Raw genomic sequence first — 69,820 nt, 5'->3', positions numbered from 1 at the left:
AACACTCATTCATATGGAAGGTAATAAGCTTGTGCTCCATGAAGTGCAAGTCCAGTGTTGGGCATGAAAGCTTCTGCTTATTGGGCCTCCTAGTCATGCATTAGTATGTTTGCTACTTTGTTTTATATCACTACAGTTCTTTCTTCAAATAGTGTTTTCTGCTTACCTGCTATATGGTTACCTTTGATGATGCAAACTGCATAATCTTGACGGTTTTGTACTAACATGGAAAAAAAAATGGCCGCTTGCAGCATGACCTGTGACTAAGTAATCTAAGGGTGTCCCTAATGGTTTTCAAAATATAGTCTAGAAAGAATTCTATTGGCTATATCAAGGAGAAAGATCAAGAAGCTTGGCACTCAAGAATAGATAGTCTTCTTTTTTGCGAAAGAAGCTTGTTTGGTTATCCTTACTAAATTTTAGCTAGTTAAAATTATTTTAGCTACTTTTAGGTGACTAATGAAACTAAACTATTTTAGCTTCTTTTAGTAAATATGTTTGAAACTTTAGCTAATTAAATAACTAAAGTTTAACTAGCTAAAAATTAACAAAAGGAGCGGCCATAGTCTAGCCGATCCCACGGAAACAACTCTCTCATACCTGGCACAATCCTCCACTACATTACTTTTTTTTTTATTTTCAAGCCACATCTAGCTAGTTATTTGTAAATTGCCGTTGAGATGCCCTAATGACACGTACTAGAGAGAGAGAGCGCGCTAGCCCGTGAATCTATATATGGACTTTTATCTGTGGCAGAGCAACCCACAAAATGAAGTCTCTATATACGGCTAATCCGTTTGCATCGGAGCATGATGCATCTGAATTTAGCTAGGTGGGCCTCAACCGTGGATCGATTATGAGAGAAGGGGAAACATTCGACATTGCTACACACACACATCAACACAACCCGCCGAGCACAACGGGCCAGGCGAGTGATCAGTCGTTTCACGCTCACGAGACGCACAGCGCTCTGCGCTTTATCAATCAGTGCAGTGCCCTCAAGGATGCAGCGCCGAGTAGGTCCGGTACTTGTACTCCGCGGCCGCTTCCTCCTCTGTGACGGCGTCGGCGGCCGGCTCGCTGGAGCTGTGGGATTTGCTGCGGCACGGCAGGTAGTTGTTGACGGGGCACGTCTTGGGCTTGCGGAGGAACTTGGCGCACTCGTCGTGCGAGCGCTGGTTGGGCGCCCACTGGATGCAGTTGCGGTCGACGTTGAGCCTCCCTTCCTTGATCAAGTCCCAGCAGCAGGACCCGAGCGACGTGAAGTAGTTGCCGGAGAGCGTGAGGTTCTTGAGGTGGCTGAAGGCGAGCCGGCAGAGCGCGTCGGGCACCTCGCCGTACAGGAGGTTGTCCGCCAGGTTGAGCTGCTCCACCTTGCGCAGGCACGCGAACGACGCCGGGATGGTGCCGGTGAGGCGGTTGGTGCCGGCGTCGATGACCGTGGCCTTCTCGAGCAGGCCGAGCTCGTAGGGGAGGCAGCCGCTGAGGCTGTTGTTGAGGAAGAGCACCTCGAGGAGCGTGCCAGCGTTGCGGGCGATGGACTTGGGTATCTCCCCCGTGAACCTGTTGTTGGCGAGCGAGAGGTAGTTCACGGGCGACTGCCCGATGTTGTCCGGGAGGCTGCCGGAGAACTGGTTGTTGTTGACGAAGATGGCCTGCACCCGCGGGAACCTGCAGAAGACGCCCGCCGGGAGCTCCCCGTAGAAGCTGTTGAACCGGATGTCGATGAAGGTGGCGTTGGTGAGGCCCAGCACGTCCGTCGGGAACGGTGCCGGCGCGAGCTTGTTGTTGCTCAGGTCCAGCTCGTAGAAGTACTGCAGGCTGCCGAGCGACGGCACGGCGCCGCCGAAGTCGTTGGAGTTGGCGTGGAACAGCGCCAGGTCCGGGAGGTTGTTGATGAAGCCCTGCAGGGAGTCCGCCCGCAGCATGTAGCCGTTGAAGTCGACGGACGCGATGGTCCGGTCCGTCACGTTGGGCGGCCGCTCGCAGAAGAAGCCCTTGTAGCCGCCGCACAGGTCCGTGCCGCTCCAGCTCCGGGTGACGTCCATCGGGTCGCACGTCACCGTGCTCCGGAACTGCTGGATCACCAGGTACGCCCGGTACAGCCGCTCGTTCTCGAAGTCGCACGGCCGCGGCTGCGACGACGACGGCGGCGAAGGGCTGCCGCCGCCGCCGCCAATGCCGATGCCGATGCCGATGCCCCCGCCTCCGCCCCCGCTGCCGAGGCCGACATCGAGGTCCTGCCGGTGCCGGCTAGGCCGGCGGCTGGATCCGCCACGGCTCTCCACAAGCGCAGCGCAAGAAACCAAGAAACAGAGGAGAGCAACAGCGCCTCGCGCGGCGCGTGCTGGACCTGGACCTGCCATTTCCCGGATTCTGATCACGGGAAGCGTCGGTGGCAGAAGACGAGAGAAACCAAACCACGTGCGGCGTGCCTAGCTCCCTGCGCCTTTCACGCGAGCCGAGAGAGCCAGCCGGTTCCGCGCGGTGTCTCCGGCCAAATCTCCCCGCGAATTGGATAGTGCGGGCGGGAGGGTCGGAGGCGCGACCGCGACGGCGCGTTCGAGTGAGCGAGTGGCATGACCGTCAGGACGTGTTGTATATAAACGCCCGCACAGGGCAGCGGCGGCAGGGCGGGACCTGTCGCACGCTTGCAGTTGCATTAACCACGTCGGCGGCAGGGCGGGATAGTCCGCTGACTGAACCTGACCAGCAGCTCCTTCAGTACGTTCAGTATCACTTTTCTGTACAATGTGCAGGTTCGGCATCTATACATGACTAAATTCACCTTGTCTTGGTGGTTAGCTTACATTGGGCACTCAAGCAGTAGGCTGGCTACCTGGTGATTGGTGACCGGCCAGGATCGAATCACAGGTTTCACCGTGCTCATTCTCAGCTGAAAGCCAACTCGCCAACACCTTTTTGCGCATAGACCTGGCTAAGGAGTACTCCTGGAATACTGTACAGTGAAAATTGCACACTCTGGGCCTTTGGGGACGAATGAGCACATTGCTATTTGTACTCTTGTACCTTTGTATACAAGTACATCGACCTAACTATCATTGACCATGTGATGGCGAGATGATTTCATCCTCGACTCCAAGCACCATCCCTTCCCAGGATAAAACGTGAATGAAAACTAAAACAGTCCCATTTCGTCGTTATTAGGCAACTTGGAACGCATTATTTCAACAACCGACGATAAGTCGATGTACATACCCTATATAAAACCGTACGGAATGGAATAAAGTACAAAATAGAATAACAGAAATCGTGGTCCAGAAGTGCCTTATCAAAACCCATAGTTGTGTCATTGCCCCTCAGCTCGATTACAATCGATTTGATAGGGGGGAAAAAATCTTGAAAAGAAAGAGGATAAACTATGAATGAATCTGTTTTGCTTCCATCTAGTACTTTTCCAAAATATAAACATAAAGCTCTTCAATTTTCGCAACATTTTCGGTTGTGTTCCCCGAAAGGAAAACTTCGCACGAGGCCACTGCTAAACTCCCACCAGTGAAGTCGGCTACTACCTGACAATGTCATCTCCACTCCACCGGTGCTATCTGTCATCTCCAGCGTGCTCGTCGACGGCGGTGGTTACGGTGGTTGCGTGGGCGCTTTCGGCCCTTTCCGCGCTGATTTGCCTCGGCTCGGCTGTTCCCTTGGCTCGGCATCTCCCTCTTCCTCTCGATCGGCGCCGGGTGGGGAGTCCGGCCAAACTGACGCGCAGCACGGACGCGAAAAGAAAAGGGACCTGCCTGCTCGCGTGGTCACGGGCTGCCAACAATAATGCGCCGTTGTCCCCTTGCCGCCGCCGCGGCGCGGGCTCGGGCGATCGGTGCGTCCCGGCCCGCGCGGCAGAGCGCTGCGACCTGCCGTGCCCGGCTGCGGGTGGAACCGTCGACTCGTGGTCGTGGAGCACGGACGCGGGAGTCGCCCGGCTGTTCCCTTGCACAAGCATGCGCTGCGCGCCGTGCGCGGCAGGGCGCTGTCGCTGCTGAGGGGCAGCTCGCGCTGCACCTGCACTGTGCTCTGGATCAGCTGCTTCGACCGGACTAGGTAGCTGTGCTGGTTCTCATCGTGCACACACCAGGCTGCACAGCTATACTATCGATCACTACTCCGCGCGTCGTTCAAGTGTTCTTATTGTACTATCGTTAGTGTTGAACTGTGCACCTTCCCTTTTTGTGAGGAGGAGGTGACAGTCCAACTGCAAAACGAGACTAGTAATACGTCTCCTCACTCACTCTCATTTCCTCATCTCGGTACCTCAATCCATGTAGTTGCCGGTGACCCGTACTCGTATCCGCACTGCCCCCTGCTCTCGGGAAGCCATCCGACTGCACAGCTCGCCGTCGGTCTCCGTACCACGGGCGCCAGTCGCAGCTGGTTGTACTAAGAGGACAGGTGCTGCGCAGCTACCTGTGGATGGCTCGAATTCTTCCTTTCCTTTTTGCGCCGTCGCTGCTTAATTGTTAATGTTAGAGATCTCCAAGAGGCATAGAGAAACGACCGCAGCAAGGACTTGTTTAGTTCCCAAAATATTTTACAAAATTTTTCAGATTCTCCATCATATCGAATCTTTAGACGCATGCATGGAGTATTAAATACAGACGAAAATAAAAACTAATTGCACAGTTTGGTCGGAATTGATGAGACGAATCTTTTGAGCCTAGTTAGTCCATAATTGGATAATATTTGTCAAATACAAACGAAATTGCTACAGTGTCGATTTTGCAAAAAATTTTGGAACTAAACAAGGCCCAAGGAAGCCTAGGAATCCGGCTTGGTCGAACAACAGAAGAGGGCAGTCGGGCAGAAGCGGCCGAGGCTTGTAGGAGGTGGTCAGGAGGTGAGTAGGGCCTTGTTTAGATGTGAATTTTTTTTTGATTTTACTATTGTAGCACTTTTATTTGTTCGTGGTAATATTGTCCAATCATAGACTAACTAGGATCAAAAGATTCGTCTCGCGATTTACAAGCAAACTGTGTAATTAGTTTTTATTTTCGTCTATATTTAATGCTTTATGCATGTGCCGCAAAATTTAATGTGACATGAATCTTGAAAACTTTTTGGTTTTTAGGGTGAACTAAACAAGACCCAGGTGGCGGACCAGGGAGGGCGTTTGGCGGTGACATCAAGTGTTGAAAATTGGAGTATGCAGCGTAGCAGTCTTGGGAACGAAAACATAGCCACATTATCATATTTCACGTTTTGGAAACCCCATGTTATAAAATTTATAACTCAAGTTCCCATTCTCTCATAGGAACATGGCTACTAAGGTCTATAGTTATAACTTGATTGAGCGGGAGGGGTTGAGCATCGTGCGTCGACGGGCTTCGAGTCGGGGCTTGGCAACATATGTGGGGGCATTGGCGGTGACTTATATCAACTTGCTTAGAAGGAAGCGAGCCTAACTCAACCGGTGGTTAGGTAGGAAATGTAGTTATGCACCCATCCACTTTTATAGTTATGCACCCATCCACTTTTAGGTTCAAGTGCTCTCTCGTCTTGACTTTAGGTATATCCTATTTTTAATGAAAACCAACTTAGTTTCTCTTATGTTGGATTTTTTTTCTTTTTCTATACCAGTAAACATGTCTATGAGTTGTAACACGATGCATAAATTGTTCTGTGGTTCTTATGCCAATAATAATGAGACGGTTTTTTTTATTGGTTTAATTTGGGCTTGTCCATAATTTAAATAAAATAAACTTTAAAACCCATATAAAAGCTAGTCTAGGAAAATATAACCGAGTACCTAAAAAGGCTCAAAGTAAATCGTTTACATGCCTCGCTCGTTTGCCGGAGCTGCTTAGGTCTGTTGTAGCTGCCTAGTACCTAGCGCACTGTGGTGCTTATGCCTGCTGCGTAGGCTAGCAACATGGCAACGGAGCAACGTGTTGTGGGCCAGCATGCAAAGCAGCGCACAACAGGCTACCCTAGCCCTTGTTAGTTCGAATTTTTTTTTTGCAAAATAAATTTTGTAACACTTTTATTTGTATTTGATAAATATTATCCAATTATGAATTAACTAGGTTTAAAAAATCCGTCTCGTAAATTATAAATTAATTGTGTAATTAGTTATTTATTTTATCTATATTTAATGCTCTATTTATTTTTTTTAAAAAAAAAATTAGCAACTAAACAAGCCTTGTTCAGTTGGCAACTATAGTATTTTCATTTGCATTTGGTCATTATTGTCTAATCATTGACTAACTAGGCTTAAAAGATTTATCTCGCAAATTACAGATAAACTATATAATTAATTTTTATTTTTATCTATATTTAATACTCTATGTATGTGCCGCAAAATTCAATATGATCGAAAATCTTTAAAAAAAAATTGGCAGCTAAACAAGACCTTGTGGCTCATAGCAGCATCCTAGCAAGCGAGCGCATTAGGGCACGTACAACGCGTCTCCAGGAGCCGTCTCTGTGAGGTAAGATTTGCACAAAGCACCCTCGCAGGCAAGAGACAGGCCGAGGCCGTCGTCTCATGAGACGATGGGGTGGGCTCGTGCTCCCATGCCAAATAGACGCTCAGATAGTCGTTGTACCTATCCCATCGATGTAGCAACAGATTGGGAGATCCCGTGCGGCACCGGCATGGAAGAAGAAACTCCGAGCTCTGGTACAGAGATCGACCTACCCATTGCCCCTTGACGCTAGCCCGAGTTCGCCGTCATCATCCACGGGATGCGGGGCAAAAGCTCCTCCTTGCCGCATAGAACAAGCTAACCGTCGGCCCCTGCTGCTACTCACTGTGCCTGGCCAAGCTTTGCCTCGCCGCATATCATCACCGAGCTATGAAGGAAATAGTAGAGAGAAGAGGGGAGGAGACGGAAGGGAGAGCAGAGCACATACAAGCAGAGAATGACCAACAGAGATGGATAGATGATGGCCACACGAGAAAGAATAGAATACTGAAAGAGATAAGGTCGTCTAGACTTTTCATCTTTTTTTTTCAGTTTTTGTACTTCTAATATTTCTTTAGTAGTTTAGTAGTGCTTTGAGGGAGCAGCCAAAGCCTTATATTTCTTTATCAGTTTTGATTTTTGCGTGAGTTAAACTTATATATCTTGATAGTATCTCTGAATACCTTGTATGAGTATCTTATCTGTGTTTAATCTATTTTTTTATCAAATATAGCAACACAATTTTATACAAAATATCGATGGTGTTAAAAAATATTGAAATCATGTTGCTCTTATTGGTTTTTGATACATTTTCTATCAAAAAAAAGCCACACAATTTTATAAAAAAAATTAGTTATATTTGATCTTTGCTACATGCAAAGCATTAAACAGCTTAGAGACGGATCCTTGTCTATACATTGTATGACATGTCTTTATACTTGTTTGTATGATAGATTCAAGATGTTTAGAGACGGGCCTCCGTCTATGGGTATGATAGATTCAAGGTGTTTAGAGACGGGCCTCCGTCTATGGGTTGTACATGCCCTTAGCACAGCAGCAGACGCGCGACACCTACTTGCCATACTACTCCAGGCTAGCTAGCATTAAGCATGCACAGCAGCAGCACATTTATTTACAATCGATGTCTTTGTCCTGTTCACACAAACTAAATAAAAAATAAAATAATGTGTTGATATCCTAGACACAAAAGATTGAACAAAGGGTGATTGGAACTGCCTAAATACCTTATGACTAATGGATCATGTAGAGTATTTTTGTATGGCCCTTGGTCATGATCTTGCTCCTGTAGGCTACCGAGCATCTGCTGCCAATATGTGCTCGAATAGCACGTTACCACAACCCAAAATAGAGGCGGATTGTCTCTTGGCTAGGCCGCCTTGTCATCCACGCCCTCCCTTGCCTCTCCTCCCTCCTCGATTTGTCTTTAATATTAACACTAGTGGTAGGTTCTTTAGGAAAATAACAGAATAGGAAGAAGAAGAATCATGAGTACCCAAAAGGAATAAATAAATAAATAAGAGAAATAAGGAAATGTTTAATTATTTAGTGACCTCAATTGTTGTTGGTATAAGAGGAGTATTTAATTAGTGTAATATGGAATATTTAAAAATAAAATATTCCATACAGAGCATGTCTCCACTAGGAAGCTTTACAATTATCACTACACTGCTATGATTTAGATGTAAACAATATATGGAACTGCCTTTTTGGAGCTCTACAGTCAAGCTAAGGCTGGAAGACATAACACATAATAATCTAGTCAATCTGAAAGTAGGTTGAAACTTGGTAGTAGTACATCTTCTACTCATGGCTAGAACCATACTTTTTATGGTGTAAAGAATGACTAGTTTAAAATCTGTAGTATATATGCAATTCATCTCCAATAACAATATTTAATTCCTCAAAAGCTCAATCTACATTTGCACACCATGATAGATATCTGATCTTCACAACTCATTTAGATCCAACTATTCATATTATATCCATGTCAACCAGTTCTTTTTGGTTGAATTATTCCTCATGGCCCCCTTTGCCAGCGTGGGACCATTAAGAAACCAAATAATTAAATGCTCTATGTTGGTTGTCACATAGCCATCGGTAGCGCTCTTTGCCTCTAGTGCCAGGGAGGCACGGAACACTATTACAACTCAAAATCAATCGCAGAGGCAAAAAGACATGAGCAAGAGCGAGGGCACTGGGGCACCAACCCTGGCCACCACCCACCCAATGCATCCACCGGTGACCTTTGTGTCCTCGGTGACTAGCCCTGATGCCAGGACGCTAGCCCCAGCCGCCTCCCACCCAACGCATGCTCTTGTCACCATCATGGCCTCTACAGCCAACTCTGATGCACCGAGGGATGAGTCGATTAGGCTCTTCCAGTCCGATGCCACAATGGAGAATTCTCGCAATGATCTAGACTCGGGATCTATTGATGAAGAAGATATTGCCTTTGAAAAGCTCGATCCAAAGGAAGGTAAGTTCCAGGGTGTCGATCTAGATCTAAAAGAGGAGGATCGGGCTCCTATGACGCTCCCCACATGTTGCTCCCCTTCTGCACCCCATAAGGTTGCAACGACGGTTGTTGATGCTCTGGGGAGTGCAACTAGTGCTCTAGGGTGTGTCACTTGCCCCGCGATGGTGCTACCAAAGGGGAGCATTCAAGTGGCCACCCTCAAGCATGTAGAAGCGGTAAGGGAGGAGACAGATCTGGGCCTTAGCTCGGACACCGAATCAGATGAGGGCATACGAGATGCCTTAACTTTGCCTGACACACAGGCAGGTATCCAGGGCACGCGTGCCATCACCACTACAATAGAGGTAATTGATGTGTCTTTCTCTCCTAATACTCTATCTTCCGCTCTCCTCTTGCCCTAGGTGTTGAACATACCTTTAGCGACGGGGCCAATGTGCTAGGCCATGACGGTAATGTTTTCAAGCAGTTGCCTTCAGTATGCATGTGGCCTACTTGACTATTTGTTACACTAAACTAGCAAGGAATGAAATTGACATAGTGGTGGAGGAACAGCAGAGATATTGCTTCTTCACCATCTTCCATTAAGTGGCCACTCTAAGGCTCGTATTGCTATTGGATTGCTAGTAAGCTATAAGAACTGCTTCTAGGGCTAGTGTTTTTGGTGTCTTGGTTGCAACCATCAGCTCACCTCTTGTCAAGATCATGTATATTGTTGAGCCTAGGCCTACGTCTGATATGACCACATTGCCCTAAGACTGACTAGAGAAGAGGGAGGGCACACACTGCCCCTCCCTAATCCACTCCAATCTACTATTTTCTAAGCCACCATTCACTCTTGCCTCACCTTTTATCCATAATGTTTTGGTCTTCCCGTCTCTTCGATATATAGTGGGGTCAAGTGAAGTGTCAAAGTGAAGACAATGCCCTATTTTACAAATATGCCACATACTGCATAGCATAGTGGAGGGTGCTTTTCTCCTAATCCATGACACACGAGATCACTAAGAACCACACTAGGGTGATGCTAATGGTGGCTTGTGCTACATAGTGGGATTACTCCTCTACCATGGCTATCCCGCAAGTGGTCATCAACAAGATATTGGTGCCTTGATTCAAATGTGGATGGCTCATTGTCACCCAAAAATTTCCTCGCCATTGTTAACTAGCCCATGTAGTGTGGTATGGATCTCATATTGGGATGATACACATAGAGGGAATCGAATTCGATATCCATCCATGACATGGAGATCACTTGGTGGTATACCATGTCCATGTTCCCATTGAGAACTTACTGGTGCATGCATGTGGAATGACTTGGTGGCTAAGGACATGCTAGGGGAGAATAGTTTGCTTGGTTGGATTAGGAATAGAAACTTTTTCTAGGATACCATGGATGTGTTTTAGTGGAGGGTTTGGATGCAGAGCCCAAACTTCCTTCCACGGTCCAAGCAGATGACCATATTCATTGGCCACTTGGCCAGGCTCCAAAGCGAGGTGGGAATGTGTAGAAGAATAGGGAGGTATTCGACCTACTTGTCTATCTAGACTTCCATGATGACTAGAGCCTGTTACACATTCATAATACAAGCTCCCATTATAGTGGCTTTTCATCTTTGGAGTCCTCTAATTCTGGTGAGTACATGTGTATCCACAACTTTGACAACTAGATCCTTGGGGTGTTGAATGAACACTTCACTCTAGCTTGGAACTCAGATTTGTATAGCTCCATGGCCACATATTCAATGATGCTAGCAAGATGAGTATGAGGATCATGAGTAGAGTAGAGGCCTTCTCTTCTTAATAGAGCATGGACACTAGGTGCTCGATCTTTTTTGTCACACAAGGGGTGGTGACCACCATGGAGAAGGAACACATTAGAAAACACAGTCACCGATCAGACATCAGTGCTAGGCTATGGAAGGATTGCAGAAGGAGCCTACAATGCTCTATCACAAACTCTCAGTATACAAGGACATACTACTATGTAATGACATAGATTAGGACCATCATAGTTTGCACTCACCAACTAGTGTCCTACACTATGATGAACTTGTACACACAGAAGAGGACAATAGCAAGCCTATCCCTAGTGATGACAGTAGTGAGCATGAGTTGTAGTGTGGAGAGTGGACTCATGAGAAATTCCACTCTATATCAACAGTGGGCATTGGCTTCATGCTTATAAATGGAGCTCTATGACCAACTATGGGGGTTCTACCTCCACAACCACTACATCCCAATCCAATACTATATTTTTGATAATCTATGGATTGGGACCCTATGCTTGGGAGCTAGCAAACATGTGCGAGTAGGAAATCAACAGGGAACTTTTTTTCTCCACTCTCCCAAGGGGTTCCTTTTAATGACATCATTCTATCTCTAGGGTATACCCCACTAGAGTCCACCTAGGATGTAGTTGCACAGTTGAATGATAAGATGACTACTAAGAGTTGTGAGAATGCCATTCATTTAGGACTATGGCTCACCTTGATCATGTCAAACTTAATGGCCTAGAGTAGTCAATCTTGACCTAGGTGTGGTGGATGCTCTAGGAACCAACATCATTGATAGGACTTTCATTGTGGTAGGGGCGTAGGGCAGCTAGTCCTAGTAGCTCTAACCCCTATAGATTGATGTGCAGAAATGATGGACAAAACAAGGATGGCAAGAGAATAAATGAAGGCCTACGATGGTGCACCAAGCATAGAAGGAAACAACTTGCTTGGTCCTAGTTTCAAAGAGAGCAAGAAACCACCAGATTAGGGCCTTTGATGTAGTAGCAACAAATGAGCTAATTAGAGAACATGCCATGGGGGCATAGAGTAGGACCTTTTGTACCCTATCACTAAAGGCCATTGCTATGGTAAGGATGCTGACTTCGCTAGATAGTAGCCATGTTATTAATGTCGTGGGTTAGTTGGCTACTGCAGAACAGGTGACACATGTGGAGAAGATCACGATGTAGAGAGATGGCGTCAAACCATGTACCTAGTAGACACCTTGTTTCCTATGTTAGCCATAAATCATATCTATACTATATAGTAGTAAGGGTAGTCATGTATCTGAGCTAGTTGTATTCCTAGTGGGAGCCCTCATGGTGAGAAGGAACTAGTCTCTTATTCTGAGTTGTTGAGGTCAATGAGCGCATGTTATAGGTTCATAGGATGTTGGGGAAGTGTATTTGAGGCTTGGTTATTAGTCTGTTGCATTTTGTGATTAGCTATGACTTCAGATTACATTGCTATGGCATTACATATAAGGCAGAAATGATTAGTACCAATCTCTTTGTACTCATCTAGAATGTTAGGGGCCTCAATGATGCCACCAATAAGAAATTTGTGAGGGAGATGATAACAATGGTAGAACTAACATTATGTGTTAAACTAATATATTGTTGTGAGATCGTATTTCAAAATACAAATGTGAGCTATCTTCAATGTAGATCAAATGAATAATTGAGAACTATCAGGAACTCTAAAAGCTCTACTGCTACTAGAAGAAACTGTGAAGAACTACAAAGCTTAACTTTCACATATATAACATAAGGAAACCATGATATTAATGAGTGTTTCAAATTGTGATAATAGAAGTACAGAATTGTTGATAACCAAACTAGAGAGATTTCATGAGATATAAGTTTAGACATAAAAGGGGGTAGATTGGTGTAATTAGAAACATAATGCAAAAATGTAATTACCATTAGGAAGTAATGTCCTATTTCAGTAAGTGGACTTTGTCATAGTCTTCCATCTAACCATGATAGTGCATCAACATTACAATGTAATTCTCAATACCTGGCTACAGAGTGGCACGAAATTAACAATAATCTAGCCTCCAACTTGCATATGATTTATTAAGCATGTTGTTTTACTAGCTTGATGAGATGTTATATTGGGTTGTATGCACCATCAGCTTGATATGCAATTTCACTTGCAAATGTTTAGTCCAAAACCAAAAACCTAGTAATATTTTTAATTGACTTGTAATTTTACTCTCAGAAGGATTACAAGAAGTTTCACTCCAAACCTAAAGTTGACTTATTTCCAAAACCATCGTCAAAAGGAGCAGATATGTTCAATGGAAGAAAACTACAGAAGAAGGTAGCCACTTATTTTTTTTCTAGAAAACTCCATTTTTCTTTGTATCCATTAGTAGATTATTTCCTCTTGTGCTTAGTATGTAGGTAGAAATTTAAATTTTCATGCATCTACTGTTTAGTGTAGTATTTGGTCATATTAAAAGCACACATGCATAAATTGAAAATATGGATCATCAATGCATTGTTTTGATATATTCTTTGGTATCAGAGGGCGGTGGATTCTGATGATGCTGAAAGTAGTGGTATGAATTCTTTCTATGTACTGTTTAATTTTCTACAACACTTAAAAAATCTTACATGTATACCATTATGTCAATAATGTGGTTCTAAAATCAATGCTTATTACATTTAAAATGGAGATTTGTAGTTCTATATTTGAGGTCTATTATTATATACTTCATGTTTAAAAAAATTACAGGGACTTCTACCAAGCACAACAAGGTTATTAGTACTAGAGGAAGGGGAGGAGGAACAGGAAGGCAAAGGAGAAGGAGCAGGATGCCGTCTACTGCATATTGTCCTATGCTCCATGAGATGGATAAGCTACCCCCTGGTTTTATCTAACTGGGGGAAATGATTTTCATGAGAGAGTGCATGACAGCAACCAATCCACAAATTTCCTTGTCATTGTTTAAGAAGAAATGCAGAAAAAAAATTGCGCCGCGTCAAACCATTTGATGATGCTCCATTTTTCTAACTATCTATTTGTTGATGTTTGCTTGTGTGATTGATCTCCATACTGTTTGTAATACTAAAGGCTGAGATGTTGTTTGCTTCAGCTTCTAATAATATTCGGTGACAATTTTACCATTTCTTTGCATGTGATGCTATCACTTGTGATTGTCTTTTAATTTCTAGTGGAAGAAGATGAATCATATATAATTAGTTGCCCAATAAATAGTTTTCTGTTGGTCATATTTCCCTTCATCAGTTCAACGCTTCAACTGTTGCTAACATGCGCCTTAGCAATTTGTGGAGCACTCATACATATGGAAGGTAATATGGTTGTTCTCCAAGAAGTGCACATTTTAGTGCTACATGAAAGCTTGTGTGGTTTTGCTTGTTAGTAAGTCTTATAGTCATATTTCATTGAGGTTTTTTATAAATGGATCTTTTATTAATACTTAAGTACATTACATCAAGTTGACACAAAACTTTGAGAACAATTATTCTAGTCTCTGCCTGACAGAAAGCACACAACCATCAAAAGAGTAAACCACACACACTCTAGTGACTATCAATTCAAAGACTAGAACGTTACCCATGTGCTTGGGAGAAGATAACTTTGGCCACATGTACCAAGTGCTACAAAACCACCGCAAACAAATCTTGTGTGTTTGTGGAGGATAGCCCATATATGGTGCTAATGAATAACCAAGAGGAAGACCTAAAAGGAGAAGAACTTTTTATTTTCAAAAACCATATCATTCCTACATTACCAAAACGACCAATATTTTTGTTTTCAAAAATTATATCATTTCTACATAATCAACAGGTGTGGGCACCTCCTGTAGGACAAAGTCTTTAAATATTTACTAATCCCTTCTAGACCTAAAAGGAGAAGAACCTCATACTTGATTGGTGCCTCCATTCAATGCAAGTAGTATCATATTCATTTTAGCTATGGTGCCTTGCAACCGAGCTGTTGTTTGTCCTTCACCTTAGCTTAGTAACCTTGAAACCATTTTATTACTAACTCTACTCTATTAAGTCATCCTCAACTCACATTCATTCAGACTAGAAACTGCTTTAGGAACTCTACCAAATATACCTTTAAATAACCAACTTTGTATGGGGAATATCTTGGTTGCCCCCTTTCTTTAAGGAGGAGAGGAACTTTTGAGAAATTCAGAAAATATTCAAGAAAAGGAGATTGAAGAAGGGTTTTAAAAACTCATGCTGTGGAGGGCTAGACAGACATCCCCCAAGCTATTTTAGCTTAAGGTAGAGGATTTCTCATCCAGCCCGAAAATTCCTCAGAACCCCATATGCCCCGCCCGCGCACACACACTAGGACCCGTTACTCGGTGAGAGGGTCGGTCCATTTTACCTATGCTTTGGAAACATGACATGCCAACTAAAAAATTGCCTAACCAAGCATTCGAACTCTGGTCACGGAGGACGCCACCTCAAGGCTTGACCAACTGGTCTAGCAACTATAAGTCTTGTTTAGTTTTCGAGAACCATGGGGAATCGGAGGGATTGAGGGGGGTTAAATCCCCAACATCAAAATCCTCTCCAATTCCTTCCAATTCCCCTTGATCCCCATGATTTAGGGTTCAAACGAACAAGGCCAATTGTATTTCGGTTGGAGCTCATTTCTTTTGCTGTCAATCTCCTTTATCACTAATTATAGAGGGAATTGTATTTATTTAATCTAGTGGAAATGCTCTGATCCTAACAATAAATACAGATATTTATTTAATCCAAAGGGTAGTAGGGTACCAATTTACAGTATTACACATGCTTCTGGACTGAACAACTTTCCACAAATTTCTCAAGCACAGCATTGCTTACATACATCCAAATAAATACCCAATAAGTTACACACCATATGCATAGTATGCTCGTTTTTATTGGAATTGGAAATAACTTAAGACCAGTCCAGGTATATATAACTTAAAACGCAAGAAAGACCACCCAAGTGCGAGAAACAACTGTACCGATGACTTGATTTTTCACGTCGACGCTGAGATTTGTAGTCTGAGTTTTATGCTTTCTTTCTGAAGACAAGCCTGCCTAGAAGGTTAGCACGCCGCTTCTTCTTTTTTTCGTCAACAGAAACGGGTGGTCGGGGTGACTTCGGGACCGTCGGACGAACAAGGAGTAGAGTCGAAGCACTTTTAGCAGACTGTAGACTTTGGCCAGAATCTTGCTCGTGTTCTTTCTTCTCAGTTGCATTTGCATCAGGCTCGCCGTGTTCTTTCTTTTCGGTTGCAACAGGCTCAGCTGACGGGGCACATTTCTCTTTATCTGATGGATCTGTATTTGCCGGACTTTCCAGACCATGCAACTGCTTACTTAGATTTGCCATTGTTTCTTGGCATTCTGAAAGTTTCCTGGCTGCTGCAGATATTGCTGAGGTCTGCAAGAGCAAAATTCATTATAAATTTTTAAGTCTGTATCTCGGTAAAAGATGGAATGTCCAGGAATCATCGGACATGTCCTGGGAATTGCCATTTTTCTCTGTGCTAAATTCTCATAGACATGGTTTGTGTACTACAGTCTATAGATAGGCTTTGTGCTTGAAGAAAGGAAAGAGGTCAGGATAAGGACATTCGAGATTACCGTTGTGATCTGGTTTCCCTCTTCTTCTGCTAACTTGTCTTTGCTCCCGTGAGAAGCAGCACTGCATCACAAATAATCGGAATTGCTTGTGGACGCTATACTTCTGCAAATAATAAGATGATACAAAAATAGTAAAATAAAATAAATACCTTTTTGCTTCACAGCGTACCAAATGCTGTTCCTGAAAACTATCACTCTGCTCTTGTCTAAGAGCCACTAAGTCTTCAACAAGCTTAGAAGTGATCAACTCAATCTGAGAATGGTTTTCTAATATTACATCAGGGATCAAGTCTTCAGTTGTTTCAACCAATCTTCGTCTCTCTTGTTGCTTTCCTAAAACAATTTTTGATTTTGTACTCTGCATTATATCTTTTCCATGAATGCTTAATGTCCTTTGGGACTCACCATCAGAATTATTTGTTATGTAGTCCACAATGTCTAGTTCATCAGCACATAAAAGGCATCGGCTCACTATCCACTCTAGGATCAAGCAAACTTCATCAGTAAGCCTTTCAAGATTAGCCTTTCCATCTAATACGTCACTGCAGACATGAACTAGATGCTCAATTCGCAAAGTGAGTTCAGGCTTTTCATGAGAAAGTGATCGAAAACTCATAACATTGTTTTTGTTAAATCTTTCAGCCATGCTGCTGACTCTTTCTATCAGAGTAGCCACTATTGTGTTTATTTCTGCCCTGTCATAGGAAAAGTGTGCACCATCATTTTCTTTGGCAGATATCTCATTCTTCAGTGCATGTGTTACTTCATCAAGAATGACAGGGGTGAGCTCTCTGTGACATGTGTCTGAGATAATCATTTTTGAGTTTGTATCAGGTGAATCCAGACACTGATGTGGGGCACTTGAAGGTCTGGATGCCCACTCTAGTTTCTCAATATCTATAGGATCAACAAGCAATTGCATGTCAGATCCTGTGATTCTTCGGCTCCTACTCCTAACCTTAGACACCTGTTGCTTCCCAGATATTGAGTGTTCCGGCTTGGCAAATGCGCTCACCATTGGTTTTGGATGGTTATTCTCTGTTGAACCGTGACTACCAGACAACTCTTCATGCTGCCTTTGCAGTATTGACAGCTTGCATGCCTCGTCTGCGTACTTCGACAGCACAAAGTGCAGATCACTCTCCTTTTGGGCCAACAACTGCCTGAGCTGCCTGTTTTCATCACCCAATTCCTGCAGCTTGACTAGGTGACCTTCAGACATGGAGGAATGCCTCGGCTGCTGTGGCTGCACTGCTGCACGGGGCCTTCTTGTTCCATTCTCAGCAGCACCAGAACCTTGTCGCTTGACCTCATCTTTCATTTTTGCCAACGCCGCAGGACCCGGCAGACGCTTCTGAACCATGGTCCGCAGCCTCTGGCATTCTGCTTCTAGCACAGCGATCTTCTTCGCGCTCTCCTGCTGCTTCTTCCGAGCAGCGTCTATTGATTTGAGGTCATACTCTCGCTCTTTGCTCCGGATCTCAAGCTCCTCCTGAAGCACGCGCACCTCGTACTGAAGGGAGGCGCATTGTTTCTGTGAGAACTCAAGCCTTGCAGTTGCCTCGGTCAGCTTCTGCTCTGAATGTCCTTTGGATTCCTTCAGCTCTTTGATCAGCTTCTCCTTTGAGGCAACAGTGTTGCAAAGATTGTAGTTTTCTGTGATGACCTTATCAAACTGTTTGTTTGTGTCTTCAAACTTCTGCTGTAAATGCAGCGTCTTCTTATGCTCAGAAGAGATCTTGTTGGTTGCTTCAATTATAAGCCGCTCTTTCTCGTCCCTGACAAGGAGCAGCTGCTCCATGCAGGACCTCAGAGCATCCCCTGTTTCATCCATTCTTCCTGCTGGATGCTTCTTCCTCTACGAAGTGCAGTTATCAAGCATATTCTGAAACAGCAGAGTTAAAAAGTTATCTGTGTATCCCCCCACCCCACTAATTAGTACATAAGCTGCTGCTACTAAACAAAATTTAACAGAGATTTGGAAACAAGTCACAAATGTATACTAAAATAACGTGCTACCGCATACTGTAGGTTGTACCACATATCACATCATTCCAAAATGTATTAAAAAACACTTACTAACTAAGCCAAAACAAAAATAACAAATTAGGCTACCGCATAGTGAAGTGGGACAAAGTTTAATTGAAGTCACCCGAAGTCAGGAAACTCCTGCCACTGAACTGCAACCAAGGCTGCGTGCTCCTGCCTCCGCCATCGCCCATCCCCTCTTCCACGGCGTCGGAGTCGGAGATGTGGAGCCATGGCGTGAAGGTCCCGTGCCGCCGTGCGGGAGGTGACAGTGACATAATAACACTCAAAAGGAGGGTTCTCGAAACTCGAAAGCCATGGCCGTGGGCCGTGACGTTTCCGGCGGAGGCGGCCGTGGCGTTCTCGCCGCTTTTGGAGAAGAACCGGACCAGGATTTACAGAGGCCTGATTGGAAGTGGGCCAGGGCTTGTGGCTCAGAAATAAGATGAGGCCTTGTTTGGATGTAGTCGGATTCACATCAATCCACATGTGTTGGTGTGGATTGGAGTGGAACTTGAACTAAATTCCACCCCAATCCACTCCAATACATGTGGATTGAGATGAATCCGACAACATCCAAACAAGGCCTGAGATGGGCCTAAACGCCGATCAGTCCGCATCTCCAAAAGGTAACTTTTACCAACTTCCCCCTACAACTATAAAAATATTAAACGCCATCTATGACCTACTCCCTTCATCTTTCGAAAGTGCTTATTATAGGGGCAGGATTTGCGTACGTGTGTTCATAGGGGTGAGTATGTGTACGTATTGAGTGTCTGCGTTGTACTGTGTAATCTCAAAAAATAAATAGTTACCCTAAAAAACTCAGAATAAAAAATTTTCGAAGGTTTAAATTTTTTTCTAAAAGACTAAACATGGGATAGCAAATCGAGATGTTTTCTATAATTAACTTGCTAAACTAATCAGTTAGCGAGTTAACAAAAATAAGTAGTAACATCAATTTATTTCCCTCTTCAATAGTTTTCTATATTAGCTTTCAATAAACATTTTTGCATCGGAAATCCAAATTATTTTTAACCAACCAAACACCTATAAAATCGTGGCAATTCGAGCATGGCAACTGATAAAATCGTGGCATACTTTTATCATCCTTTCAAAATAGCATGGCAACTAAAGAAAAAAGGACAGTCATGGATTAAACTAGCGTTGAACTCCTAACTCAGTTTCATTGCTCGACGTCATACTCCATCGAAGTGAATCAGCCCGTGCAAGCTGTGGGACATGTGTGTCTCGAGAAAGTCCTCGTGATATTTCGCGACGATGGGTGCGAAAAGCAAGAAATTACGCGAACTGAAAGGAATGTATGAACATCAGTCTAATCTAATGACAAAACGCGTGAATCAATTCACCCCGACGGGTCAATCTGAGAACTGGCTGTACCAAAACCAACACACGGTCGAGCTCAAAAAGAATGAAGGCCCTGTTTAGTTTCGAAAAGTGAAAAGTTTTCGGTACTGTAACATTTTCGTTTGTTTGTGATAAATATTATTTAATTATAGACTAACTAGGATTAAAAGATTCGTCTCGTGATTTACAGCTAAACTGTGTAATTAGTTTTTGTTTTCGTCTATATTTAATGTTTCATGCATGTGCCACAAGATTCGATATGACGGAGAATCTTGAAAACTTTTTGGTTTTAGGATGAACTAAACAAGGCCGAAGATACCAGAACACAAGAAACGCATCATACAGAGCAACAGTGAAAAAAGATAGCATGTAGGCGTTGTACCTTCTTGCAGTCGCAGTGCGTCCCTTGATAGCTAGCCCCTTATTAGCTCCGATGAACAACAACCTTCAGGCCGGAACTCCTGATGATGAACCGGAAATGCAGTGGAAGGAAGACACCGGAGAAGACACATATCCAGCTCCAGCTCTATAGCTGCCGCGTTCTTTTCTACAGATAACTGCCCACTTGTTCGATTGGGGTGGGGGGGGGGGGGGGGGGGGCGAGTTGGGATGTACAAATCCGGGCGTCACCTCAAGCGAGCCGAGGTTTCAATTTTCAAAGCTACAGCGCGGATGGGCCTTTCGTGAGGCGAACGCGCCAGCGGTGGAGCTGGAGCGGAGGCCGACATGAATCGAGGGGAAGCAAGCAGCAGCAGCAGCAGCGATGCAAAGCATCTGCCGAGGGTCCGGTGGGCAAGCTAGCGCGCGCCTCTCTGAGGTCTGGCCGGGCGTGACACCGTCGCTTTTCGCTAGCTGCGCCGTCTACGGCGTGCGCTGGTGCGTGCTGTCGATGCTGCGGTCGAGTGACTGTTTGTTGGGAAAGACGTACGGGGCTCGCGATCGGTCAGGCGCCGTGCCTACGTGGAGAACGGGTGCGGTGGACCAGCGAAGCCAGCAACTGTCTCCGGTTTATCCGCTGACTGCTGTGAGGGTGTCAAGGAACCAGTACGGTGCTGTAAATTGCTTGTTAGAGCATCTCCAATAATTTGAAGAGTTTTTTTTGAATAAAACTTGGTATTTATATATCTGTACTTTTTAACGATTCTTCTATATCTTGTAAATAATCTCGAGAATCGTTTTTGAAGATCTTGTCGAAGAAGTTGTTAAAAGTTATTTTTGAAAAAGCGGTATTAATATATATTATAACTAATTAACTTAACTTTCACCCGTGCCCATCTACATCCATCAAGACCAGTGCCGGGCTGCTGGCCCAGCCCATATCAGTCACGATTTCATCTCCCTCTCGCTCCTACTTCACTCAAAATCTAAAATGTTTTCAAAATTCTCCATCACATCAAATCTTACGACATATGCATAGAACATTAAGTATAGGTAAAAATAAAAACTAATTGCAAGGTTTACATATAAATCACGAGATATTTTTTTTGCCTAGTTAGTCCATGATTGAACAATAATTATCAAATAAAAACGAAAGTGCTACAGTCCTAAAACTAAAAAAATTTGAAACTAAACAAGGGCCTTGTTTAGTTCAAAAAAAATTGTAAAGTGAACACTGTAGCACTTTCGTTTGTATTTGACAAATATTGTCCGATCATGGACTAAATAGGCTCAAAAGATACGTCTCGCAAATTACAGGCAAACTGTGCAATTAGTTATTATTTTATATATATTTAATGCTTCATACATATACCGCAAGATTCGATGTGACAAGAAATCTGAATTTTTTATAATTTTTTTAGAAGTAAACAAGACGGCCTTGTTCAGTTCGTGAAAAAAATTGAGTTTTGCTACTGTAGCACTTTCGTTTGTATTTAGTAATTATTGTCCAATCATGAATTAACTAGGCTCAAAAGATTTGTCTCGCAAATTACAGATAAAATATACAATTAATTATTTTTTTATTTATATTTAATGTTTCATGCATGTGTACAATATTTGATGTGACAAAGAATTTTAAAAAATTTTAGAAATATAAGACAAGGCCCAAGCCCAAGCCTAAACCCTAAACAAGGCTCAAGCCTAAAGTTCTTCGCGAAGAGCAACGACACTGAAAAAGACTGGCATGCACTGAATCAGTGCTGAGAAGTTTGTCCACGAGGCCATTACGCACCGTCACAATGGTATATGTACAGTTCCTTGATGACCAAGAGCCGGTGGCGGATATGCATGGCGTGCCGGGCAACAGGACGAGTGCTGTTTGCACTCGAGCGTGCCCAAGTCGATTGTGAATTTGCTGGGTGGCTGGACGTGGGTAAAGATGTTAATGGGGCCCACGACCCGCGACCTGATGGGTATTTACTCTATTAAGGTACCAATATAGAGTGAAACCAGTACCTATGGGTACACAAACGGAGCAAACCCTTCACCCATTGGCTACGCGGGTTGGGGACATTCTAGTAGTCTCCATACCCATAATTTACCCATGGGTGAAAAATACCCAGCCCAAAACTAAAGAATCCCACCAGCTACCAGTCCACCGGCAGCCTATACACTGAAACCCTATGTAGTGCTAGCAAAGTACTACTCTCTATTACGTGATTTGTATGGACAATGAACTATTATGGTGTTGTGACTAGTGGTTGCAGCCGAAATTATTATGTTGCTATTTGCTAGGTATATGGTGAGGTGGCTATGTGACGATGCTTGTGAATTGCTATGTGACGATGCTTGTGAATTGTTATTACCTGACTGGTGCTTGTGAATTGCTGATGTTTAGCGGGTATGGGTGACCCGCCGGGTCTAATTTACCCACTCGGGTATGGGTTTGGGGAAATTCCCCCAGCCATCACTGTATATGGGGATACCCGTGGTGTCATATTCATACAGAATTTACCCATTGCCAACACTAGACGTGGGTAGATGTAGATCCTGACCCGAACAAGGGTCCAGATAAATATGCTAATTAACAAATAGTAAATAGTTAGATAATTACTTTGAGAAGTGTGCAAATTTTTAAAAGAAAAGTACTAGAGCACTTCTCAAATCTTTATTTCTATAAGTCAGAAAGGATGTAAAGAGTTTTTTTTGGAGTTGCTCTCATGTAAAGCTTTGAGAGTTTATCCAACCGTAATTTTGAGCGCACGAGATCTCCGTGGAAAATATATATATATTTTTAGTAAATTGCTTTTTTGATACTCAAAATCAATTGCAACATCGTTGTCAATGAACACATGATGTATCATGTATGAAATCGAAACAATGCTCTCCACTTTTGCAGCTACTTGAAAGGAACCATGACTAGAGAGTGTTTTGGTTCTCCGCTTTCACCAGCCAAAAACAATGCTCTCAACTTTTACAGATACTTGAAAGGAATCATGACTACGGGAGTGTGGTGCTGCTACAACAAGCTTAGGCACTGCTTGGTTAACGAAAAACGTGATTGACAGCCGCATAGAAGCCAAAGTAAAATCTGCAAGTTTTTTTGCCACCTTCTGTGGCGCCGAATAATTTCTACGTCACACTTCACGTCGCCGCTGCCGCACCTACCATGTGGCAGGTGATGGCTGGCATCCAACCATGCCCTGTGTAGACTATATAGAGGGAGAAATGAAAAAGTATGATGTCGTGTATCTTACAAAGTATGGTTGAAAATATTGTTCGTTGATTTGTTGTGAGAGAAAAACAACGCTAAATAGTTGATAGATTCAGCAGATAAGCTCTAACGAATATATGTCGGAGCTCGCTTTTCAGGAAGGTACTACGGATAAGAAAAAGATAGGGAGATAGTAGAGCATTTGATCCCCAAACCATCCAAGCTCTTGATTTTTGCATCAAATTTGAGCTCAAACAAAAAAACTAAAGATCAAATTTAAGTTGTAACAAAGTAAGCAAATAGGTCTAAGTTGTTGAATCTTGACTGTCTGTTGACATTTTGGTAACAATAAAAGGCAGGGATCACCTTTGTAGGAGTTATAAAACATAGCCATTAAATGAAATTTATGACTTCCCGAAAAACTTATAAAATTCAGTAGGAAAACCATATGGGCCCACAACCTTATTATGTTCCTTGTTGTTGCTGACAATGGCCTCTTTTTATCTCCGCTTCACAAAACTCAACAATAAAGATATCATTATCTAGCTCACAAACCCGCGAGGAATGTCATCAACGCTACTCTCCAACATAATAAAATTATTTTTCTCGTGAGAGCCAAATAAATTTTGATAATAAGAGGTTATGTGTTATTTTAATCGGCCTCATCCTTTATGATCTTATATTTCATTCCAACTATAAAATCCTAGTCTTCCTATTAGCAATGATGTGGAAGTACTAAGTGTTGTTATCCCCTTGTAAAAGTTCTTTTTTTTTGAAAGATCTGGAGGGGCAAAGCCCCTACAGTAAGAATTTATTGAAAAAGCAAAGGGCAACTATCTAGTACAAGATTAAGGAACCCAAAAGGAAAAAAAAGAGAAAACTAAACAGAAAGGTTAAGGAAGAGAAAGAATCCATTCTTGAAAGTTTTGATGGAGGCTTTCTTTGACTCTATGCAGAAGAAGGGTCAATTCCTTCTTGAAAACTGATTCGGCTGCCTGAATTGATGGTTGGACTCCTTCAAAGATCAGATTATTCCTTATTTTCCAAATGGACCAACACATCAAAATTATTGTGGTCATGAAGAACTGAGACTGCATCTGATCTCTGATCTGGGAAACAGCGTCTAGAAACAAAGAGTTTGTAGGGGCTTCAATCTGAATGTTCTGCCAACATTGAGCTGCAAAGGGGCACTGGAGGAACAAATGATGAGCAGTTTCCTCAGTGCTACTGACACAAAACACACAGTCATATGATTGGAGCTCCATATTTTTTCTTCTTAGAATGTTCCTGGTGTTCAGCCTGTCATTGATTAATAGCCAAAAGAACACCTTATGCTTAGGTTGACACTGTGATTTCCACAACCACTTGTAAACGTCATGAATCTGATTATGCCCCATTAACAGCTTATAAGCCTTTGAAGAGCTATACTTATTCCCCCAAGTGTACTTCCACTCATCAGGCCCCTGAGAATGTGGTAACTCTTGTAACAAGGAACTTAGCTGTTGCAACTGCTGAAAGTCTTGAGTTGATAGTGGAAGTGCAAAAAGATCAACTGGATCATTAAGACTTAGGACCTTCTTGGCAGAGACCAGTTCATTTTTTGCATAGGAGAACAATTCAGGCAAGGCAAGTTGAAGTTCCTGACCATTCCATTTGTCCTTCCAGAATAATATACTCTCTCCATTTTTCAGGTTTGGGCATGCTAGTTGTTTGAAATTTCCTAGGAGTTTTATGTTGTCTCTCCACCAGAAGGAACCTTTCCTAGTTCTTCCTGGCAGCTTCCCATCCTTGTAATACTTTTCCCAGATCATTTGCACCCAAGGGATATCTTTTCTGTTGAAGAATTTATCCAGGTTTTTCATCAGGAGAGCTCTATTATGTTCTTCTAAGTTAATGATTCCCAGTCCTCCCTCTTTCCTTGATTTGCACACCATCTTCCAGGCTGCCTTAGGGGGTTTTCTTGCATTTATCTCATTTCCCCTCCATAAACAGTTTTTTCTGAATTTATCAATTCTTTTGATCACTGTTTTTGGGATATCCAGCGTGCACATATAAAAGGTTGGTAATGCAGTTAGCACTGCATTAGTGACTTCTAATCTTCCAGCTTGAGTTAAGAAAGCAGTCACACTTCCTAATCTCCTTTCACACTTATTCATAAGAGGTAGGAAATCCTGGATCACTGGTTTAGATAACCCCAGAGGCAGTCCTAAATAAGTGAAAGGGAAAGTTCCTTTCGAACAACCAAAAGTGTTGGCAAGGAATTCCATTTTCTGTTCAGGCACATTGATTGGCAGCATCATTGGTTTCCTTAAGTTCACCCTAAGCCCAGTAGCTTCAGAGAAGGTGTTGATGGCTGACTTTAGGAACAGAAGTTGTTTTGAATCCCCTTCCAAAATGATGAGTGTGTCGTCAGCATACTGAACTATTGGGAAGTCGGTGTTAGATTGCATTGGTACCGGTAGTGTCAGTAGTCCCAGATCCTTCCCTTTGTTTATCAACGACTGAAGGAAGTCAGCAGCTAACACAAATAACAGAGGAGAAAGAGGGTCCCCCTGTCTGTGGGGGTATAAACCCCTATACCCTTACGGCTAGACTTCAGCCAGGAAGCTTGGCCCACTACGAGACGAGTTCAAGGCTTGATCCGACAGCCCGAGTTTCGCGCAAGGAAACAAGACGTGGAGATCAAGCAGGATTCTAGTCGGTTACAATAGGAATTGATATCGAATTATCTATGGCAATTGTAACCGACTAGGATTAGTTTCTAGATCTGTAACCCTGCCCTCCAGACTATATAAGGAGGGGCAAGGGACCCCCCTAGGACATCATATTCTCTCAGCACAAATCAATACAACCAGACGCAGGACGTAGGTATTACGCCAACTCGGCGGCCGAACCTGGATAAAAAGCTTGTCCGTGTCTTGCGTCACCATCGAGTTCGTAGTTTGCGCACCGTCTACCGATAAACTACTACCGTGGGTATACCCCAAGGTAGACTGCCGACTAGCTTTCGTCGACAGTGGCGCGCCAGGTAGGGGGTGTGCGTGCAACTTTTCCGGCGAACAAGATGGTCACAATCCCAGCTTCCGCGACCGTGCCCGAAGGCCTCACGTTCACCGTCGGCCAGATCACGTGGACGACGTGCAGCGGCGGTTTCGCGACCACGGTTCCGAAAGAGATCCAGATCCAATCTGAGATCACGCCGTCTCCGACCACACGCATGACGGCACCAAGCTCCCGACCACCGTTCCCGCTCTACAAGGGAAAGGAGATCGACTGCTCGGACCTCCTCCAAGCGCTCGATCGCGCTGACTCCAAGCTATTCGAAGTCTCCCAACTAATAGATGGAGTTCTGCGCCGGCCCGACCAAGCTGCTCGAGCGGATTTTTCGAAATTCCGCCGGCCAACTCGTGTCGCCACACACGAACGGCTGGGAACGTCCCTGACGATAACCTCAACCCCCTCAGGACGATCCGTCGAGCTCAAAAAGGAAGACTATCCCTGCGGCCTGAACAACTCGGCCTCTGTTTACTCACAGCATGTCCAATCCGTTTTCAGCAAAGCGGGCTGGTCGCCGACAAGGAACAATCGTCACCATGTCAACATGGTGACCATCCGAGAGCTACGGGACGGCCAGGTTTCCAGCACCAACTCAAGCACCGGCTCCGTCCCCACCGAGGTTGTGAACACCGAAGACGAGGACTACGACCTGGATTTTCCTTCACACCCTCCGGGTTTCGACCGATTCCCGATATTCCCCCCGACGAGGGGATATTGTATTCAATGTCAGCGCCGACGAACTGGCTGTTGACGGAGAAACAGACGACCAGAGGCAACTCCGCGAACAGCGTAACGCCGAGCGCGCCCGACGGCGTGCGGACGAGCAACAACAGACGCCACCAGGTAACCTCAACGATGCCTTTGACATGGTCGGGGACCAGCCGGTCTACAAAACGCCAAGCGCCAACGTGGCTGTCGCCATGGCCAACCTGGATCGGCTTCCTGACACCCCCGAATGCCAGGGAGTCCGGACCAGTATCCGAGCACACCTGATCGCCGCAATGGGACAGACAGCCACTCTGCTCAAGAGAGTCCAGGACGTCTCTTATACGGAAGCCGCCTCCGACCAGACTCATCGTAGCCGGGCCTCACCCAGCAGGCGTCGCCGCAGCCGCTCCCCCGACAACCGTCGAGGGGACTCACGGCGCGATGATGGTGGTCGGGACGCCGATGGCCGCCGCCAGCAGGACCGCGTACGCGGCCAAGAAGAAGAAGATCAACACAGGGATCTCCGCCACAACATCCCTCCCAAAGATGCCCGGGACCGCATCAACAGGCGCGCCGCAGAGAGAGCAGTCCACGAAAACCTGCGCCGCATCGAGTACGACGCGACCCACGGTCCTCCGGGCCTAAGGCAGTTCTCCTCACACCTCCGCCAGGTCGTGTGGCCCCGCAATTTCAAGCTCGAAAAACTTAAAAAATACGACGGCAAGGAAAATCCAGAGAACTGGATCACTCTCTATGAAATCGCCGTCCGATCAGCGGTAGGAGATGAGCACGTCATGGCTAATTACTTCCCCGTAGTCCTCGACCAGGCTGGTCATCAGTGGCTTCTCGGCTTGCCCGAGGACTCCTTCGACTCTTGGGAAGAGCTACGACAGGCTTTCATCGACAACTTCATCGCCACATGCGAGCAGCCCGGAAACAAGTATGACCTTGAAAGGATAAGAGACAGGAAGAATGAACCTCTGCGCGATTACATCCGACGATTCTCGGATATGCGCCTCAAAATCCCGAAGATTTCTCATGACGAGGCCATATCAGCCTTTATCAAGGGTTTGCGTTTCCATGAAGCGCTGAGGAACAAGCTGTTGCGTAAGCGCCCATCAACGGTAGCAGAGCTCCTCGCCACGGCTAAAAATTACGCCGATGCTGATGACGCAGAAAAACTAATCCGAGACGATGCGAGAGGCCCCGACCAGCCCTCCCGGCGAGATGACGGTCGTGGTCGCTACGACAACAGAAATCACCGCCGCTCCGACAACCGCGATCACCGAGAGGGTTGGGATCGGCGGCGCGACAGCCGCGACGACTTCAGAGGAAAGCGCCCTCGCGAATACGACCACGAAGTAAACACGGTCAAACGTCCCAATAGACGACGGGACTACCAAGACGACTACAACAAAACGTTGAAGGGACCGTGCCAGCTACACCCAAAGTCTAACCATACCATGGAAGAGTGCCGCGTCCTCAAAAGTATCTATACACGGCGGGCCGCCCAAGAAGACACCGCCAAGAAAAGTAGCAAACGCGACGGGCACGACCACGAAGATGAGGATGAGGACCAAGACAGGGACCCCCGACACCAATACGTCAGCCCCACCGACGTGGTTCACTCCATTTTCGGGGGCAAGGTCTCCACTGAGTCCAAGCGAGAAAGAAAGCTGTTAAAGAGAGCCTGCCTCAACATAGACAGCACGGACGGGCTGATCGCAGATCCGAAATTTCCCGCCTGGTCCCACAGGGAGATCGCGTTCAGCAGGAAGGACCAGTGGGCCGCTATCCCAGAGCCGGGTCGTTTCCCACTGATTCTTGATCCCTGCATCAATAGCATCAGATTCGAGCGCGTGCTCGTGGACGGGGGAAGCTCCATCGACATCCTCTTCCGCAACAGCCTGCCCGCCCTCAAGATATCACCGGCGCAACTAAAACCTTACGACGCCCAATTCTGGGGGGTTTTGCCAGGTCAAAGTTCGGTGCCCCTCGGACAGATAACATTGCCTGTCCAATTCGGCACACCCGATCACTTCCGGACGGAGTTCATCAACTTCGTAGTCGCGGACTTCGACGGGACCTACCACGCCATACTGGGCCGCCCATCGCTGACAAAGTTCATGGCAGTCCCGCACTACTCATACCTGGTGCTTAAGATGCCCACGGAGAAGGGTGTCCTGACCGTCAGAGGCAACGTCTACACTGCGTACACCTGCGAAGAAGAAAGTTTCAAGATCACCGAGGCAATTGACCTCTCAATCCGCATGGCGGAAACAGCAAACCAAGCCGCACAGCTGCCCCCCGACCAGCTCCGATTACCTGAGCAGGAGACAGCCAGAAAGAATTCGAAATCCAAGGAGTACAAAGAAGTGCAGCTGGTCGAAGGCAACCCCGAGAAGACAGCCCTCATCGGGGCTAACCTGGATCCAAAATAGGAAGACGCGCTCGTCAGGTTTCTAAGGGACAACGTGAGCGTTTTCGCATGGAAACCCGCAGACATGCCCGGTGTCCCACGAAACCTGATTGAGCACTCCTTAAACGTCTCGAAGACCGCAAGACCAATCAAGCAAAAACTGCGACGGTTCGCTCGTGACAAAAAGGAGGCTATTAGGACAGAAATAACACGGCTTCTAGCAGCCGGATTCATAAAAGAGGTGTATCATCCCGATTGGCTCGCCAATCCGGTTCTTGTACGCAAAAAGAATAATGAATGGAGAATGTGCGTTGATTACACCGATCTCAACAAACACTGTCCTAAAGATCCTTTTGGTCTTCCTCGCATCGACGAGGTGGTCGACTCAACGGCCGGATGCGAACTCCTCTCCTTTCTAGATTGCTACTCTGGTTATCACCAGATCTCGTTAAAGGAAGAAGATCAGATCAAAACATCCTTCATCACACCCTTCGGCGCATACTGTTACACTACCATGTCTTTCGGACTTAAAAACGCCGGGGCCACTTATCAAAGGGCCATCCAGCAATGCCTCCACGACGAGATTCGCGATGACCTCGTCGAGGCCTATGTGGACGACGTGGTCGTAAAAACAAGGGACGCGAGCACCCTAATCGACAACTTAGACCGAACCTTCAAGGCACTCAATAGGTACAAGTGGAAGCTCAACCCCAAGAAATGCATTTTCGGCGTTCCTTCCGGTCTACTGCTCGGCAACGTCGTCAGTTGCGACGGCATACGACCAAACCCTTCAAAAGTCAAAGCCGTACTCGACATGCGACCACCGAAGAACGTCAAGGATATTCAGAAGCTAACCGGATGCATGGCCGCCCTCAGTCGTTTCATCTCAAGGCTGGGAGAAAAAGGCCTCCCTTTCTTCAAACTATTGAAAGCGTCAGAAAAATTCTCCTGGACCGAAGAAGCCGACGCTGCGTTCACTCAGCTTAAGACCTTCCTCACTTCACCGCCTGTCCTCACAGCGCCTCAGCCCAATGAAGACCTGCTCCTTTACATTGCTGCAACCGACAGGGTTGTTTCCACGGCAATAGTGGTCGAGCGAGATGAACCAGGTCACGTCTTCAAGGTCCAGAGACCCGTTTACTTCATAAGCGAAGTTTTAAACGAATCCAAGGCCAGGTACCCACAAATACAGAAGCTTATATACGCCATCCTGATAACGTCAAGAAAACTGAAGCACTACTTCGACGGCCATCGAGTCCTGGTGACAACCAGCTTTCCTCTCGGTGACATCCTGCGCAATAAAGACGCCAATGGCAGAATCGTGAAATGGGCAATGGAATTATGTCCATTTTCCCTGGAGTTCCAGAGTCGCACCACTGTCAAGTCCCAAGCCCTGGTCGATTTCATTGCCGAATGGACGGATCTCAACGAGCCTTCCGTTCCCGATGTCTCAGACCACTGGTCAATGTTCTTTGATGGGTCCTTGAACATCAACGGTGCAGGCGCTGGGATATTGTTCGTATCACCCAACAAGGACAAACTCCGCTACGTCCTTAGGATCCTTTTCCCGGCGTCAAACAACGTCGCCGAATACGAAGCATGCTTACACGGCATACGACTAGCCGTTGAACTGGGGGTCAAGCGCCTCTATGTCTACGGCGACTCCGCTTTGGTCATCAACCAGCTCAACAGGAGTGGGACGCAACCCACGAGAAGATGGATCTCTACTGCAAAGAAATTCGCAAATGGGAAACTAACTTCTATGGCATAGAGTACATCCACGTGGTCCGGGATAAGAACCAAGCAGCAGATGCGTTGTCAAAGTTAGGCTCATCTCGGGCCCAGATCCCGCGGGGTATTTTTGTCCAGGACATCCATGAGCCAAGCGTAAGCCCTCCCCTGGTCGACAAGCAACCCACCGAGGCAATGCTCATAGATGACGCCACTCCGACAACCGGTGGGCGTGACTGGCGTACCCCGTTCATCAAATACATATCAGACGGGACAGGCTATCAGGACAAAACAGAGAACGAGCGCCTCATCCGACGATCAAAGAACTACATCCTGGTCGACGGAAAACTCATGCGGAAAAACGCAAGCTCCGAAGTACTGCTCAAGTGCATACCCCAAGATGATGGTATCAAGCTCTTGGAAGACATACACGCTGGATCCTGCGGCAATCACGCCGCATCTAGAACGCTGGTCGGAAAGGCTTTCCGAGCAGGTTTTTATTGGCCAACCGCGGTCGGCGACGCAGAAAAACTGGTTCGGCATTGCGAAGGATGTCAGTTTTTCGCTAAGAGGACCCACGTACCTGCCCATGAAATTCAAACTATCCCGTCGTCTTGGCCCTTTGCTTGCTGGGGGCTTGACATGATCGGACCATTTAAACCAGCCCCGGGCAATTTCAAGTTTGTCTTCGTGCTAATCGACAAGTTCTCCAAGTGGATTGAATACATGCCCCTGGTCAAGGCAACCTCCGAGAAGGCCGTGGAGTTTCTCAATCAAATCATACACAGATTCGGCATCCCGAACAGCATAATCACCGACCTGGGCACTCAGTTTACTGGCACCACTTTTTGGGATTTCTGCGATGACAGAGGCATAGTCATAAAATATGTGTCAGTAGCACATCCACGTGCCAACGGTCAAGTCGAACGTGCTAATGGAATGATCGTTGACGCCCTAAAGAAGAGGCTATACACCGAAAACGACAGAGCACCCGGTCGATGGATGAGAGAATTGCCGACAGTAGTCTGGGGCCTCCGAACCCAGACCAGTCGAAACACAGGGGTGTCTCCCTACTTCATGGTATACGGTGCAGAGGCGGTCCTGTCGTCCGACATACACTTCGGATCTCCTAGAATCGAGCACTACGACGAGGCGACTGCCGACAACGCCAGAGAACTCGAAATCAATTGCATGGAGGAAAAGCGTTTAGTTTCATGTCTCCGAACAGCAAAATATCTCGCGGCAGTCAGGCGATACTACAACAGGAACGTCAAGGACCGTTCCTTCGTGGTCGGCGATCTGGTGCTTCGATGGAAAACAAGCCAGGAGGGAATGCACAAGTTATCCACTCCCTGGGAAGGACCCTTCGTGGTGACCGAGGTCACACGACCTACGTCCTACAGATTGGCATACCCAGACGGAACACGAGTGCCTAACTCTTGGCACATCGACAAACTGCGACGTTTCTATCCATAAAGTTTTAATGACTTTCTTTTGTAAGTATCTTATAATTTTTGATAATGAAATTCTCTATTTTTCGCCTATACCTTGTCACACACAGCACTCGGCAAAACTCCTGCAATGGATGCTCTTGGCGACAACCAAGACAAATACGGTGACACGTCACTCAGATATTTTTACAGCGCTCAAAACAACAGTCATGACAAAAAAGAAAACTTTATTACAAACTTTACATACAAAGTTTACAATAAATACCCTGACGGGCAGATACTAGTCTATTCCTACAGACTACTTTATTGGCCTAGCTGCTCGGGCTGATCACCCGCCTGGCCCTGCTGCCCGGACGAAGGGGTCGGGGCCACCGGCGCCTGGCTGGTCGAGACCGCAGGCGTCGACCGCCCATCTCCAGCAACGGACGCGCCCGACAACTCCCTGGCCGACCTATCTGAGCTCGGCTGGTCTGGAGGAGTGGCCGTTCCGCACAGGTTGATGTCGCCGATCACTGTCGACGACAAGTCCAGCAGACTACCCCGAAGTTCGTCCGCTTCCTGTGGGCCGACTTCCTTCGGGTACCCCTTCTCCAGCCTGCTCAAGTCGACCAGGGGGTAGTGGGCGCGTACCATGCTGAGGACGTGCGCGCCGGCAAACTCCCCGGCGTCCTTCACAAACTGCTGGAGCCAGTCCCACGCCCGTTGCGCCTTCTCGACCGGGGTCAACTGCGGCGCGCGGGGCTGGCTCTCCGGGAGCTCGGGACTGATCAGGTCCAGGACCGGGGACACTCCCTTCCAGATCCTGCAACAGTTGACCTTCCAGGAGTTCCGGTCCTTGATCAGGTCATCCAGGTGCTTTTTGGTGTTCACCTTGAGCACTGCAAACGAAACGAAACGTTACTTTCGGCATATCAGACAAGCAAAGGGGCAGGCAGCAACCAACAAGGCGGCACCCATTACCAGCTAACTCCCGGTCTTTTCGACCCAATTCCTCTTCCGCTCGCCGCCCGGACTCCTGTGCACTGGCGAGCTGTTGGCCGAGCTGCTCCTTCTCTTGTTGGAGGCTCGCCACCTCCTCCTCCAAGTCTGCGTGAATCCTAAACTGGTCAGCAAAGCAAACTATACAAGTACGCGAAACTGCTCGGAGCGTGTGACTAACCTTCCTGCAGCCCGTACTGGTCGGCCAGACGACGAGCGAGGTCGAGACGACGCTCCTTTTCGGCGCTCATCTCGACCACCTTCTCCCCGACCTCCGCCCGCAACCGGTCTACCTCCGCGGCAAGGGCCTTGTTCTCGGCCATGACGCCTTCTATCTGGTCAAAGCACCGTTTCCGGTACTTCGCCGTTTTCATTACGTCCTACAAAGCAAGCATACAACGATCAAGCAAGACAAGGCAAAAGAATGCGCAGCAGTACAAAAAGCCGCTTACCTTGACTTCGTCGACAAGGCGCTTGGCCGCGCGCTCCACCCTGGCGGCCTCTTCGGTCTCGGCGACCTCCTCATGACCGATAAAGTGATCCCCGCGTTGGCGCCACACATACACGTGTTGGCGGCCATCACGGGGACGACCCTCGATCTCCTCCACCTCGTCGTCGGAGGCCGCCCGGGTTTCTTCCTCCTGTGCTGCGTCACCCCCGGTGGTGGTCCCAGGCATTACTGGCCCTTGGACCAGACCTGGGGAGCCCGCAGCCGAAGAGGCTCCTGCTCGGGGCGGCGGGGGGACTTCACTCCCCCCGGCAGGAGGAGCGGTCGGAGATCTCCCCTTCTCCGAGGAGTCAGTTGGGGGAGCCTCTCCAGCCCTGGTCGGGCTGCTTGTTGTCGGCGCCGCGCTCGGGAGCCCCTCGGTGCTCCCAGGCGCGACTGCAGCTGTTGGCTGCTCTGTGGTCTGGGGGGCTGCATCCCCAGAACCGCGGGCAGGCTCGCCCGTTCCCTGGCCGGCAGTTTGGCCAGGGTCGACATCCGATGCCGCACTACAGGAACTAAAGTTAAAAAAAAGGGAGGAGTCCAAAATACGTAAGTCGAACACTTACAGGTCTGACCGACGATGGGTCGCGGTGAACCTCCTCCTCGCCCGGCCGGTCGGCACCTGTGCCCCCACCTCGGCAACTTGCGGGGCAGCGGCGCCGCTGGCCACTCGATCAGTGGCGACCGGCGCAGTGTCTGGGCGGCTCCGAGGCCGCCGGACCAACGACGGCGCAGCCTCCTCGTCGTCGTCGTCGTCGTCGACGATCCGCACGAGCCGACGACGTTTCGGCGCTTGGCTGCTCTCCGCCGGTAGGTCTGCCGGCAGCTCCGGTGTCGGCAAGGGATCCGCCGGCAATGGCCTTTTCCCCGCTACCCTCTCCTCGGAGGTCGGGACGGGGCGGGCTCGGTCTTCCTCACTGCTGGTGTAATGAGTACACCGAGCAGCATCCTCCTCTGGCGGGACCTCTCCCACAGGATCTTCCATCCCCGGTGCCAGTGATACATACACCACGCACCGGTCGACATCACCGACCTGCAAAAGCAACAGAGATGAGCCAACTGCAGACGATATACGAATGATCAAACGGAGTCTGCTACATACCTTTGGTGCTGGTCGTCCTAACTTGAAGGCTTGCACCCGATCACTGCTACGGGTGAAGCCCCCATCCGCGAAGTTAAACAGCTCGTTCAGCAGCTGTTGTACCTCCGCTTTCTCCAAGATCTCCGACCGCATCCTGGTCGGGTCTGCGCTTCCGGCATACTCGTACGCCGAGTGCACCCTCTTCTGGCAGGGCATCACCCGGCGGCAAATGAAGTTGCCGACCACGCCAAGCCCATCCAGGCGCGACCAGTCGATCAGCTTCATCAGATCCGCCACTTGACCGTCGAACTCTGGGCGGTCGGTCCAGCTCGTCCTCTTCTCGGGAACGTACCCCACGTCGCAGAACGTGGAGCTGCCCGGTTCCTCCCTGACGTAGAACCACTTCCTGTACCATTCGGTCAAGGAGGTGTTCCATGGGCAGTGCAGGTAGCGATTCTTCATCCCATCACGAAGGTTGAGGTATACTCCACCTGCAACCTTGGAGCCTCCAACTGCTCCCTTCTTCCTCAGACAGAAAAGGTACCGGAAAAGATCAAAGTGCGGCTCTATGCCAACATAGGCCTCGCACAGATGGATGAAGGTGGAAATAAGGAGAATTGAGTTCGGGTGCAGATTGCAAATCCCGATCTCATAGTACAAAAGAAGACCTTGAAGAAAAGGATGAACAGGAACACCAAAGCCTCTCTTGATGAAATCCTCAAAAACGACGATCTCACCGGCGCGAGGGTCGGGGTAGCTCTCCCCCTCCGGCGCCCTCCAGCCGCCGAGCTCTGCGCCGTGCCGAAGCCCCATGTCGACGAGGTCACCAAGAGATTTTGTGGTGCTGCGAGACTTCTTCCACTCCTTGGCCATCAGTTCGGCCCTCTTCCTGGAGTCGCTCTTCGCCATTAGAGGTGCGAATGTGGGCTGGAGTTAGGAAGATGCAGGAGATTGGAGAAGATGAGAGCGGAAGGTTTGAAGGCAATGGCAGGAGAAGCGGTACAGGCGGTCCTATTAGGCCCTTATAAACCCGCGACCCCACCTCTCCCACTTCCTGTATTCTCGGGAAGTGGGCAGGCCATGCGGCGGACGCGGCGTTTCGGTTTACAATGATTATAGACAATTAATGCGGCGGAGTTTTCGTACCAATTGATGGTTTCCTTTTCTCAAACCATGCAAAGAGCGGTTGTACAGTTGCCAGGTGCAGCTTTTCATGCATCCGTCTGACATATCGTCAGGAGACCCCGTCACGTCAACTTTAATTGGAAAGATCTTTTCAAAAGTAAGAAGACACATACGCCAGTGAGTCAGCAATCCGGGGACTGCACCGACCACCGAGCACTCGACGCTCGGGGACTGGTCGCCCAGTCTATCAGCTCGGAACTTCAAGGACTGCACCGACCACCGAGCACTCGACGCTCGGGGACTGGCTGCCTAGTCTATCAGTTCGGAACTTCAAGGACTGCACCGACCACCGAGCACTCGACGCTCGGGGACTGGTTGCCCAGTCTATCAACTCAGAACTTCAAGGACTGCACCGACCATCGAGTACTCGACGCTCGGGGACTGGTCGCTCAGTCTATCAGCTCAAAGCTTTAAAGCATGCACCGACCACTGAGCACTCGATGCTCGGGGACTGGTCGTACAGTATAGTAACATGTAATTCCAAGCAGCACACTAAGTGCCTGGGGACTGGTCGATTGGTCTTCTCGATTGCAGACGAGCATGACATGCTCGGGGACTGGTAAATTCAATTTTTTAGACCTTGCTACAAGGCTCATACTTCGCCTTCCAGCAAGCTCGGGGACTACATCGGTACGATGCATCTAGCGATGCATCTCAGTCTCAAAACTACTTTGGGGAATTTTCTTTTGACCCTGGCACCACGTGCCTACGCCACCTACTACCAGGCTCGGGGACTAAGTGGGCACACTTCACCTAGCGGTGAATTTGCTTGCTTTTTTTATGCTTCTACCTTTCAGAAAGGCAAAGTGGGCACACTTCACCAGGAAAGAAATTTTTTTTAGAGCACCATGCATTCTTCGAACAACCTGCTTCTTCGATGTCAACGTTGATCAACTGTCTTTCGAGTTGGTCAAGGAACCGTTGCAACTGTTTGGGCGATTTCCCCGCTTATTGAAGACGACAAGTCTCGCTGATCGAAGAAGCTCAAGACGGCGTGTTGCATCACAATACATGGCGCTCGGGGACTAGCTGTGGGGGTATAAACCCCTATACCCTTACGGCTAGACTTCAGCCAGGAAGCTTGGCCCACTACGAGACGAGTTCAAGGCTTGATCCGACAGCCCGAGTTTCGCGCAAGGAAACAAGACGTGGAGATCAAGCAGGATTCTAGTCGGTTAGAATAGGAATTGATATCGAATTATCTATGGCAATTGTAACCGACTAGGATTAGTTTCTAGATCTGTAACCCTGCCCTCCAGACTATATAAGGAGGGGCAAGGGACCCCCCTAGGACATCATATTCTCTCAGCACAAATCAATACAACCAGACGCAGGACGTAGGTATTACGCCAACTCGGCGGCCGAACCTGGATAAAAAGCTTGTCCGTGTCTTGCGTCACCATCGAGTTTGTAGTTTGCGCACCGTCTACCGATAAACTACTACCGTGGGTATACCCCAAGGTAGACTGCCGACTAGCTTTCGTCGACACTGTCTGACTCCTCTTAAGCAGTGAATTGTTTTCCCAGGAGTCCCATTGAGTAGCACTTGAGAGGTGGCAGAGCTGAAAAGATCTTGGACCCAGCTAATCCATTTGTCCCCAAAACCTTTGGCTTGCATTATCTTAAGAACTGCTTTATGCTCCATTTTATCAAAGGCCTTTTCAAAGTCTAGTTTGAGAACCACTATTTCTTTTTTGGAGTGATGACACAAGTGCAAATATTCATAAGCCCAAGCCAAGCAGTCCTGAATTGTCCTGTTTCTGATGAAACCATACTGATTCTTATGAACCAACTTCGTGATAACTAACTGAAGTCTATTAGCCATCATTTTTGTAACCAGCTTGAGAGAGGAATTTAGCAAAGATATGGGCCTGAAATCAATGACAAATCTGGGTGCATCCACTTTTGGAATCAGGGTGATGTACGAAGTATTGATGCTTCTGAGGCATACATCATTTTGGAAGAATGAGCTACAAAACCTGAAAATATCCTCCTTTATTACTCCCCATGATCTCTTCAAGAACTCATTTGTGAACCCATCCGGGCCTGGAGACTTATCATTGGGAAAGGATTTGATAGTTGTTTCAATCTCTTGTATGCTGAAAGCTTGTTCAAGGAAAGCTAAGTCCTCTCTTGCCTCTAGTAGTTCAAAGGGGTCAAACCCAAATCTAATAGGTTCTGCCTTTCCCAATCTCTCTTTGTACTCTTCCCATAATAACTGTTCCTTGTCCTTATGTGCAGTGATTAGAGAACCATCCTCCTTCTCAATTTGCCTAATCAGATTCGCTCTCATCTTAATTGTTGCATTAGCATGAAAAAACTTTGTAGTTGCATCCCCAAGTTTGACCCATTTCACCTTGCTTCTCTGTTTCCAATAGCCTCTCTGCTGTTCCAGTAAAAAATGCAGTTTTTCTTTCAGAATAGCTCTAAAGTTCCATTCAGGGAGACTGAGATCTCTAAACTCCTCTAGGACATCAATGAACTGAATAATATTCTTGACATTCTGGATGACATTTTTCAGGTTGGACAACGAGGCTTGCTTTTCCTTTAGAGTTTTCCTTAATCTCTTGTACTTAGCAGATAAGGTCATTGCAGTGTCCGATTGAGCAGTGGGCTTGTTCCAACTTTCTTCCAAAAGGTTCTGAAAGTTTGGCATTTGGAGCCAATAGTTCTCAAATCTGAATGCCTTTGGCCTTGGTACTTGAGTTGAGATTTGGACCAGGCAAGGGCAGTGATCTGATGGATTTCTGGTTAAAGCAATTGCAGATGTGTCTGGGTATTTTAAGTTCCAAGAGTTAGAAGTGAAGACCCAGTCCAGCTTTTCCAGAAGTGGGTTCGGTTGCATGTGGACCAAGTGAATTTCCTACCCTGAAGTGTAACTTCATTAAGACCAAGAGTGCTGATGGCATCATTGAACATGAACATTTCAGCCAGGTCCCCTGCTCCTTTGTTCCTGTCTTGTGTGTTTCTCATTAGATTAAAATCACCAACAATCAGCCAATCTAACTCATCAGGCATTTGAATCTGTTTTAGCCATTCCGTGAAATCTTTCTTTCCCTCTGAAGTACAGGGGCCATAAACACTGGTAACTATCCAATGATCATCACTCAGACGCGAAGAGATTTCAACTGAGATGGCAAACTGATTACTGAAAATGAACTCTCCATTGAAAAGTCTGCCTTTCCAAATAATGATGATTCCTCCTGAGGCCCCAATAGAGGGCAGAAATTCAAATTTATCAAAATCTGCTGGGCAAAAATTCCTAATGAACGCCAGATTAAAATCCTCTTTTTTGGTCTCCTGCAAGCAGATGATGTCACAATTTGCTTCTATGATTTTGTCCCTAATTTCACTCCATTTTTCCTTAGAGTTAAGACCTCTGACATTCCAACTCATCAAATTCCAGCTTCTATTGGTCTGTGGTGGATTCATCAGCGAGAGCGCGTTGCGGATAAAAAAAAATCTGGTAACAAGCCTAGTTGCACCAGTCCCTGCCCTCTGACCATCCAGCGCAGGTCCCTTTTCCTCAACCAAACCATAAATTTCGGTATCTCAGAAGACAGATTAAAATAATAGCAAGCAAAAACACACAACTTATAAGCGTTCAGGGGTTTTCCCCCTGCATGTCCAAGATAAACTGAGTGCAGGTAAAGAAGTTCAGCCACAGAACCTTGCACCCCTTAACCATCAGTTTACAAGGCCTTAAAGTCATTTCAGCCTTACACACAGGACAATAACAGAAACTAAAGCAAAATAGATGTCCCTTTCGAGGCCTGGAATCTTCAGTTCTTGTCTTCATTATTCTTCTTGAATTTGTTGGAGCTTTCCTCTCCACTGTCCTGGTTGTCCTGATCAGTCTTCTTTCGCCCCCTTTTGGCCTTCATGGTATTCTCACTAAGTTGGTCCTCCTCCAGCTGTACTGGCTTCTTCTGCCCCCTTTTGGCCAGCAGTGCATCATCATGAAGTTGTTCCTCATCCAACTGACCTATCTCCTTCCCAAGCTTCCTTATGGTCTGTTTAGACAGAGTAGGAGGATTAGGGGAGCAAAAAAGACAACGTCTATCAGAACATGTGCCTTTTTTGAAACCAGGATTCACCTGTTTTCCCCTGCTGCTCCTTCTCAGCTCAGTCTCCACTATTGGGCAAGCTTTTTTAGCAGATTTCTTCCTAGGGGTGGATCCTGCATCCTGCAGCTTCCTCCTTTGTTCCTCACTGGTGACCAATTCTTCCTCGGATGTTGTAGCACATGAGATGTGTTTAGGACATTTTTCTGGCACGTGAAAATCCACCACTCCATCATCTGACCCCAGACATGACACTGTCTTTGAAGATAAGAATTCTTTGGCCCAATTGTAAAAGTTCGGTGATAGCAGAATTGCAGTAAAGAAATTGGTCCAGTTGGAAGGTATAGCTATGTGAGTAAAATCAGCATTACCTTGGGCAAATAATCTGGCCCACAGCCTGGTAGCTTTTGCAGTTCTGCTTCTTTCAGCCCACACTGGATCAGCTTCTGGGCCAAAGGTTAGAACCCTTCCCACCTACAAGTTTTGGGCCCATGGGGCCTGGTTATCAGCACCCTCCTCGCCCACATGATTGCCTTCTAGGGGCCCATGAATTTGTTCCCCTTCAATCAGCTCATCAGGCTGAACCATAGGCTGCAAAATGGGTTGCCAATTCCCAGCAGGCTGTTGTTCTTCTTCCATGGGCTGTACATTAAGATCAAGGACCTGGCCCAGATTTTGATTATCAATTGGATGATCAGGGTCATTGCCATTCAATATTTCATGTTCAGCCATAATTACTTCATTCTCCATGAGGTCATCAGGATTAACTTGAAAGTGTTGCATTTCTAAATCTGTAATATTCATCAGATGCTGCTCCTGAGCCATGAAATTCAGATCACCTTGCATCTGCTGGTGCTGGTTTACAACCTCTTGTTCAGGAGCCTGATGAATCAGTATTTCCTCATTATCAGCATTATTAATCAAGTCATTTAGTTCCAAGAACTCGTCATGGTTCAACTGATTGGCTGGGTTAAGTATGACCTCAATTGGGTCATCCACATCCTCTACTGCCAGATTAAGGTTGATTTCTGCCAAATTTCCATGCTGCCCTACTTGTAACTCTTGCTGTCCTGCCACCTGCTCTTGTTGCTGTTGTGGCTGGGGCCATAAATCCCAACCGAGATTATCAACATTCTGAACTTGAGGCCCGAACTGTTGCTGATTCTGAATCCCTTCTTGCTGCTCCTGCTGCTCCTGATCCTCAAGCAGATTCTGTATTGGCCCATTACCAGGCTGGCCCAAACCAAAGAAATCAAAAGGAGCACCCACAGGTATTGGATGAATAGGCATGGGATCTTTGTCCTGAGGTCCTTCCCCTAACAGCCTGCTTTGTAGAATCTCACATTGCACAGTCCAGGAGTCGCTTTCTAGACTCAGGGTGTCAGAAAGGACTATGAACTGTGGGACCGATTGCAGATCCAGCACCCTAGCCTTGAGAATTAACCTCGCTAATCTACTTCTATCATTCCTCCAATGCAGAAGCTTCCCAAAAGATGACAAAGCATTCTGAATATGACTATGCTCCCAATAGTCAGCAGGAAACTCAAGAAGCATCAGCCAGACTTCAGTATTAAAGTAAGCCCTACGCCAGTTTCTACCTCTGTTGTGTTCAGTGAAAGTGAGGTGGACATCTAAATAAGGAATAGGCCCCAGACTGACCAGACTATCTCTATCAATGCGATGATGGAACCTAACCAAAGCCTGACCCAGAGTGGAGGGCTGAATCTCCCTGATATGAATTCTTCTTTCATGAAAAAACTCAGTGAGGACCTCTTCTACGGCTTGGAACTGAATGGCATTACCAGGTAGGTTGTCGATGTTGACAATTGCTAGGTCTTCGTTCTGCAGTGGAGGTCTTGCCGAGACGACCGCCCTGGCCACCGGCACACGGTTCTCGACCTCCACCCATTGCAAGTTCTCCGGGATGAAAGGGCGGGGATCAAAACGTTGAAATGCCATGGATGACTCCGAAGCCGTAGGAACTTTGAGTATTTCGCTGGGGTTTTCTCTCTGTTCTTGCTCAGTAGCATAAAGGATAGGAGTAGAGTCAGTGGCGATTAAAGGCAAGGAGGCTGAGTTTTCAAAGTTTAGCGTCCACCGCTCCGGGTCCTGGGGGTACGTCTCTTCCACTTCCGGGGCCACTTCACTAGACTGGCTGGGGAGCACCCAAGGAACAGTGATTGGCTGTGGCAGCTCCCCTCGAGCCCAGCCCGGATTCCAGGCCTTGACCAAATCCTGGAAAGATTTTGGGGACTGAGACATAGAAGGGCCCGGCCCAGTAGGTGAACAAAACCAGTTCGCAGTGTCCCTCAGCATCGATTTCCTTTTGTCATGCCAGCTCAAATTCTTCAGATTTGCCTCTACTCCATTAGGCCAAAAATCTTTGTTCTGCATCGTATCTTTGGACTGCAGATACTGTCCCCCTCGGTGGACGTGCATAATCATGCACCTAGCAGCAACATGTCCAAGCTTCATGCACGCACGACATCTCATAGGCTGATTACAGCGGTGCCTCTGGTGATCCTTGGACAAGCATCTTGAACAAAAATTCAAATCAAAGCCAGCTGTTGAACTGGGACCATCTCTAGGAGCAGCTGCCGGCGGCGCTGGCTTGGAGAACTCCGGCCACCGGATTCTATCAAAAACTGACCGTCGACCCATAGGGATCGAATTAGCACCAGTAAGAGGGATGTTTTTAACCACGTCCACAAATGATTTCTTCAGCTTTAAGGAAGAAGTGGCTGGTTCCCAGGCATCCTCTTCTTCTTTCATAAAAATTTTAACTTCCCACCGTCAGTTCGGACCTCCATTGCCCCAGAGATGGAAGAACAGTTTGTAAAGCTTGCATTCATAGACCTGAAGATCCCGAATGAAGAAGCCGACTGCCGCAGCAGAAACCACAAAGCGAAAAACACGATCCCCTAGCTGAAAGACCCTGAAATCAGAGGCTAGACCACCAATAGTAGCTTGAAGAATGAGACCCACTGAAGAACAAGCGAGTTTGAACTTGCATCTGCCAAAGGAAACCACCAAGAAGAACGAGTCCCTGCCCAGCGCAGGGTTGGAAACCGGCAAGTTAAGCACTGACTGAATCTTTTGTTGGACCTTCAAACCAACCGCAAAGGAGAGACCAGAGAGCTCCATGGAATCCAGATTTAGAGACGGGATCATCTACCCAGGAAAACTGCAACCAGCGACTAACAGGGAGGAAAAGATGCAACACCAACCTCAAGCCATCAAAAGATCATCCAATGGCCGAAATATTCGCCAGCGAACCAAGAACCACAGCGGAGAACCTTGCATCTTGGCAAAAAGGAGGGGTGCAGGCTCTAGGTGTCTTGCATTTCTTAACTTTGGAACCATACTATTTCTTCTTCTCTTAACAAATGTGATATTCTATCTTTCAGATAGCGAAGCATATCATGTTCATGTGAGGAAAGAACATAATGCTCAACCCTTTTTGTCAAAAGTTAACACATATGTGTTAGCTTTTTTTCCTTTTTGTTTTTTGCCTTTAATGTGTTTGGCCCATCCCCTCAAGAGTTGGCGTGTATGCCCGATCTTGTATTGCCATCCTTCTAAAGAATTGGTGCTCTTATTCTCACTTCCAAACATCTATTATTTGTTCATAAAAAACAGCTCTAATGAGCCAGCACAATTCAAACTAGAAAAGTTCGTTGATTACCTTGAAAAATAGGGGCTCCGAGGGGTATGGTTTGAAATATCTCTCGTGAAATATTCACAAAGTAAGAGCTTTATTTTTGAAGATAGTTGTTTCGGTTTTAATAGGCTCGGCTTCTTGTGCCCTATTGAACACTGTTGAGTAATTGTAACAAAAAAACAACTTTGACTTAAAATGAACTATGGATACAAGGAGAAAGAGCCAATGAAGTTAGTTTTTTCTATTTCTCTGGCTCTAGCTATATTTGATGAGGAGCTAGAACTCCTAAGAGCCATGTTAAACTGGTCCTAGTAAGAGGAAAAGGTGCATTCTTCATCTGCTATTATCTTTTACTCTCTAATCACATGGGTCCCCACCACATATAATCCAAGCAAACACATAAATCCGTTCTTCTTACTGATTCTGTCGGAGTGGTGTTTTGAGGGATGTTGTGACCATAACTGCACAAGCTGAAATCAACTTGAACGCATGTTTTTTTTCCTTTTGATTTGATATACAAACTGAACGCATGATTTATTGAAAAACTTTCATCATCAGCTTTTGAAATGGAAAAAATGTGTATTTCGAATCATGTTCTAGGGGGTGGGGGACTACGAATGCGGTTTTTTCTGTCTTTAAGGACACATGTCCTCACCCTCCTACTCATTGGATTCGCTTTGAGAAGTGTGCAAATACACATCTTAAAACAATTTTGCATTGAGATGTATATTTGCATACTTCTCAAAACGAATCTAATGGAGAAGAGAGTTATCAAAACGAATCTAATGGAGGAGAGAGTGAGAGCACATGTTTTGAAGGCAAAATAAATTTTACCGGGGACTACGATTCCCACCCAGTTTGAACCTAACCTGGGAAAGCTAAAACTGGGCCTTGGCAGCCCGACCATAATTTTTTTTGAATCTTGAACAAACATCTCTTCTCGTGGCATGCAGATACCGTACAACTATACTAGCTGGACGGCTGGTGTCATCAGCTGTTGTGGCTCGTGAGAGAGGCGAATCAAGGGGTGGTAGCTGCGGCTGCACAAACGCCAGCCGAATAGGGCCTTGTTTAGTTCCAAAATTTTTGGCAAAATGAGCACTGTAGCAATTTCGTTTGTATTTGACAAATATTGTTCAATCATGGACTAACTAGGCTCAAAAGATTCGTCTCTTCAATTCCGACTAATCTGTGCAATTAGTTTTTATTTTTATCTATATTTAATACTTCATGTATACGTCTAAAGATTCGATGTGACGGGGAATCTGAAACATTTTGCAAAATTTTTGGGGACTAAACAAGGCCTAGGCCGAGAAAATTTTGTAGTGTCCAGGGACGATACGCAAAGTTTCCCGTACGGAACACAGGGGTGGTCTGGTGCCGTTCGGTCAGCCCGGCCCAAATAAAATTAGCCAAGATTCAACCCGACCCGACGCAAGATCAGTGTAGAGTCCAGTTGTGGTTTGCGAGCGAAATATGCCAACTGCGAGCGAAATGTGCCACGAATCCAACCGCCCCGAGGCCCCGAACGCGAAAAGGCCGAGCAATCGCAAAGCAAAGGTACCACGCGCGCTGCGAGCGCAGGCAGACAGGCACAGAGCGCGCAGCACGGCACCGCCACATCGGAGTCCCCGCGCGTAGCCGGTGCACTACCGGGCGGACCTGGTCCTGGAGCACCAAGCCACCAAGCAGACCAGACGGCAGTGCTGGCGCCAGCTGGTGCACGAGCGCCGAGCCCACTGTTACTGGCGCGACCAAACCCTAGGCGCGGGCGCCGCTCCGTCTCCTCTCTCTCCTCCTATAACCACCTCCCACCCCCATCGCCTCGCCCTCTCGTTGAGAGAGTCGTCCCCCCCCCGCGTGCTCTCCGCCTGCGGCCTCTTGTATCCCGCAAACCAAAAACTACCAAAAAAATTAGAAATCCCCAAATCCGCGAGATCTATCAGTATCGAGCGAGTTACCAATCCGATTGCTAGGGTTTAGTTTCCGAAAAAAAAATCTGAAAAAAATTTCTGGTCGAGGCGATGGCGGCGCAAGTGGCGGCGGCGGCGGCGTCGGTGGCGGTGGCGGTGCCGAATGGGAGCCCGGGCGCTGTCCCCGCGGTGGTTTCACCGGGAGCGGTCGGCGTCGGCGTCGGCGTGGCGCAGCCGCTCCCGACCACGTCGCTCTACGTGGGCGACCTGGAGGGCTCCGTCTCGGACTCGCAGCTGTACGAGCTCTTCAGCCAGGCCGGGCAGGTGGTGTCGGTGCGCGTCTGCAGGGACGTCACCTCGCGCCGCTCGCTCGGATACGCCTACGTCAACTTCAGCAACCCCTTGGATGGTATGGTTGCGATCTCCTCGTGGGGGCCTTCCTTTCTATCTTGTTGATTCATCAGGGTGGGTGGATTCGTCGACATGTGGGCGTTGTTGGATAGGGGCCTGATCAGATTGGGCTAGGTTTGGGTGAAATATGACACGATAATTCTGATGGCATCTGTAAAGTGCACGTTACAAGTGATCCCCTCAGTAGGTACTTGGTTGGTGGTGGATTGATTGTGTTTGTTAATTTTGGTAATGTTGAATAATTCATTCTGTCAGAAGTGGATGTCTTGCCTGGTGCAATGCCCCTGGGATTTATTATTTTAGGTATATCCGTAAAGGGTGATTTTGTCACCTAGATTCCTTTGGTTTGATACAAGGGGAGAATATGGGCGGCTGGCAATTAGTTTTCTTATATCCTAGGGCCTTGTGATATGGTATAATTATAGACTATGGGGTTTAAGACAGCCTTGCTTAAAATTTTTCTTCAAGTTTTGTTTGCTGTGTTTACAAGGTAATTATGGACCTGTGTATGCTGTATGCTGGAAAAAATTATACCTTTCTAATCTGATGGATTTTGTTGTCCTAAGTCCTATACAGCTGGCCTTGAGGTGTTTTCTTAACTGATGTTAGATTACGTAGACATAATAGGAATGTAACAGCCCTAATCAAATACATAGGGCGTGTTTGGTTGGCAGCCAAAACACATCATGCCTAAACTGCGGCTGCCACACCAACCAAAGCTGCTGTTTGGTTCTTGTCCATGTTTTGGCCATCACAGACTTTTCTCTTGTCGATTTGCTGCTCCTGCTCGTCGTCTAGTGTGATGCGGTGGCGCCACATCGGGCGTGGCTGTGGCGTGGCCAACGCTGGCTGGGGACCAAGCAGCTCCCTAGAGGCATGTTTGGTTCTTGGTTGAGCTTTTGGCCTCGCCGTGCCTGGCTAGGAATCCTGTGGAAGCGCGCCCTTGGTTCCAGGCAAGCTGTCCTTGGGTTCTGTGCTGGTGAATTGTTTGGCTTGCCACGGTAAGATAGTGATTTTGGCTTTCCTGGTTTGGCAAGGCGAGGCTCACTCATGTGGTTGAGTACAGGCAAAACTATCCATGAAACGAACACACCCTAAAGTTCACTTGGCTTTGGCTATGTCCCTAACCTTAGATAAGACGAAGAACACTCTTGAAATTCTGAGGGTTTAGTTCAAATTCAACAATGCCATAGTGTTTAGTTCAAATTCAACAATGCCATAGGGTTTAGTTCAAATTCAACAATGAAATTCTGAGCCCTTAAAAGAGTATAAGGTGCAGCATAGTGGAAAATGGGCCTAAAGGAAGACAATGGGTAACTGAGCTAAATATATGGTTTACAGTGGAGTTACTGTTTAGTTCTGGTGTCTTACCTCGCTGTATCATACACCATAAAGCTTGTTTGTGTCATTTACTATTGTAATTTGCCTATTGGTACTTCTTATCTTAGTATCAAAAAGGCTTGCGATGTCTGATTAACTATTCCATTTTACAGCTGCAAGAGCATTGGAAGTGCTGAACTTTGCTGTTCTTAACAACAAGCCTATCAGGGTGATGTATTCAAACCGTGACCCAAGCAGCCGTAGGAGTGGATCTGCTAACATTTTCATAAAGGTATTTGATCATCTAGTAGTTTCTAACTTTATATAGTCAACATTGTCATCCAAGAATAATCTGCTTGGTTAATGACTTATTATTTTGTCTTTTCTCCAGAATCTTGACAAGACAATAGACAATAAAACCCTTCATGAGACCTTTTCTTCATTTGGAACCATTCTCTCATGTAAGGTAGCCATGGATGAAGCAGGCCAATCCAAAGGCTTTGGTTTTGTTCAGTATGAAAAAGAAGAAGCTGCACAGAATGCTATAAAAAGTCTAAACGGGATGCTTATAAATGATAAGCCTGTTTTTGTTGGACCTTTTCTTCGCAAGCAAGAAAGAGATCATTCTTTTGACAAGACAAAATTTAACAATGTCTTTGTGAAAAATTTGTCCGAGTCTACCACAAAGGAAGATTTACTCAAAGTATTTGGTGAATATGGGAGTATTACAAGTGCTGTTGTAATGATTGGCATGGATGGTAAATCAAGGTGCTTTGGTTTCATCAATTTTGAGAATCCAGATGCAGCTTCCCGTGCTGTTCAGGAACTTAATGGTAAGAAGATAAATGACAAAGAGTGGTATGTTGGAAGAGCTCAGAAGAAGTCAGAAAGAGAGATGGAACTAAAAAGGAGATTTGAGCAAAGCTTGAAAGATGCTGCTGACAAATATCAAGGACTGAACTTGTACCTCAAGAACTTGGATGATAGCATTGGAGATGATCAACTTCGTGAGTTGTTCTCCAACTTTGGCAAAATTACTTCGTACAAGGTGATTTGATCAACTTTTACGCTTTGCCATCATCATTTCCCTTCTCTTTTACCTCTTGTCTTTTGATGGTATGTGCTGACTAACTATATTTGTGAAATAGGTGATGCGTGACCAAAATGGTCTCAGCAAAGGCTCTGGATTTGTTGCTTTCTCAACTCGTGAGGAAGCATCTCAGGCTGTAAGTTCACTTCCTGAAGTTTGCATTATCTATTTTATCTGTCACATGTGGTTGACATATTTTTCTTTTCTTTACAGTTAACTGAAATGAATGGCAAAATGATATCTGGAAAACCATTGTATGTTGCATTTGCACAGCGCAAAGAAGATAGAAAAGCGATGTTGCAGGTAAGTGTCCTAACAGCTGAATTTCTTGTGGTAATATCAAATTTGAAAATAGACATGAGTGTTTAGTGTTTACTATAGATTTGGTACATAAAATTATTAGCTTCTCATTGAAAGAAGAGGTATGAAGTGATTGTCTGTTTGTGATCTCGGACAATGTTGAAGCACCAAACAAATATTGACCTTATAAAGAATCACCTCTATTTCCAATATAATAGGTGTTCATCTTTTTTAACTTCAAAATGTAATATCTCCAGAAAAAAGCTCTTTTCGACCTTAAAATGTCTTCTGGAACTTTTTGAAGTAGACTTCAGAATCTAAACATTTTGTTTGGTCTAAAGGGGCATACTAGTGTGCATGGCTTAGGGTTTAGGGTTTTGGCCTCCTATTGTTCTGATAATGATGTCTTCTTTTGTACTAAACTCATTGATAAATGACCTGCTCTTGAAAATTATTTTCCTTGCGTAATATGTTAAAATATTTACAAAATTGTTGCAGTCTCAGACTATCTGTCATATTATTTTGCTGACATTTACAAATCCTATATTACCCAGGCACAGTTTTCTCAGATGCGCCCTGCAGTACCAATGACACCCACTTTAGCCCCACGGCTTCCAATGTACCCTCCTATGGCTCCTCAGCAACTCTTCTATGGACAAGCACCGCCAGCTATGATACCCCCTCAGGTACCATGAACACTCTTTTAACATTACCCTCAGATTAAATCCCTATCTACGTTTTTTTTTAAAAGCAATGCTGTGAGGATGGTCTTTCCCCTGGTGGTCATTTTTTTGTCTACAGCCTTTAAAACGCGAATATTCCCCTAAAAGAAGTCATTTAACATGAGAATTAGTAATTTTTGTGAAGATCAACCAGCACTGGTATTTGCAGCCTGGGTTAACAATTAACAATTTCTATCATATTCTGTGTGCTTAAAGGGGCATATGAAGCTTGTTGCACATAATGGTCCTCTCACCTTCAGTTGGTTAGCAACATGTGTCAATTGTTCATTATTTTTTCCTTGTATATGGCCTGTTTTATATTAATCCTAGTTTCGATGCAAGAAACAACTTGCAAATCTCTTCATTTGGCAACCAGTTTGTTATGGTAGTCCTGTTTTGTTCATGTTGCATGAAGCATTTTAATTATGTTAGCTAATGTGCTGAACTAAATGGATATTGATGGTATTTGCACTTTCTTCCAGCCAGGATTTGGTTTCCAGCAACAGCTTGTTCCAGGCATGAGGCCTGGTGGTCCCCATATGCCAAATTATTTCGTTCCGGTTGTCCAACAGGGCCAACAGGGTCCACGCCCAGGTATGAGGCGTGGAGCTGGAGCCCAGGGCCAGCAACCTGTGCCACCATTTCAGCAGCAGGTATTTTCCCATCAAATTTCCACAGTTATACTTGGGTGGTTAGGATGCTACTGTCACTGGAAAATGGTTAACATGGTAGAAAATTTGATTCACTTAGATTGTTAGCCAGTTATGTCCAGTCCTTTGTGGTGCTCATTTTCCACCATGCTTCCTTTTTCTCCCGACATCTACACCTTTGTGCTATCCGGTGGATGGGACAGTTCTGGCTATTGTTCCATGGGAGAGTGAAAATGAAGTGATGTATCTTGTTATGATTCTCAGATTGTTCCGCGCGGACGGATGTACCGTTATCCAACTGGTCGCAACATGCCTGAAGCTCCAGCGATGCCAGGGGTTGCTGGAGGTATGATCCAGGCATATGATATGGGAGGCTTCCCTGTGAGAGATGCAGCCGTATCACCGGCCGCCCAAATTGGGACTCTGACTTCTGCCCTTGCAAATGCTAATCCTGAGCAGCAAAGAACGGTATGTCCCTGTTTGGTGTCAACTTCTACTGCATAGTCAATAGTATCTAGAACTTGGTTTTCAGTTGATTGGTTTATCATCCGTTTTGACCTTAAAATATCAAGTTAACTTGGATCTGTATGGTGGTGTAGTACTGCAGTAGCCTTTCTGCTTCTGCTGATTGTTTTGTATAGGTTTAAAAACATTAACAGCTACTGCATTGATACTTTTTTTATCCTATAATGTTAATTCTTTTTTGCTTATCATGAACATTTTGTTTTTCATCTAGATACTTGGTGAAAATCTATACCCACTGGTTGAGCAACTGGAACCAAACCAAGCAGCAAAGGTCACTGGAATGCTTTTGGAGATGGATCAGACTGAGGTCCTGCACCTGCTCGAGTCCCCTGATGCTCTCAAGTCCAAGGTTGCTGAGGCGATGGATGTTCTACGCAATGTGGCCCATCAGCAAAACCCAAACACCCCGACCAATCAGCTTGCTGCATTATCACTGACCGAAGGCATTATCTCCTAACTTTGAAAGCCATAACAAACTATCTCCAGTTTGCAATTGAGTGTGGTGTTTCCAAAGGTTATCTGGCACATGAGAGTATTGCTCCTTTTTTTTTCTTCCATACTATGGTTGGACTTGTGAGTGTCGTTTCCATACTGGATGTTAGGTTTTATTCGTGCTCTGCGATATCCTGGCGATAAGGCAAAGCACTTGTTTGCAAGTTTGAGTACTATTGGGGGCTGTTGATTACATACCTGTCCTTTTCACCTTGTCGGAAGTTTTGCCACTCAATTGAATGAGTGAGGGAACTTATTGCACCTTATCAAGTGTTTTGTGATCTGATGTCGAGTAATTATCAACATCTTGGATTATAATCTCTGTTGGTTTGATGCCTGACAAGTTGTGTCAACAGAGGACATAGTTCAGGAGTGCAGAGCTGCTTCCACTGATACCTGCAACCAGCTAGATCCTTTGGTTGCTTGGTTGCATCCTTCGTGATGGAGCAGCTGTCTTAAAAAAATACCAGAGATTATGTTCTGTTTCCAGGGTAAATCCTGGAAATCCCGTTTTCGATGATTTGGTTGCATCCTTCGTGATGGACCGCTTTATACGTATTCAAAAATACCCGAGCTATTTTGGTTCCTGTGAGTCCAGGAAAGCCCGTTTTCGAGGCCAAAACCTGTGATAGTCCCAGCCTCCCTGGCACGAAAGCTGGCCAGCATGTGTTGACGCAGTTCCGCTCCTGCCCGGAAGCACAACGCTCGGCGTCGGTAGCGGTAGCCGTCCAGGCCTCCGACTGCCACGCCCACGGCCAAGCTCTGTGCAGCCGTGATTACACTTACCTGCCGGTGAGCGGACGCAAAAATCACACACGGGCAACACACTAGCCACATGGCGCGGCCCGCTTCGTTTCCTCACCTGTCTCCCTGACCCCACCCAAGGTGCAATTTGCACGCTGCACGGCGCAGCATCGTCCAACTTCATCATGTGCTCTCGTCTGCGATTTTTCGGATGCACGAGCTGCGTTTGCAGGACGAGGATGACCTTCGAGAGCAACACCAAGACGCCGCCGCCGAGGTCGCGCCAGCTGCATGCGCAGCTGCGGAGAGTCCATCCTGGCCGTTGCGGAGCGCGCGTACCGGCGCGTCGATCGAGGCGTCACGCTGCGCCGTGGGGTGCCTGTGCCTGGGCAGGGGTGTCTGCCACGTGGCGGCCCCGGTCCTGCGCTGGAGCTGCGACGAGACTGGCCATGATGACGATGCCGCGAAAGCATGACGAGGAAGGAGAGCAAGAACCCCAGCTGTGACGAGGGCGAGGGAGCCCGGATGAACTCTGAAGTATCAGGCGCCGAACGACCCGCCGAGTGATGGTCTGATGGAGGAATAGGACGGCCGCTCCCTGGAGGCCATCGAGGCAAACGCTGCTGGAAACCATGGAGGCCATGCCGAGCACGGGTGTAGTCAAGGTTGCTGAAACCCAACTGGCTGCCTCCCAGGAGGCTGGAAAGAGGCAAGGAGCAACGACGGCCAGGATCCGTTGGATATGCTTGATGAAGCATGGCAGCTCAAGCTAGCCTAGAGCAGTACAAGGAGCGCGTCAAGCTCAGCAGGGAAATTGCCGGTGAATATGCAGTTATTCGGTTGTGTATATATACTAGTGTTAATGAATCACCGAATCAGGATCCCATCTTAGAGCTTGTTCGCTTGTCTAAAAAGTAAAAACTCATGACTGAAAGTACTGTTCGCTGATTTAACGTGAGAGAAAAACACTTGGCTGGCAGAAAAAGTGTAACATAGAGAAGGATTACAACAGAAACAGGGTATATAAAGTAAGTATTAGGGTATAATGGACGACCCCGCGAGATTCAGATATGGGTCGATGACAGTCACTGTTGTTTGGTACTATCATAAGTTGAGCCAAAGATGATGTATTTCATAACTCAACAAGAGTTTACTTCTTTATTTCCAATCAACTTCAGGATTTTTTCAACACAGAAACAAGGCTACGGAGAAACTTATCCTGCAGTCCCCAGCTGTGTTTTAATGGAATCCCAATGATGTACATCCAGCCTCAATGAATAGGAACAAGTCTGTCATTTGTAAATACTAGTTTGCTCGGGCATAATTGATGTCCAAATTATCTAATCCAACTGCTAGATAGGATTGCACTAAATAGCAAGATGCATGTACCCTGATCGTACTTGTAACACCCATGCTTTCAGAGTTTGCTGTGTACGAGCATTCCAGCAAAGACAGCACAATCAGCTCATGCAATAAACACCTGGATCCTATCTCCCATAGCGTCCTCAAAATCAAGCAGTATCTGACCATTCTGGGGGTTGTCTGTATCAATAGGCGCATTCCGAAGCCTTTCCATGATATTAGCTCCAGCCAAGCCTGCATAATGTCCAAAAGAAGATTGCCACATGAAACATAAAACAAGTGCATCTACAGATTCCCTTTTTCTCTTTGGAAAATACAGCCACATCTACAGAATCATGGTTTGGTTAAGAATATAATACAAACCTGGAATAACTCTTGTCATCCCTTCTAAGAACCCAGCCTGTGGTAGAAAAGGGAAGTTAAAGGGAGTAACCATTTAATTGGTATTTGAGTTAGTAGATTACAGGATATTTGCAGAAAATAGGAGTAAGAAACAATATAGCAACTGAGAACATGTATGTCCCATGTCAAGCTGTCAGTTTAAGTGAGTTTATCGAAATTTCAATCTCACTACCAGATACTGAACACCGGAGTCAAGCAAATGATTACTTACAGGTATCCTGGCATCAATTTTGAGGACTCCATCTCTTCCTGTAACCTTTAGTCGAAGAGTTCGAGACCACATTCCAGTTGAAGGTCCTCTGCTGCCACTGGAACCAATATCATAGAGCTGAGGCAATATGTCAATAACAGGTTCTTGTGGTTTTTCAGCCCTGGACCTGGAATCTCCTGGATTTTTCGGTTCACTTGTATAATTATCATAGCCTACAATTGAGGAGTTGCAAGTTAAATGAATTCATTCATATTCAACGTAGAATGAAGTCCTAAGTTCCATACCAGTCCCGTAAAATGATTGGGCTGGTGTCACCGCATATCGTTTATCTTCTTCATAATAGTGGTTGAACCCAAGAGTATTCTTGATCTCCTCAAATGATGGCAAACTGCTTGGAGGAGGTATGCGACCACCCTTTATAGCAATAAGAGCATCCTGCAGAGTGCAGAATTGCAGGTCATGCATCTTTACACAGTTCAGTTCACTGTGGAAATTGAGCAAATATCTGCACAGCAAATTTAACAACTACACAAGGGCTCATGCTTGCTTCTATGCCACAAGGTCATCACATGCATACACAAATGCTGATGCCTCCTTTTTTTCGAAAGATATCCCTCGTTTTGCCCAAATGCTAATGGCATTCAATATAATGTGCATCCCTTGGGATGCAGTTAATCGTGCAATGAAATAATAACATGTATAAATAAAAAGGAATCATCCTATTCACATATATAAATGAAAAACAAACCTCCATTGCACGCATTGATACACCAATCAGAGATAATGGATAGGCTATGATTTTATAACCTATTTCTTCCAGTTCAACAGGGCTCAGTATAGGAGTTTTACCACCGCCTTCTAACATGTTGGCCTGCAGGAGAGTCAGAGTATGATGAAGGCATTGCAAGTATATGGAAAACCAGAAAATGCTGATGCATAGAACATATCTAACCATTTTTGGAACTCCAGGTGCGATAGCACAAAATGCCTTCATTTCTTCTCTTGAGGCAAGGGCATCAATGAATAGAAGATCTGCTCCAGCATCAGCAAAGGCCCTTACTCTCCATAATGCTTCATCAAGAGACAAAGCTTGACGAGAATCTGTCCTTGCCACAATAACAATATCAGAGCCACTCTCATTCCTGGCATCGACAGCTGCTTTTATGTGCATAATTGCTTCCTCCCTTGAGACAACCTTCCTTCCTTGTGTATGTCCACACGCTTTTGGTGACACCTTCAGAATGCTATATATCATATCACCATAAAAGAAACTTCAAGAAAGGGAACAGAACTGAGCTATCATGATGCCACGCATAACCAGTAAAGGTTACATAGCTTAACAATTTGATATATAGAGAAATTAAACACTGGTTGATTGTGATGTGAATCCTACTCTAGAGTCCAAACTACAACAATTGCTGCAACTGCATCACTTACATTTTAGGGTCCAGAAATTGCAAGTTCTAAACAGTAATTTCAACATAGGATAGAGGAGATAGCCAAAACCAATGTGATCTTCGAGAAATGTACTAGTAACCATTATCTGCAGTATTTGATAAGCATACCTGATCTTCAAGAATAATTCCAGCAAAACCAGCATTAATAAATCCTTTCACTGTCCTCTTGACATTCATACAGTTCCCATAACCATTATCGGCATCACCGATCACAGGGACTGAAACTGCTTCAGTAATTAGACGCCCCTGATCAATCATTTCCCCGTAAGAGATGAGACCAACATCTGGTAACCCAAGTCGTGCAGCAGAGATTGAGAAACCTGCAGCGGAAAGTGTGACTTTCAGTGAAGATTCATGCACCCTCCTTTCCTATCAGCAATGCATCGCAGGCGGGTGTGACTAAGCGATTTGTCTCGGATGGTGAGAACGAGAAGTGACCCCCCTGCCACCGTAGAGGCAAAAGATCGAGCACGTACCGCTCGTGAAGCAGGCCCTGAACCCGGCGCGCTCGACGAGGCGTGCGCTCAGCGCGTCGTAGCAGGCGGGCGCCTGGTGCGCACCAGGCGTCTCCAGGACCCGCCGGAGCGCCGCTGCGGGTAGCTCCTCAGACCCACCAGGGGTGGCGCCGGCTCCGCCGGAGTAGGCGCAGCGCGGTGAGATCCTGACGCGGGCAAGAGGGCGGGCGGAGGCGGCGACCGAGGGGGTTGCCGCCACGCCCACGCGCTGGAGGCGTGGTGGGGCTCGCGAGGCGGAGCACGGCGTGAGAGAGGAGCCCAGCGGATGCTGCAGGACGGCGGAGTAGCACGCCATAGCTAGCCGTCGTCACCCCGCTCGCTGCCCGAACTAGCTAGTGTGCCTAGTAATCGCGGTCTCGACTCCGTTGGCTTTGCTTTGCTTGTCGTCTCTGATCTCAGTGTCGCTCGGCACGGCACGGCCGCACGGGCACGCCGCACGCAGGCGGCAGCAGGCAGCACGCCAAGGCAAGGCGAGTCGCGTGACTGAGTGCGTGCGTGACCGAGAGAGTCCGCCTGTGTGTCAGACTGTCAGTTGTGACTTGGATGCGAGAGTGGGCCATGTTCTAACTGTCTGACGCGGCAGCATGCGGCCCACGTGAGCGACACCTGGACCTGGTTTTGCTCTATCGTGAGGTGATGGGCCGAAAAGGCCAACGCACATGAGCCGTATCACGACGACGTCGGACTCCTCTCTCCTTGGCTCGCGCGACCGAACCCGACTCGAACTACGCGTGTACCGCAACATTATATATTCACGAGCACGGTCCAACGCCAAACTAGGAAGGCAGGCAGAAGCCAGCATCTTCTGATCTCGTCGACCAGATCATCATCAGACAGAAAAAAGGGCTTGTAGCTCGCTCGCTCCCGACCGACCGCATGGCAAACAAGAACAAGAAGGCGGCGGGCGCCAACCACTTCGCGCTCCTGGAGACCGACGACCCCGGGGACACTTGCGTCGAGCAGCCGCAGGCAGCGCCTGCCAGCCTCACCGAACAGCTCTTCGGCAGAGCCTACCCTTCCGCTTGGGAGATCATGAGGAACAGGCAGCAGTGCGACAGCGCCCCGCCGGCGGCGAACGCGAAAGCTCGGGCGGACAGCAAGAAGAAGGGCGCGCAGGGGAAGGGCAGCAGCGCGAGGAAGCAGAAGCAGGGAGGTCGGCACGCCAATGGTGCGGCAGTGAAGGACGACGACGCACCCGCGCCGAGGCTGTACGACCTTGCCGAGTTCCCGTCGCTGAAGTAGGGGGCCTGGTTTATGCTGATTGTAGTACGTTATTATTGGGTTTCTGAAATTCAGAGAGGGAAACCTTTGTTAGGCCTTGTTTACTTCCACTCAAAAATCTAAAAATTTTCAAAATTCTACGTCGCATCGAATCTTTAGACGTATGTATGGAGTATTAAATATAGATAAAAACAAAAACTAATTACACAGTTTGGTCGGAATTGACGAGACGAATCTTTTGAGCCTAGCTAGTCAATGGTTAGACAATAATTACTACAAACAAACGAAAGTGCTACAGTATCGCGAAATTTTTTCCTTCGAGAACTAAACAAGGCCTTAGTAACATTGGTGCTTTAGGCCTTGTTTAGTTCGCAAAAATTTTCAAGATTCCCCGTCATATCGAATCTTTGGTCGTATGCATGGAGTATTAAATATAGACGAAAATAAAAACTAATTGTACAGTTTACTTGTAATTTGTGAGATGAATCTTTTAAGCCTAGGTACTCCGTGATTGGACAATGTTTGTCAAATAAAAACGAAATGCTACAGTAGCTAAAAACAAAAAAAATGCGAACTAAACAAGACCTTAGTTTTAACGTGAGTCAATGTCAGTGACTGGGGCCTTGTTTAGTTCGTGAAGGGAAATATTTCGTGACACTGTAGCATTTTCGTTTATTTGTGGTAATTATTGTTTAACATAGACTAACTAGACTCAAAAGAATTATGTCGTCAATTCCGAACAAACTGTGCAATTAGTTTTTATTTTTTGTTTATATTTAATACTTCATGCATGCGTCTAAAGATTCGATGTAACGGAAAATCTTAAAAAATTTTAGATTTTTTGGGTGGAAGTAAACAAGGCCTGGGTGAATGCAGTACAGTAGTTGGATTGTTTGGAGTTGATTAATTGATGCCTTCAACTGAACATAATGAAAACAATGGGCGTATCGTGTTTCTAAAATAGGTAGTAGTGTTGACAATCAATATTCGCGCCGCGTCAACAGGTGTCTTATTTTAAAGAAAAATAAGATTATTTTAAATGTCACTTCTCCTATATTTCAGGTTTTTGAATTTTAAAATGATTTCAGACAACACCCTTATGTACCACCAATCAGTACAAGTAAATTATTATTTTTATAATTTGTTATTTGTCTTTGTGTCACAATTACCAAATTTTATCCTTGTCAGACTATAAAAATAATTGTAAAATATCAATTGTCTTTGTGTCAATCCAAATAAGATTTTGTCGAGTTTATAATTTTGTCTAACGGTTTTTTTTAATTGCAATTTTGTCCCACGCGACTTTTTAATATAAATATATGCAACCGTTGCCTAAAAGAAAACTAAGATTTAGACACCTAAATTTTAGTAAGTCCCTTAAATATACAATAACTCTGTTTATACTTATAGAAATATCTTTATATTCGCGAATTAAGCAATATTTCAATCGGTACACATTACTCCTTCTGACTCAAGTCAACTCAAAACCTCCGTATTGAAATTCAAGGTTACAAGGATCAGAAGGATGACACACTGACACAAACCACATGTACACAAGCACATATATTTTCCGAGATCTGTCCATCTCAAAATGGTCAAAACACTATTTGGATAGTTAATCCATAGCTGAATTCGAACATTTAATTTCCGACGGTATCTGAATCCAGATTCTTAAAAATTCAGATTTTTGATATGTCATGAGATAGATATCAATATCTTAATGATCCGTACCTGGTTCTAAGATCCGATAAAGAAAATTATGAGATATAATAGTGAATGTGGAATATAATGTACCAATTTCGTCCTGCACGCATATCCAGTGGGGACCTAGAATTTGACGAGAAATAGTTCACATTTCAGTGTCACGTATAGATCACATATAGAGGACAATATGACGTAAAAGTTTCCAATTTGAAAAAAAACTTATATAGTTTATTTCTCTCTATACATTTTTTTTCTCGAATACGCAAGAGAATTGTGTATCATTGTATTAAGAAGGAAATAGTTTGAGTACAAAAAGACCGGCTTAGCCGGGGGATCTTGAGGCTACATTCTAAAGTAACTATCAAGTGCAAAAAGACGGAGTTCAGGCTCTTAACGATCAGCTAGCGCCCTTAACCCCAGTGCCCCTGCATCAATCCAGCGATCCGCCTCCATTTTGATGAGTTGCAGCAGCTCAGCAACCGGCGCCGTCGCTTCTTTGAAGCACCTTGCGTTCAAAGAAGCGACGATACTGAGAAATTTGTTCGCAACCGGAGGTAGAAATTTGTTCTACACTTCTACACTTCTAAGCTCAGCTATGCCACGATACTGAGAAATTTGTTCTACACTTCTACTCATCTTCTCTCCCCCCCCCCCACCCACCCACACACACATCTTTCCACCTCCGGATTGAATATTTCTGCATGGCTGGATCATTTTCCCATGTGTGGGAAGATTAGGAGTTAAGATAGAGAGTTGTTGTAGAGTAGGTTTTTTCAATCTTCCCAACAAATCAAAATTGGGAGTAGGCTTTGGAAACTCTTGGAAATGCGTATGCTAGGCATGGATTCATTTGAATACGTAGTGTGGTACAAGATGTCTTTTTTTAGAGAATTAAAACGCTCAATCAGTAGCGCACATTCGATGTTGATATTGTCTACCTTAAATTCTCGCCCACATAGAAGTTGAATCCAGAAATTAAGGTGCTAGTTGAGAGCTCTGATTGCTAATAGGATCGTGGGCTTGTGTTTGCATTAAGATCATGTGGTCTAAAATTAGTTGGCTAAAGTTATAAACTAAAACTTTAAACTATTTTAGCTTACTCAGTTACTCGTTTGGTCTAAAGTTCTTGTGAAGCTGGTTAAAGTTTGGGCTCGTGTTTGCATTATGACCTTTTTTTTTTGTTCACTGGTCTAAAAGAGTTGTAATTAATATTATCATTTTTCTAATGTATATATGAAATAGGTTAAGCAAGTTAGCGGAAAGGAAATCACGTTTCAGAGATAATTCTACTTATGTTACTATATTCAAATGCTTGATGAGTGCAAAAAACCCAACCCAAATTTAAATTATTCAGCTGTTAATGCTGATTTGTTCTGATAGAAAAACACTGTTCTATAACTGAAATTAAAAGCAGTGCCGATAAACCCAAGCAAACCCGGAAGCATATAAAATACGTGTCTCTGAAATTACTTCTTCAACTCGCCTTGTCTCTGTATGCCAACGCCGAGGGATTTTTACTCTAGCGTGATTTCCATTAAACGGGACTGTTGTAGTACTACGAATCGGAGTCTAGTCCTCGTCCGCCTCTCGTTTCCGCTCACGGCTCCTCGGCCTCTACGGTCCATAAATACTAATCGCCTGGGCCAAACAAGCATCAATCTCTCCCGAGTCCACGCGACATCCTGTTGATCGAAATCACCGGCCGCGGCCTCCGTGTCTCCAGCCACGCACGCACGTCGTCGTCGGACCACCTCGACTTGATCCGTTCGCACTCGCACGACATGGCGGGAATACATGCCAGCTTCAACCCATGGACGGTGCTCGACAGTAACGACCCCGGCGACGTGATTGGCAAAACCAAGACTTCTAAAGAGGACGCAGCAGCCGGCAAGAAGCCTGCAGCGGCAGCAGGAGCCTGGGCGCCGTCGTCCAAGGCCATGGAGGCGTCGACGCCGGCCACCAAGAAGCAGTACAAGAAGAAGTTGCCAGCTGCCGCGGCTCGCGACCAGGCTAACAAGAAAGGCCCCGGCGGCGCCGCAAAGCCGAACGGCGCGGGGAAGGGGACCAACAAGAACGGTGCCAAGTGAGGCAGGCGGCCGACGCTCACTTTCAGGCTCTGATACGGCGATGATATGGAACTTAGGGCTTGTTTAGTTCGGAAAAAAAATGTTTTTTCTAAAAAATTTTGGTTTTTGGCCACCGTAGTATTTTCGTTTTTATTTGACAAACATTGTTCAATCACGGAGTAAATAGGCTCAAAAGATTCATCTCACAAATTACAGGTAAACTGTGCAATTAGTTTTTATTTTCGTCTATATTTAATGCTCCATGCATGCGCCAAAGATTCGATGTAACGGAAAATCTTGAAAATTTTTTTGCGAACTAAACAAGGCCTTACGGGATGGGTATTCGTGATTTTGGTGTCTTATTATATGTTTGTGATTGTTCGTCTAGATTAAGTTACTACTAATTTTTTTTGGTACATTACTGTTGTTCTTGGCTACTTATAATGTCAAGAAATATTTATATATTATCTAATCAATGTATGATGAAATTAAAAGTACACCTTCGGACACAAATCTACACATAAATTTTAAAATAATTTCAAAGCAGTTGTAGGCAGAGTTTCAACAGATTGATCAAATCTTGGTCAAAACGTATTTGTGTATTCGTGACTGGCAGAAAAGATAGCACAAGTGCCGTTTCACAACACTTTCACTTTCTCGATCGTATATCACAGAAGACAGAAATTGCTTTAGATTTTTAGATTTGGCACGACTCTAAATGACTTCCTTTCTATGCATAAAGGAGCCGTAGCCAGCAAAAAAAAAATAATGGATTCATTGACTCCTAATTTATTTTGATTGACTACGTAAAAACGGCTGCTAGGTACTATGCGGAGGAACCGTCTATAACTCTATTGAACGGGGGAGCAACTCCAAAAATTTGACTAAAATTAGTAGACAAATTCTATTATTTAGTTATTTTGTAAAATAGAAAAAAAATAAAAAGAAAAGATCCCAACAGCCTTACCATTTTAAAAAATTAAGGGATGATTTTATAAAACCAAAAACACATCTATTGTAGCCTATTTTTTACTATACAAATTCTAAAAAATTTTGCTATACAAATTCAAAAATAGTCTCGACAACAACCAGTGGTTGAAGTTACTTTGTTAATCTAATCTGCAATGACTGGTTAATCTAATTTGCCACCGTAATTAAGGCAAATAAAATCTATCATTTTTGAAAATAAAGGCCCTGTTTGGTTCCACCAACTAAATTTTAGCTAGCTAAACTTTAGTCACTTTAGTAGCTAAAGTTCCAAACACATTGACTAAAAAGAGCTAAAATAGTTTAGTTCCATTAGTCACCCAAGAGTAGCTAAAATAATTTTAGCTAGCTAAAATTTAGTTGGTGGAACCAAACAGGTCCAATATCAAAAAGTTGCTTTATAATCGTTCCAATAACCTTTTTACCTACGCACACAGGCTCACGATCACATGATTTTTCCAACGGACAAGCACGTGCACGTTATATTAGCACGGTATACTTCCACGCGAGAAATTCATTTGCTGTAGCCTGTAGCAGTAGTACCATCGACGCACATGGCCCTCTCGCCAAGTTCACAGGCCTAGCTCCCTTTCTGCAAACAAAGGACCGACCCCACTCGTCAGAAGCAGAGTTACCCAGCGATCCAGATGGCAACGGTCAAGTGTGCCCGCCAATGCCAAAGCGATCCCAACGGTTACTTTCGCAGCGAACTGCTCCCTTCTATTCTCCCCTTCCCACATTCGCGCTCACATCCTCCTCTGTTTCCACACCCACTACTGTCCCACTCCCAAAGTCGAGAGGCCTCCCCACAAGTGATCGGCATGAGTAGCACAGCCGAGGAAAACGCCGGAGCCGGCGGCGGCGGCGCGGCGCGCGTGGTGGTAGTCGAGCGTGTGGTGACGGTGGAGTACCTGGAGGCGTCCATGTCGCGGGAGCTGCTGGGCAAGTTCCCGGACCCCTCCGCGTTCGACTTCGACTACTCCCAGAGCGGCATCTGGTCCCCACTCAACAAGGTCCCGCGCGGCGGCGCGTGCTGCGAGGCCGAGGCGGCCAACTCCTCGACCGACTTCCTCATCGCCAACCCGAAGCGCAGGGCGCGGGCCGGCGGCTGGCTCAAGGACTCGGCCGGCGGCAGCGGGAAGTCGAGGTGGAGGCGCAGGCGGCTGCGGCGAGATGGGTCCTTCCTCGACCTCCACGACACGGGCGGCAGGGCCAGGCTCGACTTCTCGCCGCCGGCGCCTTCCCCCGCGAAGGTAGTAGCCACTTGCCTTCATTAAGCTTTGCTGAAATCTTCATGAGCATCACGCGGGTTCCCACTGGTTGCTTTGGGCGGGGTTCAGGAGGGGTGGAGGCGGGTGCTCAAGGCGGCCATCAGGAAGTTCAAGGCGCGGCAGCGGCGGTCCCGGCAGGCTCCCCTGCTCCAGATGGTCCTCCCCATGCTGTGATCGATCGATCTCGCGCGCTCACACGAATTGCTTGTTTTTTTTTTTGGTTTTATTACTTTGTTCTGTCACAGTTCTTTGGATTGGATCCAGAGGCTAGTCCATGGCCCTGCTTTGTACTATACTTGAGTTCAAATCTGTTGCAAGTTGTAACCGTGTAATGCTCTTGCCGGAGAGAAATATATTGTGGTATATCTTTTCATTCAATTTTCCGTGAGCTTTATGCTGAGAGAGTATCCATCCATGAAACATAAAGGGCGAATCGTGCAAGAATTTTACAGTTGGATTTCACAGAAAAACCGCAGGAACAGTCAAAATATCCCGCGTTCCAAATGAAATGCGTGAATAAAAGTCTGTTATTCATACAAATCTCAGCATTGTACTCTCTTAAAAAAAACTGAGCACACTAGTCTTGTTTGTCATTATTTGTGGAAGAATTCAATCCCTTCAAGGCTTCAAGTGGGAGCTGGATTTCCTTCAAAAAAAAAAAGAAAAACTGGATTCCTCATGGAACAATACAGGATCCGGGATTCAGGGTGCTAGGAACTTCTGTGACGGGCCCTAAAGTGTATTGGTGGGATGATGGCATCCTGCCCTTCCTCCACATGTCGATTAACATGGAACCAGCGGCCCAGCAATCGTCGCCATCTATCTCGCCAATTGCCACCGCTTCTCCTTTCATTCTGACAAAACTTAACGGACCAGGATTTATATTCGGGACCGAAGCAGCGTGTACAAATGCAGCGTGACTGAATTCTAGCATATGTGTCTTTTTTTTATATAGCACGTAAGTACATAACACAAGCAAAACGCAAATCATATGTAATATAGAAAACACATTGTCAAAGGTACAAAGGCTTGATAGAGGAAGACCAGACGAGACGACTTGTATATAAACTAGATAGATAGGTAGATACAATTTGCTTGTATCGCTTTGTCCCTGCACTTGCTGCAAAATATGATTACATAACACCTTCTAGCTTGGTGGCACAATCCAGAACGGTCTGCGGTGGAGAAGCAAGCCGTCAAGATGGTGGACACGGGTAATCTCTTGGCACTCCGACTCCAAGTCAAAAACACACAGATCAGCATCATCTTCCACGAAATTCTTCATGAAGTAGACCTGGTTTCCTTTCAGTCCGTGAAGGCTCGCCTGGCAGGGCGTTGCCAAGCCCGTGTCCTCCAGGAGGAACACGGCATCTCCAATGTCACGGACACTGTGCCAACGAGGAGGATTGTTGCTGGGTGTCGACGACGACGACGAGAAGTCCATCTTGTGCACGCGGATGGCGCCAATATCGTGAGGATCGACGCCGACGAACGAGACGTCGACAAGGAAGAGCTGGTCGTCGCAGTCGAGCAGCCAGGCCGCCCCGAAGCACATCCCTTCGGGGAAATCAACCTTGTGTGCTTCGAAATAGTGGAACACAGGGTGGTCTTTGCTGCTTGTGAAATCGATGGCGCACATGTCTGTAAATGAATTGATGAAATAGAGCCTCCCTTGGAACGCAGCAACCTCCCAAATCACCATCTTCGTTGGAGGGCGATATGCCTCCGGTAAATTGTAGTTACCAATGTCATATGAGTAATGCCTCCATCTCCAACGGGTACTGGTCTTGTCGTCGTTATTGTCGACGATGACCTGGCAGTACCACATGTCAGGCGTGGAAGGATGGAAGAGCACGACGACGCAGCCAGGACGTGTTGGGTCCTTGTGGGAGAGCAGGCACTTGCAGGCCTGTGGGAACCTGTGCTCCTCCTCCGTGATATCCGGTAAGGGAAACTTGTCGCCGGTGAGAGGGTTCCATAGACAAGCCGAAGACACCGCCGCATCGTCGTCATCGTCGGTGTCATCATGGCACTGGGTGATGAGGAGCATCCATCCTTGTGGCGTGGCCCAGCACATGCTGCTGCTGCTGCTGCCGCCGCCTCCTGCAGCTAGAAGAAGTCCACGCTTCATGTTCGTGTGCAGGCTTTGTTTGGATATGCTGAACATCAGCATCTCGCCGTCTTCGTTGTCCTCTTGGCCGTTATTAGGATGGTGGTGGAAAACGAGCAAAGGAAAACACGGCGACATGGACGATCCAAATTTACTAGCGTCGTCTGCGTGTTCCACCATGGTTCTTCTTCCTGGACGACGCTACGCCAAAGGCAAGGCTGTAGGGGGCGGCCGCAGATCAGACTAGTAGAGCGAGAATTGATCTGATCTTGGAGGCTTATTATTGCCTAGTACCCACCCTCAGCTATAAATATATACTCCCTCTGTATACGACTCAAAAGCTATTTAGCACAACGGTATTGGTCTCCAAAATACAACTTTAACTGCTTATTTTTATAAAAAATATTTAGAAAAAATGATATATATTTATATATTTTTATAAAATTATTTTTTTAAGATAAATCTATTTATATAAATTTTACATTTATAAATTCAACAATTTAAAAGTTTTTGATAATTTATATTCCTATATTTAATCTAAACCTTATTGAAAACGAATTTTAGTTTGATCGGCGGCCCTGCTGACAGTCGGAATCGTGCAAGATACCTTGTTGGATTCCGACTCCAGCGCAAGTCCCGATCGAGTTTGTTTCTAAAGGAAAGATCATTTAAAAAAATCTTCCAAACGAAAGTTGGGGGTATCCTATGCGCGTACGACATTATTAATCCAGCAGTGTATATACTTCTTCGTATATAATTTAGATATCCTTTAGGATAAGCACGGTCTCCAAAAACATAATTTTAATCTCTTATTTTTATAAAAGCATTTAGAAAAAAAATAATATATGTATACTTTTATAAAATAATTTTCAAGACAAATCTATTCATATAGTTTGCAACTCAATAACTTAAAGGTTTTTGATGATTTATATTCCTAATGTTTGACCCAAGCTTTGTCTAAAACGACGTCTAAATCGTATACAGGGAAAATATATATTTAGAGATACTCCCTCTATCATAAAATAGAGTGTATTGTGGCTATTTTTATACAAAATAAAAGACAAGGTAATAGACATATGTACCTTTCACCAAGAGATTTTGTATATTCTTCCTAAATGCTAGGAATAGCAATTTTAGTGAAAAACTACCCTCCAATGGCTTCTCTAAATGGTCATCCAAATGTAGCCAGGCCTTGTTTAGTTCCGTAAAAGATTTCGGATTTCGATACTGTAGCATTTTCGTTTGTTTGTGACAAATATTATCCAATTATAGACTAACTAGGATCAAAATATTCGTCTCGTGATTTCCAGTTAAACTGTGTAATTAGTTTTTGCTTTCATCTATATTTAGTGCTTCATGCATGTGCCGCAAGATTCGATGTGACGGGGAATCATGAAAACTTTTTGCTTTTTGGGGTGAACTAAACAAGGCCCCATTGTCTATTCCGAGTTTTTCGCTAGCCAAATATAGAAGACGAGAATGATTTTCTAAAGTGCGCATGAGGTTTAGCAAAACTGTTGGAAAGTAAAAAAAAATATAGAAAGCGATTTTTATACAAATGACTCTCCAAATGATGATTTAGAAAAGCTCTTGGAGATGCTCTTAGCTTTCTAATTTATTAAAATCTAATCCTATTTTGCATGATTAAGTAAATATTATGTCGCGCCGGCCCACATCCGCGCTCGCCCGAGCTGCAGCGGGACCTCGCCTGCGCCACCGTGTTGGCTCGCGCTAGCACGCTGGCCGGTGCTGTCGCGCTCGCATTCCAACAGAAGAGCTCGCCCGCTGCCGGTGCTCTCATGCCGTGCAGACTGCTGTTGCGTTCGCCGTCCGTGCAGACTCCATGAGCACAAGCTCCCACGCCCGATGGCTAGAGCAAGACAAGGAAAAAAAAGTAATGTTTATTATAGAGAGAAACCTTCATTGTGTGTGATGACTTCTACACCTATATTTTTGCAGATATAGTTGCTATGAAAACCATGACTAGTTTTAACTATTAGGACTGCTCTAATATATACTCTTTCTATTTTTATTTACAAGTCATTTATCTTAATTTTATATTCATTATAAAAAATATTTTTTATAACATATAGTTTATATATTGTGAAACTACAATAAACCTTTAAAATGGATGGTCAAAGCTAGTAATTTAATGTGATATGTAGAAATAACAAAGGGAGTACCACACTATTCCATAACGCACTAATCAGACATAGTTTAGTTTGTAAAAAGAAAAGTTTTTAGGTACTGTAATATACTTATAATTATAATTATTAGTGTTTAATTATGGAGTAATTAGGTTTAAAAAATTCGTCTCGCGAAATACATACAAATTGTACAGTTAGTTTTTTGTCTCACAAATATGTATAAACTGTATAATTAGTTATTTTATTAATCTATATTTAATGTTTTATGTATGTGTCCGAACATTCGAAGTGATGGTACGGAAAAAAAAATTAGGTAAACAGGGCCTCAGTGCTCATTCACCAAACACCTCATCATTAGCTGCACGAGCGCATGTTTCATACCCAGCATAATAAAATGCGTCCACAGTAGTGTTTGTCGAGGAATGGACATTTAGAGGACATGTTTGGTTTGAGGTGTTAAAATTTAGTGGTAGTCTTGAGGATATCTTATGTGGTATTTGGTTTGAGGTGTTAAAATTTTAATAGGTATTATAACATTTTTATTTTATTTAACAATTAGTGTCAAATTATAGACTAATTAGGCTCAAATAATTCATCTCGCAAATTATCATTTAACTGTGTTTTTAGTTATAGTATATATCTAGTACTTAATGTATATGTCCAAACATTCGATGTCTTGTTCGTTTGGCTGATAAGCCATGACATAAAGTACTGTTAGCTGATTTATTGTGAGAGAAAAAATATTACTGAATAACTGATAAATCCGGCTGATGAGCTCAAACAAAGAGCCTCAAATTTTTTTGCAAATGTGAACAGTAATACTTTCGTTTGTATTTGATAAATTTTGTCCAATTATAGACTAAATAGACTTAAAAGATTCGTCTCTCAAATTACATTTAAACTGTATAATTAGTTACTTTTTTACCAATATTTAATATTTCATGCATATGCCGTAAGATTCGATGTGACGGAGAATCTAAACATTTTACAAAATATTTAGAGAAGTAAACAAGGCCAAAACTTTCCTGGGTACTACTAGTATCTGATCAGGTGGAGTACAACTGCACAGTAGCATATTCCTTGGGAGCTCCAATATATAGTAGTATTGGGAAACTTATGTCCTCCGTCCTTGGCATTACGTATGATTGCTCTTCTTCCAGGATTGAACAGTCTTTTAGGCAAAACAAGCAGCACAGGAACGTGGATGTGTAGTAAAGTTTACCATAGAATTGAATCTGCACAGAAAAAAAAAAGACAATTCTGGTAGAAAACTGAGCAGCAGCATAAGTTCCTCCTTCTCTGGCTAACACTGATGATGTTCCTGGCAGGAAGTCGGGAATAGCTACAAACTCTCTTCAGCCATGGCTACTAAAAATACTACTAGACGTTACGTGCTACAAAAGTACAGTGACTACGTTTCACCCAAACCCAATGCATCTCACACTCTCCATGAAGATACATGACATCTGGCCTTGGCCTCAACACAGATTACTGTGGAGTTCTCGGTGCGCATTCCACCTTGCTTGCGCGTGCAAATGAATGAAGTTGTGAGCTTCTTTGGAGGGGAAGATAGAAAGCTTTTCTGAAAAGGTCACAAGACAGAAATTGGCATTGGTAACTATACATGGTTTAAGGCTGTGCGCTACTGCTGCTGCTGTTCATCAGGAAATCAAATTTGATTCCATGAGGTGATCTTTTAGCAAAGCTCGAATTTGCAAACTTGCCTAGCTTTGTAATTTCATGATATGTTCAAAATCACTAATACTGAAGGGTTGAATGATGAGAGAAGTTTCAAGTATAAAGGAGCTTAAGAGCAGTACTTGCCTGACCATTTACTGCGTCCTATTTGCGGGACTCCACCAGGATGTAAACTGGTTTCCCGTTGAGCTTGTAGAAATCCTGCACGTAAAAAAAAAAAAAAACTCAGTAGTAGATATATATACACCTTGCTATGCCTGTCTTTCGTAAGAAATGAAAAAACTGAACCAACCGAGGTGAAAAAATAGTTATCCTTATCTAAATTATTCCCATTGAAGTATTGAACAGGCAGACTTGGGTGGACTAGGGTCTAGGGCACTAGGCTT

The 69,820-nt window shown here is 45.5% G+C and overlaps 8 protein-coding genes across 9 annotated transcripts in view; 3 read left to right on the top strand and 5 right to left on the bottom strand.

The window, feature by feature from the left end:
* LOC8075902 (uncharacterized protein At4g06744) lies at nt 824-2,590 on the bottom strand. The gene has a single exon (XM_002446713.2). It carries the CDS (start codon nt 2,364-2,366, stop codon nt 999-1,001), a length of 1,368 nt encoding a protein of 455 aa, XP_002446758.1. The 5' UTR covers nt 2,367-2,590; the 3' UTR covers nt 824-998.
* LOC110436105 lies at nt 8,666-13,755 on the top strand. Its single transcript, XM_021462286.1, has 4 exons — nt 8,666-9,263; nt 12,918-13,019; nt 13,227-13,260; nt 13,437-13,755. The coding sequence occupies exons 1-4, from the start codon at nt 8,670-8,672 to the stop codon at nt 13,580-13,582; spliced, it is 876 nt and encodes a 291-aa protein (XP_021317961.1). The 5' UTR covers nt 8,666-8,669; the 3' UTR covers nt 13,583-13,755.
* LOC8060219 (filament-like plant protein 7) lies at nt 15,411-20,274 on the bottom strand. Its single transcript, XM_002446712.2, has 4 exons — nt 20,085-20,274; nt 16,456-18,191; nt 16,307-16,367; nt 15,411-16,103 (listed from the first exon to the last, which is right to left on the bottom strand). Exons 2-4 carry the CDS (start codon nt 18,138-18,140, stop codon nt 15,729-15,731), a joined length of 2,121 nt encoding a protein of 706 aa, XP_002446757.1. The 5' UTR covers nt 18,141-18,191; nt 20,085-20,274; the 3' UTR covers nt 15,411-15,728.
* LOC8075901 (polyadenylate-binding protein 2) lies at nt 45,912-51,844 on the top strand. The gene is made up of 9 exons (XM_002448087.2): nt 45,912-46,438; nt 47,934-48,052; nt 48,152-48,808; nt 48,909-48,986; nt 49,064-49,153; nt 49,705-49,836; nt 50,355-50,525; nt 50,787-50,990; nt 51,259-51,844. The coding sequence occupies exons 1-9, from the start codon at nt 46,141-46,143 to the stop codon at nt 51,502-51,504; spliced, it is 1,995 nt and encodes a 664-aa protein (XP_002448132.1). The 5' UTR covers nt 45,912-46,140; the 3' UTR covers nt 51,505-51,844.
* LOC8060218 (2,3-dimethylmalate lyase) lies at nt 53,414-56,692 on the bottom strand. The gene is made up of 8 exons (XM_002446711.2): nt 56,192-56,692; nt 55,824-56,035; nt 55,211-55,492; nt 55,007-55,129; nt 54,543-54,693; nt 54,259-54,470; nt 54,009-54,045; nt 53,414-53,879 (listed from the first exon to the last, which is right to left on the bottom strand). Exons 1-8 carry the CDS (start codon nt 56,523-56,525, stop codon nt 53,749-53,751), a joined length of 1,482 nt encoding a protein of 493 aa, XP_002446756.1. The 5' UTR covers nt 56,526-56,692; the 3' UTR covers nt 53,414-53,748.
* LOC8075900 lies at nt 62,569-63,857 on the top strand. Its single transcript, XM_002448086.2, has 2 exons — nt 62,569-63,461; nt 63,549-63,857. Exons 1-2 carry the CDS (start codon nt 62,856-62,858, stop codon nt 63,651-63,653), a joined length of 711 nt encoding a protein of 236 aa, XP_002448131.2. The 5' UTR covers nt 62,569-62,855; the 3' UTR covers nt 63,654-63,857.
* Nucleotides 64,530-65,979, bottom strand: LOC8075899. The gene has a single exon (XM_002446710.2). The coding sequence runs from the start codon at nt 65,767-65,769 to the stop codon at nt 64,627-64,629; it is 1,143 nt and encodes a 380-aa protein (XP_002446755.2). The 5' UTR covers nt 65,770-65,979; the 3' UTR covers nt 64,530-64,626.
* LOC8075898 (adenine phosphoribosyltransferase 2) overlaps nt 68,944-69,820 on the bottom strand; it is a 6,521-nt gene continuing 5,644 nt past the window's right edge. Inside the window, exons 6-7 of one of the 2 annotated variants that reach the window (XM_021463907.1) lie at nt 69,566-69,635; nt 68,944-69,318 (exon numbers count right to left, since the gene is read on the bottom strand). In XM_021463907.1, the coding sequence (XP_021319582.1) occupies nt 69,579-69,635 (57 nt within the window). In that variant the 3' untranslated portion in view covers nt 68,944-69,318; nt 69,566-69,578. Of the gene's footprint in view, nt 69,319-69,560; nt 69,636-69,820 lie in introns of both variants that reach the window. The other variant, XM_002446709.2, reaches the window with a different exon arrangement.

Source organism: Sorghum bicolor, chromosome 6 (genome assembly GCF_000003195.3).
Source record: "Sorghum bicolor cultivar BTx623 chromosome 6, Sorghum_bicolor_NCBIv3, whole genome shotgun sequence".
In the NCBI taxonomy this organism is placed as follows: domain Eukaryota; kingdom Viridiplantae; phylum Streptophyta; class Magnoliopsida; order Poales; family Poaceae; genus Sorghum; species Sorghum bicolor.
This window is presented reverse-complemented; position numbering and strand designations above follow the sequence as displayed.

Bases quoted from the DNA above. Each gene is read 5' to 3' on its own strand.
- LOC8075902 (XM_002446713.2), bottom strand. From the start codon at position 2,366: ATGGCAGGTCCAGGTCCAGCACGCGCCGCGCGAGGCGCTGTTGCTCTC.
- LOC110436105 (XM_021462286.1), top strand. From the start codon at position 8,670: ATGCATCCACCGGTGACCTTTGTGTCCTCGGTGACTAGCCCTGATGCC. The intron at 13,020-13,226 runs GTAGCCACTTAT...CTTTGGTATCAG, and splicing joins GAAGAAAACTACAGAAGAAG to AGGGCGGTGGATTCTGATGA. The intron at 13,261-13,436 runs GTATGAATTCTT...AAAAAATTACAG, and splicing joins TGATGATGCTGAAAGTAGTG to GGACTTCTACCAAGCACAAC.
- LOC8060219 (XM_002446712.2), bottom strand. From the start codon at position 18,140: ATGGATGAAACAGGGGATGCTCTGAGGTCCTGCATGGAGCAGCTGCTC. The intron at 16,368-16,455 runs GTATTTATTTTA...TTTGTGATGCAG, and splicing joins GTACGCTGTGAAGCAAAAAG to TGCTGCTTCTCACGGGAGCA. The intron at 16,104-16,306 runs GTAATCTCGAAT...TTGCTCTTGCAG, and splicing joins AGGGAAACCAGATCACAACG to ACCTCAGCAATATCTGCAGC.
- LOC8075901 (XM_002448087.2), top strand. From the start codon at position 46,141: ATGGCGGCGCAAGTGGCGGCGGCGGCGGCGTCGGTGGCGGTGGCGGTG. The intron at 48,809-48,908 runs GTGATTTGATCA...TTTGTGAAATAG, and splicing joins GCAAAATTACTTCGTACAAG to GTGATGCGTGACCAAAATGG. The intron at 49,837-50,354 runs GTACCATGAACA...ACTTTCTTCCAG, and splicing joins CAGCTATGATACCCCCTCAG to CCAGGATTTGGTTTCCAGCA.
- LOC8060218 (XM_002446711.2), bottom strand. From the start codon at position 56,525: ATGGCGTGCTACTCCGCCGTCCTGCAGCATCCGCTGGGCTCCTCTCTC. The intron at 55,130-55,210 runs GTTAGATATGTT...ACTCTCCTGCAG, and splicing joins CACCTGGAGTTCCAAAAATG to GCCAACATGTTAGAAGGCGG. The intron at 54,694-55,006 runs GTTTGTTTTTCA...TGCACTCTGCAG, and splicing joins TATCAATGCGTGCAATGGAG to GATGCTCTTATTGCTATAAA.
- LOC8075900 (XM_002448086.2), top strand. From the start codon at position 62,856: ATGGCAACGGTCAAGTGTGCCCGCCAATGCCAAAGCGATCCCAACGGT. The intron at 63,462-63,548 runs GTAGTAGCCACT...GGCGGGGTTCAG, and splicing joins CGGCGCCTTCCCCCGCGAAG to GAGGGGTGGAGGCGGGTGCT.
- LOC8075899 (XM_002446710.2), bottom strand. From the start codon at position 65,769: ATGGTGGAACACGCAGACGACGCTAGTAAATTTGGATCGTCCATGTCG.